Source organism: Podarcis raffonei, chromosome 5, assembly GCF_027172205.1.
Source record: "Podarcis raffonei isolate rPodRaf1 chromosome 5, rPodRaf1.pri, whole genome shotgun sequence".
NCBI classification, from domain to species: Eukaryota; Metazoa; Chordata; class Lepidosauria; order Squamata; family Lacertidae; genus Podarcis; species Podarcis raffonei.
This window is the reverse complement of record NC_070606.1, coordinates 32668528-32728679: the sequence shown is the minus strand read 5'-3', so window position 1 is coordinate 32728679 and position 60152 is coordinate 32668528. Positions and strand designations below refer to the sequence as shown.

At 44.6% G+C, this 60152-nt stretch overlaps 2 protein-coding genes across 4 annotated transcripts; one reads left to right on the top strand and one right to left on the bottom strand.

Annotated features, from left to right (window-relative positions):
* The first annotated feature begins 5927 nt into the window (after nt 1-5927).
* Nucleotides 5928-41066, top strand: SGPL1 (sphingosine-1-phosphate lyase 1). The gene is made up of 15 exons (XM_053388520.1): nt 5928-6403; nt 16795-16960; nt 18945-19012; nt 19251-19398; nt 20499-20578; nt 22267-22395; nt 31270-31358; nt 32627-32732; nt 32929-33027; nt 34466-34615; nt 35390-35628; nt 36545-36691; nt 37383-37503; nt 37628-39718; nt 40773-41066. Exons 1-14 carry the CDS (start codon nt 6401-6403, stop codon nt 37769-37771), a joined length of 1689 nt encoding a protein of 562 aa, XP_053244495.1. The 5' UTR covers nt 5928-6400; the 3' UTR covers nt 37772-39718; nt 40773-41066.
* Nucleotides 41067-41114: 48 nt separating this feature from the next.
* On the bottom strand, nt 41115-53228 carry PCBD1 (pterin-4 alpha-carbinolamine dehydratase 1). 3 transcript variants are annotated; one of them, XM_053388523.1, is made up of 5 exons: nt 53088-53228; nt 51671-51712; nt 44804-44935; nt 42765-42845; nt 41115-41577 (listed from the first exon to the last, which is right to left on the bottom strand). In XM_053388523.1, the coding sequence occupies exons 1-5, from the start codon at nt 53088-53090 to the stop codon at nt 41479-41481; spliced, it is 357 nt and encodes a 118-aa protein (XP_053244498.1). In that variant the 5' UTR covers nt 53091-53228; the 3' UTR covers nt 41115-41478. The 3 variants fall into 3 exon arrangements, with proteins under 3 accessions (XP_053244498.1, XP_053244499.1, XP_053244497.1); XM_053388524.1 differs by lacking the exon at nt 51671-51712 and having other exon boundaries at nt 53088-53227; XM_053388522.1 differs by lacking the exon at nt 53088-53228 and having other exon boundaries at nt 51671-51802.
* Between the last annotated feature and the right edge of the window lie 6924 nt (nt 53229-60152).

Below are 60152 nucleotides of genomic sequence, written 5' to 3'. Positions count from 1 at the left end.
TGACCTTCACTCCAGGGGAAATAGCCCGGGTGTGAGCTTGAAGTCCCTGAAAGGTCTCACCGCTCAAGAGACTGGGGTTCATGTAACTTGTTTATGACAGGCGCTCACCTTGTGGAAGAGAAGAAGTTGGAGATCATGTATCTCATCAAGCTGCTGCTTGATGAGATCTTTTGACACGCTTGCATTTTCAGGCTTCCATGCTGACATCAGTAATGTCTTTGTAAACAGCACTGGATCACTTCCTAGGGCATGGTATAGTGTTACTTATGCGAGTGAGAAGACTCTGAGATACATTACAGTGGTACCTCGGGTTACATACGCTTCAGGTTACATACGCTTCAGGTTACAGACTCCGCTAATCCAGAAATATTACCCCTGTTTAAGAACTTTGCTTCAGGATGAGAACAGAAATCGTGCGGCGGCAGCAGCCTGAGGCCCCATTAGCTAAAGTGGTGCTTCAGATTAAGAATAGTTTCAGGTTAAGGACGGACCTCCAGAACGAATTAAGTACGTAACCAGAGGTACCACTGTACATACTACTGGTATTATTTATATTGACTGCATGCAGGTTTGAAGGCCAGCGCTATGGTTGTCAGTGAAGTCATGGCTGGAATGTTTTACATGGACCCCAGGCCAATTCAGACTTAAAACTAGTTTGATAATCATTCTTTCTCTGCAGGGAACTCTGAGAATTGTTGCTCTCAGAGAAGGCATGGAGATGTCTAACTGAGAACTCTAGCAATCTCACACCAAACTATTGCTCCCAGAATTCCCTGGAGGAAACCTTGAAAGATAAGCTAATACAGGCCATGTAAGTTTGCAAGTAGATAAATAGGTACCGCTCTGGCAGGAAGGTAAACACCGTTTCCGTGCGCTGCTCTGGTTCGCCAGAAGCGGCTTGGTCATGCCGGCCACATGACCCGGAAGCTGTACGCCGGCTCCCTCGGCCAATAAAGCGAGATGAGTGCCGCATCCCCAGAGTCGGTCATGACTGGACCTAACGGTCAGGGGTCCCTTTGCCTTTACCTAAGTTTGCAAGAAAGAATATGCCCTCTGTGTATGTCCCTGTGGCAGTTGTCTGCTGCCTCAGTTTGGTACTTCTGCAACTCAACTGAAATTATTAGGGCTGTCAGCTGGTTAAAGAAATCTTAGTTACTTACTTGCATGGATTTTTAATCAGTTAATTAAATGACCTCTTAAGGGTGCAATTCTAACCACAGCTTAAAACCAGCTGAGGAGCCTTAAGGGCATTAAGCGTTGCTCTGAAAGTTGATTGTGGAGCAACACTTATGCCACTGGCGGGACTCTGAAAAGTTCCTCCAGTGAGGATGTTATATTTGTGATGTTCTGCTGGTGGAGCAAGTAAAAATGGGGCATGTCAGGGACGTGCGTTGTTACACCACATTCAGAACCTCTTAATTCCCCCAGCATGTCCACAGAAACGGCACAACTTTATAGCAGCTCTGGTAGTAAAAGAAATAGCTGCTCATAACATTTCACATCTCGCTGACAGCATCACTGCAGGGCAATGGATTGGGCAGCTGCCCTGTAGCGGCATCTCCTTTCCTCTCCCTCTAAATGTGAGTTAGGAGGACTGTTCTGCCCATCTGCATAAATATAGACAAATATGCATTTTTTGGGGGGGGCGGGTGGTGCTGTGGATTAAACCACAGAGCCTAGGACTTGCCGATCAGAAGGTCGGCGGTTCGAATCCCCGCGACGGGGTGAGCTCCCGTTGCTCAGTCCCTGCTCCTGCCAACCTAGCAGTTCAAAAGCACGTCAAAGTGCAAGTAGATAAATAGGTACCGCTCCAGCGGGAAGGTAAACGGCGTTTCTGTGCGCTGCTCTGGTTCGCCAGATCCGGAAGCTGTACGCTGGCTCCATCGGCCAATAAAGCGAGATGAGCGCCGCAACCCCAGAGTCGGTCACAACTGGACCTAATGGTCAGGGGTCCCCTTTACCTTTTATGCATTTTTTAAAAAGGTAACTTTTAGATGATGTACTCATGTGCTACAACAGGTATCAGCTTAGAATAATTCATTTTTCTCTCTCACACAGGGAACATCTCTTTGAAGGCAGTGCATGTCATCAGCAGGTTTTATTACTCATTGTAATAATAATCATTTAAAATATATTGGCCTGTTTATCAGGCGCAGCTTTGTAGATCCTGAAGAATTTTTACGCTGATCTTCTGATCAGTTAACCAAATAAACATCACAGGACTAGAAGTTCTAGTTTTATGTCTTGCTTCTGAATTGTTTCATCTAAGCAATGGGAAGATACGGTTACACTTAGCCCTATGGTACCTGTAGCATTACTGACAGACAAGCTTAACTTTGTAGGACTCCTTTCAAGTTAGCTTCGTACAACAGAAAAGGAGTTTTGCGCATGCAAAACTTATTGATTTACACTGAATGACTGAAAACCTTAAACCATAGGCACTCTTGCATAGGAATAGTGGGGAAAGGCAACATAGTTCCTGCAACGTCAATTGCATTAAAACATTTCTCATAAGATTTTGCAGCATGTATTCTTTGTAATAGAGGACCCTCTGAACAACCAAAGAGTAAGCATGTAACACATGGGTAGGCAAATTAAGGCCCGGGAGCCGGAGCCGGCTTAATTGCCTTCTAAATCTGGCCCGTGGATGGTCCGAGAATCAGTGTGTTTTTACATGAGTAGAATGTGTCCTTTTATTTAAAATGCATCTCTGGGTTATTTGTGGGGCATAGGAATTCAAATTTTTTTCCAAAATATAGTCCGGCCCCCCACAAGGTCTGAGGGACAGTGGACCGGCCCCCTACTGAAGGTTTGCTGACCCCTGAGTAACAAATATTGTATAGAACCTCCAGTTCAAGAGAATATTTGTGCATACAGCTGGTGTCAAGAAATTGAGTTTTTTCCTTACGTCACTGAATACAGGGAGAAAAAGAAATCTCAGACATGAATCCAAAGCTTTGCGCTTGATCAACAGGGTGATTTGTGATGTCTTTGATGAAAACAGATAAAAACTTAGGAGGAAAGAGAAGTTTGGTCAGAGACAAGCTGGATTTCAGGTGTCAATGAAACACCTGAACACAAAATGTCAGACACAAATGGAGATCTAAGATTTGGTGGAAAGCTCTAGGTGGTATGGAAAGCCACAAACTCTGATGTTGTCCCCCAGGTGTAGTGAGAAGAGAAAGAAGAGGATTAAGAACAGATCCTAAGAGTTCCTAATGGAAAGGATGAAACTGCAAAAAACGTTTCACCTTGTGGTGACAGTAATCACTGAGCAATTAAAGAGGTAGGAAAAGAACCAGCAGGGGACAGTCAAAGTATCTCTGGAGCAGAGACTCCTTACAAAACAAAAAGGAGTTGGAAGTGAGGTGATTGGCAATAGGGCAGTTTCTGTGGGGTGCAGTGGGTGGAAGGTGGATTGCAATGGATCATAATCATTGGTAGGAGTTTCTGGGGAGTTGCATGGGGTGGAAGCTAGTTAGTAACAGGCCAAGAGGATGAAGTCGACAGCAAGGAATAAGTGGCATACTCCAGGGAGTTTGGAAGTAAAGAACAGAAATGTATTTACCGTATTTTTCGCTCTATAACACGCACCCGACCATAACACGCACATAGTTTTTAGAGGAGGAAAACAAGAAAAAAAATATTCTAAACGAAACAGCGGATGTATGATTTTTGTGGTTCATGCTGTGGCCACAGACATGTGATCTGACGGTGAGTTTGGGGTAGCCCAATGCAAAAATCCTGAGGATCCATGTGGATCCATGCTTTGTAACCACGTTTTAAGTGGGGAGGGAAGGAAAAGCACTCAAGGGACAAGGAACACGCGTGGGGTGGGTGGAGAAGGATGCTGTTAATAATGCAGAAGAGGGGTGTAAGAGGAGAAGGCTCCTCTCCTCTCCCGCTTTGTTCCTTTAAAGCAAGCAGGCTCTCTGTCCCTCTCTCCTCCCCACTCAGCGGCTCTTCTCCCACTTTGCTGTTTCAAAGCAAGCCACGGAGGAGGGAAGGAAGGGGAACCATGGATCCTCTGCTCACGACTGCAGCAGATCCTCCCGCCATCCGTAGGCATTCGCTCCATAAGACGCACAGACATTTCCCCTTACTTTCTAGGAGGAAAAAAGTGAGTGTTATGGTGCAAAAAATACGGTACTTCATTAGAGTGATGGTGGATTTTTCCTCTCTTTTCCTTTTTTAATGCGGGAAATGGTGGTGCATTTGAAAAACACTATATACTCTATATACACTATATAGTCTGAAGTGGGCAAAAGGATAGTACTGTAGTGGTAATTTTGGAGTCTCTGTGGTACTTAAGACAACATTCATGCCAGTACTAAGAATTTGTCAAAAATGTACAATTTGCTGCTGAAATGGAATACACAAGATGAAACGGTGAAATCAACTATGATTAAATGGGCTCAGGACATTGGTCATAATATTTTGTTTGCTGATTGGGAAAAGTTGTGGACCACCGGGATGAAATTCACGGCATGTAATGCCTTAAGAGAAAATATTATGAAAATGATCTATAGGTGGTACATAACCCCAGTCAAGCTTGCAAAGATTTACCATTTGCCTGATAATAAATGTTGGAAATGTAAAGAAAAGGAAGGTACATTTTTTCACCTTTGGTGGACGTGCCCGAAGATTAAGGCATTCTGGGAAATGATCTATAATGAACTTAAAAAGGTATTTAAATATACCTTCTCTAAGAAACCAGAGGCCTTTCTCTTGGGTATTGTCGGCCAAGGGGTGTTAAAGACGGATTTAACTTTCTTTATGTATGCTACAACAGCAGCTAGAATACTCATTGCAAAGTACTGGAAGACACAAGATCTACCCACACTGGAAGAATGGCAGATGAAGGTGATTGACTATATGGGCTTGGCAGAAATGACGAGCAGAATCCGAAACCAGGGAAGAGAAGCAGCGGAAGAAGAATGGAAAAAGTTCAAGGACTATCTAAAGAAATATTACAAAATGAATGAAAGTTAGAATGATGTTGGACTGGAAAGTAAATGGTTACTATTAGCAATGGTTAAGACAAGGAGAATAAGGAAGATTAGCTTAAATTTAAAGTAAAATAAGGCAAGATTTGCTGAGTAATTGACTAGAATCTGGAATACAGAAAAGGGAGGCATGAGGAAGTCGGGGAAGGAAGGTATAAGAAATTAAGATATGAAATGGTATTTGTTTTTTGTGTTGTTTTTGTTTTTGTTTGTTTATGTATTTGCTGTATTTACGTTATGTCTGTGTGGTTATAAAAACTGTTTAATAAAAAATATTTTTTTTTTTAAAAAAGACAACATTCATGATGGTAGTAGCCATGTTAGCCTATAACAGCCAAACCAACAAAGTGTCTGCTAACACCTTAAACCCTCTCACGTTTATTTGAGCATGTCTTCCTGGGTCAGAGAGGCCACTTTGTCAGGTGCATGCAGTGTGGTCTTTAGCATTTCGGGTCATCACTTCTCCCCACTTTCCTAAGCAGAAAATTGACAAATCATGGAGGATAAGGTTATGCCAAGCACAACCTCCAGTATCGGAAAACATGCTCACGAGTGGGGGCAAGCGCTGTTGATGTCAGGTCATGTTTGTTTATTATCCTTTTATTGTATTTAGACCCCACTTTTCCTCCAAGAAGTTCAAGGGAGCATAGTTCCCTTTACTCTCCAAATTATCCTCAAAACAAGACAAGTCTATGAGGGGTAGGCTGAGAAGAGAGGCAGCCACCGGCCTACGGGTAAGCTTTCGTGGCAGAGTGAGCCTTAGAGTGGGTCGGAGGGAGACCCGGGTTCAAACTCCTACCCCACCCTGGCTCTAGCAGGCCGCGGTGAGATGTGTCTTCGTCCTGCTCTAGCCAGCGCTTCCCCTCGCGCGCCAAAGGCTCCCCTTGCAGCTGCGTCCCCTGCACGCTTCGCTTTCGCCCGGGCGAGGGGCAAAGCGAGCGTGCGGCTCCGCGGCCTTTGGACCCAGCGGGTCTGCGGCAGAGGGCGCTGTGATTGCCAAGGCCTGTGGCGAGCGAGCTGCTCGAGGCGGAGGCTGCGAGGGCGCCTAGGCCTGCTTCCGGGCCGGCACCCGGAGAGGCGCGCGGTGGCGCTTCTTGCAATCACAGCCGCGCCGGAGCGAAAGAGGGCGGCGGCGGCGGCGGCGACTCCTCTCTCTCCTGCCCTCCCTCTCCTCCCTCTCGCTCTCTGTCCAGTCACGCGCAGAGAAAGAGAGGCAGGCTGGGGTGGATCTGCGGGCAGCCGCTCTCCGCCTCCTCCTTTTTTTGCAAAGCCCAGCTCTCCGCCCGACGCTCAGGCCGATTTAGTTGAGCAACACAAACAACAGCAGTAGCAACAGCAGCGTCCCTCGCTGACCCCGCGCGTGCAAAGGCTGCCCGGAGAGGCTGTGGAGAATCATGGTGAGTGTTCGTGTCGTCCCCGCAGCTCCTCTCTGGTTTTGTTTCACTTATTTGGGGGACCCGCCGGACGAGGGGGTGGTGGTGCGCGCGCGCGGCTCCTTCCTCTCCATCACTTCTCGGGTCCCCTGCTCCAGTTTCGTCAAACTTTCGCTCCGCTTTCCCCGTTCCCCGCGCTCCCCCACTCCAGGGGAAACTTCTCCGGAGCCCCTCTCGCTCCCGGGAGTAGTAGACACGGCACTTTGGCACCCTCTCGTGTGCACACGCGTAGCCCGCGGGGATCGACCCGTGTGGTGGGGCGCCGAGGGGAGCGTCGGGAGAGAAGGAGCCCAACCACTAGGCGCTTGGGCCGTCTCCTGTAAACAATGCGCCGAGGTGGCGGCGCTAGGTAGGTAGGTAGGGGGATATAATTAATGCCAAGCCAGGAACCAACTTTTCCAAGGTCAGGTTGGGATGGTGGGGCAAGTGAGCGAGACGTCGTCGGATATCCCCCCCCCAATCGAATGGGAACCAGTACGGATTTTCTGCTTGGGGGTCTTTCAGTCTTATCTGTTCATAAGCTCAGCCAGTCTCAGGACCTACCTTCCCCACCCCCATCACTATGTTTTGCAGATCAGTCTGAGGAACGGTCTACCCCTTGGGTGGGGAACCTGTGGTCCTTTGCTGGGCTGCATTTGCCATCAGTGTTTATGGATGATGGGATTTGTAGTCCTCTCGCATGTGGAAGGCCACAGGTTCCCCTCTCCTTGGTCTCCTCCCGCCGCCCACCCTCTCCCCTTATAAAACAAAGTACTGGACTTCTCCATGGGTCTTATTCATCTCCCTGTTTCCAGATTGATCTCAAAGCCTGGCGTTAGCTTTTCCTTGCTGAACTCGCTCCCCGTAATGCTTTTGTGCTTTGCTCTCTTAGATCTCTGGATAACTTCCCTGTTTGTCTTCCCTGTTTTCTCTCCACAACTCTCTCTCTCACTCTTTCTCTCTCTTTCCCTCCCTCCCTCTCCCCACTCCATCTGCTTCCCCCTTACCTAATGGTAAATAGGAAAGTACCCAGACTGGGGAAGTGGTTAGATGGGCACCCTGCGTGTGTTTGGTAATAAAACAAAAGCTAGTGAGTGGAGAATGGAATGGAACAGAGATTACTTTCTCAGTAGAGAGTTTACAAAACAGGAAGTGAAGGGGGGGGGCGGGCAGATAAAAGTGTCCTGCCCTAAAAATCCTTTAAAAAACAGAATACTTTAAATGTATCCTTTCAAGAGAGTCTTTCTGGGGAATATCTTACGTTAGCCCACGCTGGTTTCCCTGCTCCATTCTAAAAGCTTGGCTGAAAGGCAGAGATTATTACCCTGAAAAGGCTAAGGGCTTGATGGTTGAAACTGGTGTTTTTGCATGGGCAGAAAACCAACTATTGTGCCCAGCTTGGCACTTGGTAGAAAATAAAAAGGCTGCTTTTCATTTTCTTTTTGGGGTTGTTTTCTCCATAGTTGTACAGCAAAGTCTGTTGTGTGAACTTCTAGCACGGCAGCTGCACTTTTGGTGATTCCTGCTTTTGACGTATCAATTGGTCCCCTCCCAGAAAAATCACGGCAGAGTGTAGCCATAAATTTCTGCTGTGCACAACACACTGCTCTTTCCTCAGATGACTGAGTGCCCAAAGAGGATTGCATCCATCAGGATTAGGCAACCCCCCCCCCAAAGAGCCTAGGGGGCCATTGGTCAGGGTTCACATGCTGGCAGTGGGCAGAGCTCATGGCGGGTGGGGCCAGAACTAAAAGTGGGCATGGCAACATCTTTTATCTCACCTGTAGGCCCAAAGGTTGTCCATAGGTGAATATAGAGAATTAACATTGATCATTATGTGATATTATGGCAGTGGACAAAACTGTACTGTAACTTTTTAATAAATGGATTTTTAAAAAACAAACAAACTAACTAACAAACACAACATCAATCCTAAGTCCTGCTGAGTGTTTTATGTTGCCAGTTGTAGCTTCCCACTGCATGTATGCAGGGGGAAATGGTTGCATGCATTTGGTACATGTGACCGTGTACACAGGTTTTCTTGTCCAGAGGTGATACCTGTGCAGGACACCGACCATATGTGAAGCAGTTCTCGAATATGGGCTGAGTTTGGGCATGTGGTAAAAATGATCCAAGCCTTGTCCTATGTCGAAATCCTTCTTTTTAAAATGCAGCCTGACATGTTGTGGCGAAGGATGGTCGAGCAGAGGTGTGATCACATCATTCCACACTGCAAATGTGGCAGTTGCATGCTGTCACTTCTCTGCATGTCCAACTGTTGCGTACAATCCAGGGTGGATAAAAATCAGTAATTAAAAAATAATAATCAAAGAAATCAGATTTTTTAAAATTTAAATCGGATTTTTAAAATAAAATGCTTTTGGAGGAAAAATATTTCTAAAGATAGTTTTCTGTTTAAGTTACATTATAGTCCAAAGGCTGTTTCATCAGGAAATAAGGATTTGTTTTAAGTTTTTCATGTGTGCTAAAACTCAGCCTAAGTTGTTTTGGTTTTTTTAAATAGTTTAACCACATCAGTTAACAAACAAAGATACATATGCTATAATGCTATTGTTTTAGTTAAATAAATTGTTTAAATTGTTATTAAGGAAATTATTATTTTTCTCCTTCCAATAAAGTATAGCAGAAAAGTTGTCCAAATATGAACAGTTAGCTTAATCTCACAATAATTTCATAATTATCTGTCTATGTATTTCTAATAGTATAACCAAATCAGTAATTTTTTATATAACTGTAAAAACTACTCTGAACATTTATTATTCCAAAAATGAATAATACAACCTTCATCTGGTTGTAAATATTAAGATTATACCAGCAAGAATGAGTCTTTCTGTAAAAAAAAATGATTTAAATCAAGTCTTACTGACTAGTGATTTAAATCAAGTCTTACTGACTAGTGATTTAAATTTAAATTGTGATTTAAATCAAATCCACCCTGATACAATCCATGCTCATGAGACTCACCATCTGTTTTTAATAGTGCCTACAAGTTTATGAATGGAGCATGAATTTGCTCCAGTGGTGTGAGGTGGAAAATTTGACACCCCCCTCTTTTATAAATTTGTTAGTGACAATTAATGGATACTAATTGAAAATATGATATTAGGTTAGCTTGGCCATTTCAGTGCTTTTAGCTTTGATTAATAAAGGCAAGTAGAATAAACATGAGAAATTAGATTACTCTCTAGAGCAGTGGTGTTCAACCAGTGTGCCATGGCACACTGGGGTGCCTTGAATGATGGCTGGGGTGCTGTGGGCAACCCTGGCTTCTATCCCTCTTTCCTTCCTTCCCTCCTGATGCCTTCTTGTGTCTCTCAAAGGCTTGCAGAGCTGTTTGTTGCAGCAGCCCTGGCTACAAGCTCCCTCTTGGCCATGGGTGCTGGTTGCCAGGAGCTGAGGCAGCCTCAGAGTAAGCAAGCAAGCAAGCAGGCGAGGGATTTAGCCCGCCTGCCTGCCAGCCCTTGCTGTTGGGAATGGACAAAGTCCCAGGCCCCTGTGCAGCAGTGTGAGGAGTCACCTCTCTTTGGAGTAGGGGGGCAGCAGTGGCTGCCTGGAGGACTAGCATTCCACAAGGAAACGTGTTTGAAAAAACTCTGCAGGCAAGGGGTGACATAACTGGGCTCATGAGCCCCACAGGGGTACTGCAGAAAGAATGTACAGTTCTTTGGTTAAAGACAGTACCTTGGGTTAAAGACGCTTCAGGTTAAATCTTTTCAGGTTGTGTTCCACGGCGACCCGGAAGTACTGGAAAGGGTTACTTCTGGGTTTCGCCGCTCGCGCATGCGCAGTCGCTCAAAATGACGTCACGCGTATGCACAGAAGCGGCGAATCACAGCATGGGCAGACGTGGGTTGCGTTCTGCTCAGGTTGTGAACGGGGCTCCAGAACGGATCCCGTTCGCATCCAGAGGTACCACTGTAGTTGATCAAGGGACCCATGGACTCAAAAAACCCTCTGCTCTCTTGTGCATGTTACCCTATGCAGATTACTCCATTTTCCCCTGGAAAACACGCATTACTTATCTTCCATAAATCAAAATGCCCTCCCTTTCAGGTTCAGGGTAAACCTCAAAAAGAGTGAACACTGAGACATCTTGGACAAGCAACAGTTGTTTTTCATTATTCTGATTTTTCTAAACACTAGATAAAGAAATCACTTTAAGTATCTAGTCATGGATGTAGCTGAAGTCCCGCACAGTGAAGGATATGCAACAACTAGTGGATAAGCAGAACATACCTGTATCAAAATACACATCCAGCCAATTTATTGGGACATGGATGAGTGTTGTGGTGTGAATCCAGACATGCATCTGTGTTGGCTGCATGTGGGATCAGGTCCAGAATGACTATATTTTCGGTTCTCAGTAGTGATCTTTAACATCTAAGGGAGATAAAACACACAAATTGGCTTTGTAAATCAGTAGGACTGAGTTGTTTCCAAGCATGTGTCCTTCTTTCTCCCCCCTCCATCCTATTCTAGATATTCATTTTTGAGATCTCCTCTCTTATTAGTCCTCATTTACAGTTCTTTTCATTTGTAGTGTTCACTGATGCCTGCATACATGGATCTTTCATGTGGTTTGTCTTTATTTCAGACTGTCTCAAAGCTTTCCCACTGCGGTTTGTTGTTAATTTACATAGCTTCTTCATCTATTCAGGAATATATGAGCTTGCAGTTTAGATCAAGGAGCACCACACAATGTACACAGAATTGCGGGTCTTCAGCTTGCCTATATATCATTGAAAAACAAAACAAATTATACGTTTGCAACATTCTTTTATCACAGACTCCTACCAGTCTGGGCTGATTTTTCATACTGTAGGTCAAAAATGCAGTAAGGTTCCTTAGGGTATATAGGAATTGAGCAAGAAAGAAGCCATGCCCTGAATTTTATCTACAGTGATCTCGTTGTCACTAAGAAAGCAAACCTGTTTATGGACTGTGTTACTTTAGTCTTCAAGTTGAGGCTCACAGAGCTGAATATATATTTCCCTGCACAAAGAATGCTAGCATATGAGGGTGAAGAGTTCTAACTTAAATCTTCTCCCTGACAGGTCAGCTTTCTTTGTTTTGAACTTTCTTGTGTGAATATACTTTACAGTGTGATAAAATGGCACAGCCCAGACTGCAGGTTTTCTGTTTTGGTGAGAACTGCATTTCTCTGAAGAATCTGCATTTGAAGAGCAGGGACTTTAATGGCCTCTGGAATTTTGGATCTTCAGAAGCTGTCTTTGTTCTTCAGGGTGTATCTGCATTCTTAAACCACAGCATTGCTTCTAATTCTTTCCAACTTGCTAATTCCACAAACCACTGAAACACCTCTTGTTAGACAAGTTCTTTTTTTGTTACAAAAGTACAGGCAACTGTTGGAGTTGAGGTTGCTCTTAATAAGAGTTGGAGTGGTATGAGGGGATACAGAAGATGTCCTCAAATTAGAAGACTAGTAAAGAGAGTACGTAATCATCAATATTGCTTAGATCATGGGTAGACAGACTAAGGCCCAGGGGCTGGATCTGGCCCAATCGCCTTCTAAATCAGGCCTGCGGATGGTCCGGGAAACAGCGTGTTTTTACATGAGTAGAATGTGTCCTTTTATGTAAAAAGCATCTCTGGGTTATTTATGGGGCTTGCCTGGGGTTTTTACATAAGTAGAAAGTGTGCTTTTATTTAAAATGCATCTCTGGGTTATTTGTGGGGCATAGGAATTTGTTCATCCCCTGCAAACAGTCTGGCCCCCCACAAGGTCTGAGGGACAGTGGACCGGCCCCCTGCTGAAAAAGTTTCCTGACCCCTGATCTAGATGATGCCACAGCACTGATAAGCTGATGAAAGGCACTTTACTGTCCCAGAGGCTACCAGGGACTCTGTGACAAAGCTGAGTCAAAGAGTACCCCCAGATTGCAATTTTGATCCTTTCTGGGTATACAAACAAACCCATTTCTGACCCCTGTTTTATCATGCAGACCATTACTGATTTCACATACTTGTTCAACACTTGCTTTGCCTCACCTGAACGCCCTGAAAAAGATAGAGAGAGGGTGTTTAGTGTTGTCAGCACACATGGAGACACCTTGTTCTGTGTCCCTGAGTAGCTTATCCCAGCGGTTTCATACAAATGTTAAAGAGGATTAACTTTTGATTGCTAGTTGGAATACCCAGGGAGATGGTTTGGGAGGTTGTCCAGAAACAGGTGGAAGTGTGTCCTCACTTTCTGCATGCCATCAGCAGTTCTGTTGTGTAATAGTGGTGTAAGGAGCAATGAAAGCTAGGGGGGGGGGTCCCCGTCAAGGAGCATAGCTGCAAAGTAGAGGCTTGTTATCTCTTGTACTCTGGTAGAAGACGCAAGCTTAGCAGGTTCTAATCTTCAGATCCGTATTATATAAGCATCCTGATAACGAGCAGATAGAACAGTTCATGCTGAACTTCAAACCTCTGTAAAAAAAAAGGGAACATGAACCTCTCTTGGATAAAAAGCACCTCTGCATAAGATTAAAAAAAGGGATTGCTTGGCTGGCTTTCTTTGTTCCTCTTTCGAAAGGCTTCGGATAATGAAAAATGCATGCGGCTTACTGGCTGCTGCCTAATAAAGCAGGCTTATGTATATATGCATTGATATGGAAGTAGAAATTACTTACCGTATATACTCGAGTATAAGCCGACCTGAATATAAGCCGAGGCACCTAATTTTACCACAAAAAACAGGGAAAACTTATTGAGTATAAGCTGGTTCACCACACCACAAACCTCCTGGTGGGCCGGAGTGCGTGTGCATGCGCATGTGCACACGGCAGAAGGGGCTTCTCTCTCCCCCCCAGCCCCTCCCTTCCCCCTGCCTACCTAGGGTGCTGCCGAGAGGCTGGTGGCGGCAGCAGTGGAGGAGGAGGAAGGAGCAGCCCGAAAGGGACCCTCACTCAAGTATAAGCCGAGGGGGGCTTTTTCAGCATAAAAAATGTGCTGAAAAAGTTGGCTTCTACTCGAGTATATACGGTAAGTCAAATATGCATCTGCAAGTAAACAAATGCATAGGGATTGAAGTGGCAGGCAGGGGAAGAGGGGAGTTGTGAAACTTCTGTATTTCGGCATGCTAGCAACATAGGAACCTGCTGTCCGCCAAGTCAAGACCATTGTCCCATCTTGCTGAGCATTGTCTACACCAGAGGTGGAGAACCTGTGAGCCTCCAGATACTGGAATACAATTCCCATTCTCCCTGGCCATTGGCCGTGTTGGTGGGGCTGATGGGAGTTGGAGTCCAGCAACACCTGGAGGGCTACAGGTTCCCTGACCCTGGTCAACACTGACTACCGGTGGCTCTCCAAAGCTTTGGACAGTCCTTATCTTGCCAGCTGGTGATGTCAGGAACTGGATGTGTTGAGTAGAGAATGAAGAACAGCTGCTGGGATGTATAATGGCTCATGGTATCATATTAATGATCCCTGAGGATCATTCTAGTCCAACCTCCTCCAATGCAGGACTAGGCAGCTGCCCCATACAGGGATCGAACCTGCAACCTTGGCATTATCAGCACCACGCTCTAACCAATGGAGCTATCCAGGCACACCTGGTTACAATAATGTTTGGTGCGACAGAGTAGTGAGTCTCTCCCCCCCCCCCCCACGTGATGTGTCTCATATTAGTTATCCATTGTTGGGTACTCTTCCCACAATTCACATTATTTCCCCTCTGAATAAAACCGTTCTGTGGCTCCTTGTAGGGCCACTGTGTTGTTGTGGCATCAACAATCAGAAGTTGCTAGTCAATAAATGTGTCAGGCATCTAAGGTGTCAAGGGATCCTTCTTGTCTATAACTTCCCATCTTCTCCGCTTCTGGGGGTGCAAATGTTAATTGCATTCATGATGTGGATGGCCCTAAAATGTGTAATGTTTTATATATGTTGCAAGTTGCCCAGAGTGGCTGGGGCAACTCAGTCAGATGAGTGGGGTACAAATAATAAAACTATTCTAATTAATTAATGCAATTCTATTCTAATTAATTAATTAATTAATTAATGCAAAACAAAAGCTCGTTTGAATTAGACCAGAGACATCTCCAGCCTGGCATTTTGCTTCCCATAGTGGCCTATGCAAATTCCACAAGCAGGATTCTACAGGCTTACTCACTGCATTCTGCTATTGTGCATTTCAATTAAGGCGAAATCGCCACACCTTGGCAGGGACCTTGCTCAGAAGAAGGTTTCAAAGGTTGGATGTGGAAGAACAGGTCTGAGGAGCAGAGTGCAGTGATGAAAATTTGTATTTTCTGCAGCGCGGCTTTAAGAGATTTGGAGCTGGATATGACAGACATGGTTGACAAAGGACCGCAACTGTGAATTTGAAATATTAAGGGTTGGTTTCTTTAAGGGGTATGGGCTCAAGGTTACACAGTGAGGTGGGAAAGGGAAAATGGTAGGAAGCAACTCTCATCAAGTACAGTGGTACCTCTGGTTATGTACTTAATTCGTTCTGGAGGTCCGTTCTTAACCTGAAGCACCACTTTAGCTAATGGGGCCTCCCGCTGCCGCTGCGCCACCGCCGCACGATTTCTGTGCTCATCCTGAAGCAAAGTTCTTAAACCCAGGTACTATTTCTGGGTTAGCGGAGTCTGTAACCTGAAGCGTATGTAACCTGAAGCGTATGTAACCCGAGGTACCACTGTATTGAGATTGAGACTGGAAAGGCTCCTTTCTTCAGTGCATTTGCTACAGCAGAGGTCTTCCCCCACCTTCTACTTACAACAAAAGATGTTAGGAAAAATAAAGGAAGCTTGTGTTTAAGGAGCTACGCATTCCAGAGTTGTCCTTTGTGGGGCTAAAGTTCTGGAACCTCAAGCTGATACGGCAGATCCTCCATTGTCCATTGATGCCATTCAAAAGTCACGGTGCAAGACAGCCCCGTGGAAATGAATGGGAGGCTAACTTTGATGGAAGATGTTCCATGTTGAGCTGTAATTTTAAACTTACCATGTTGCTGTTGAGCTGTAATTTTAAACTTACACAGGGAGAACTTACCCTGAGGAAATCTTGGCTGATGACGAAAGCAGTTACAAAATACACAGTCTCAAGAACAGCAACACACCGGTTAGTTTTAGTGGGAGACACTAAACATGGATTTATCCCTGTGCGCTGGTGGTTCTTATTTTGGATTAACGGGGACTGATGGAGAGGATTGTTGTTTTCAGATAGGATTCATTCACATGCCAGCAAAGTCAGGCGGCACAATTGAGGTTGGTTTAGTGCTCTTGTGCAACAAACATAGCCCACGGTCAGGGATGATGGGAGTTGTAGTCCAGCAACATCTGGAAGACCACAGTTTCCCCAACCCTACGCTAAATGGGTTGGGACGCAGTTACCTTCAGAGCTGTCGTCCCATTTGAGCCAAAATTCTCCCTAAGATTTCCCATGGAGGCTCTTTTTTGCATCTCCCTCAATATCTGAGTTGTGCTACGTTGGGACAGCTTTTTATTAGTTTAATTTTTATTAGTTTTCGCGATACACAAATATTGTAGCTGAGAACTTTAGAACAATAGTATTGTAGAGTTGGAAGCGACCACGAGGCTCATCTAGTCCAACCCCCGGCAATGTGGGAATCTTTTTGCCCAATGTGGGGCTCGAACTCATGTCCCTGAGATTAAGAGTCTCATGCTCTACTGACTGAGCTATCCTGCAGGCATCCTGCATTGTCAAACAAACAGCCATTCTTATCTATACACAAAAGAAACTGCAAAGCATACAATAACAATTTCTTTAAACACAAAGAAACCACAGGTGTATAATAGTTTGTTAGGGCTGTAATCAGTAATCGTAACTGAAATCAAAAGCAGAATCATAAAGCCCTCTTTACCTACAAACAAGATAAAATTGAACCAAAGTGTTATGAAATTATCCTTCCTTTGGATCTTGGTAACTCAATTTGCCCCCCCCCCCCCGGTTTTTAAATACAGTGGTACCTCGGGTTACAGACGCTTCAGGTTACAGACTCTGCTGACCCAGAAATAGTACCTCGGGTTAAGAACTTTGCTTCAGGATGAGAACAGAAATCGTAGTGGTACCTCATGTTAAGAACCGTTTCAGGTTAAGAATGGACCTCCAGAACGATTTAAGTTCTTAACCCGAGGTACCACTGCACCACCTCTCTGACATGCTAATTGATGTGTTTATTTGTTGCCTCTTTTCTTCTCGATTTAATTTTTTGTATTTTATTGTTGGCGTTACTTTTGCTTCCATGGTAAAACTGCCTTGGGCATTTCTTTGAATCGGAAGTGGGGCTAAAACACTCATAGCAAATAAATCAACCTCACTTTATAGCCACATTTGTTCATTCTGCCTCTGCCTCATGGGTGCTTTCTCTTCTTTTCTAGGATGCAGTTGTTCCTTACAAAGAAATCCTTCTGCAATATTTAAACGAAACAAGAAATGTCGTGAATGCAAAGTGTGCTGGGGCTGAGCCCTGGCAACTGGTAACATCCACAATTGGGGCTACCCTCCTGGTTGTTTGGCTATACAGGTTCCTCTTCCAACAAGAAAGTAAGTGCTTTGTGCGTCTCTGATGTGAGGAATTGGGGGGTCCACTGCATTTGTGTAGCATGATGCTCTTCAAACAGGATTTCATTTTAAAAAGCCCCTGACCTTCGTGGTAGCAAAGAGGTGAGGTTAGAAAGTCCCAACTAACTCTTCACCTTGTTTTATTTCCACGTCTATGGCTGTGTTTGGCCCTAAGACTAAACTATGATTTATGAAAGCTTGGCTTCTCCTCCAGTGCAGCTTCAAGGAGGAGAGCAGAAGTTTCCATTTCTCTTTAAGACTAACCACAGTTTGGTGTGTTGTCCAGATCTTAAACCGTGTTTAACCTTAATATTAGTGGAAACAAGCCAGCCTGGTTTGGAGTTGGCTTGTGTCCATAATCAGAGTTAAGGATAACCACAGTTTGCTCAGGTTTAGATGCATGAGCAAGCTGTAGCTGATCTAAAACAGAAATGAAAGCTTTCAAATTTCCAGTGGCTCAGCCAGGAGAGATGGGAGGGTGTGAGCTTGCGGCTCACTCAGGTCCATTTCTCTAATGCTTTATTCCAGGGATTGGGACCACAGACGCAGGGGCTTCTTCCCTATATAGCCCTTGGGACTCCCACATTGCTTTATGATTTTGTTATGATGTCCACTGCCTTGATACTTAACGTCACCGGGCCATATATAAATACTTCTAGAAATAAAAGGCTAAACTGTGGTTTCATTTTGAACAGCTGGCTTGAAAATGTTCAAAGTTGGGTATTGTAGAATAGGTCCACCAAATAAAGTTATATGTTGATAGGGTTCATGGCAAGAGAGAGAGAGTGTGTGCACAAGTTACGTACTCAAATGCAACAAATTCATAAATTAGCCATCACCTCTGCAGTTCGGGGTTATGGTATTGAAGAAATGTTATACTCTCTGTTGTAGGGTGTGATAGGTCTTGATATTCATGTGTGTGTGTGTGTGAGCATATGTGTCCTTGATGGAGAAAAGAAAGGTAGCATTTTAAATACAGACATGTTTGATAACACAGGCAACAAGTTGGTTCTTAAAAGGTAAAGGGACTCCTGACCATTATGTCCAGTCGTGGCTGACTCTGGGGTTGCGGCGCTCATCTTGCTTTATTGGCCGAGGGAGCCGGTGTACAGCTTCGGGGTCATGTGGCCAGCATGACTAAGCCGCTTCTGGCGAACCAGAGCAGCGCACGGAAACGCCTTTTACCTTCCCACCGGAGCGGTACCTATTTATCTACTTGCACTTGACGTGCTTTCGAACTGCTAGGTTGGCTGGAGCAGGGACCGAGCAATGGGAGCTCACCCCGTCGCGGGGATTCTAACCGCCCATCTTCTGATTGGCAAGTCCTAGGCTCTGTGGTTTAACCCACAGCACCACCCCAAAAGCCTAGTTTTCAGCCTTAGATTCCGCACCCCCTTGTTGGTATTAGTTTTTTTCCCTACAGCACATGTCCAAATGTGATCCGTGCTGCTTTCTGTGTTCATTCCATCCTTAAGCTTTTGGATTGAGTTTATCCCCCCCACCCCCACTGCTATGCACAGACAGGAATTCGGAAGGCTTCAGAGCATTTCCAGCTTTGCAAAGCAGACAGTGCCAAGACGGGCATGTGCCTGTGTGCATTTCATTTATATCCTTCTCCCTCCTGGTCTAAGAGCATCTGGGGAAGCTTCGCAGCTCAGAAATTTCGTGCATGCCAGCCTTCTCCTGTGTACATGCAGGGTTTTGCAATTCCGAAAGATGTGCACACGGATGTACCTGGGATCAGTAGGGGCAGTGCAAAGGTCTTGGCAACAAATTGCTGGGAACTTTGATGGCTAGAGGGCAGTGCAGGTAAGCATGCAAGAGGGGTAGAAGGCAGCGTTCTGAAGCAGGAAGCCTTCTGTACTCAAGAAGCAGGGATTCTTCTCTACCCTGGCAAATAAAAAAAATTACATTTGGAAATTTTGGGGCTGAATAATAATATATTTTTTTAATGTTTTCTTTCTAGGTTTAACATCACGATCTAAAAAGTGGTTCTTCAGAAATTTACGCAAATTGCCCTTTATTGGTACTATTGTAAGTTTTTAAGCATTGAGCTACTTACCTATTTAATTTGCTAGGAGGAAACATATTTATTGCTCATTTGATGCTGGGGGGGGGGGAATTAAAAGCATACCTGTGAAAAGAGTTCAGCTTGTTTAAAATTGAACTCAAGGCTTGAACTATTTTTTTGCAAGGAATTTGCAATTAAATTATCCCCATGATTACAATCTGTTCATATTATATTTGCATGTGTGCTTGTCTATCCTAACAGATAAAGAAACAGATCAATAAGACTATGGAAGATATGGCCAGCACCTTAAGTTTCTTGAAAGAAAAAACGGGTTATGTCAAAATCCTGCCGGCAAAAGGCTTGAGCCAACCAGATGTGCTGAAGAAGATGAAAGAATACAGCTCTATGGGTATGAGTTTGAATGCATACTGGCACATGTCAATCAGTTTCAGCATCTGCTATGCTCTGCTCTAGTGCCAATGTTAATTAATAAGCAGCAGCAAATGGCTGTGTATTACAAATACTCAGCCTTCATTCTCAATTAATGATGGAAGCATAGTTGTTGGAGAAGAACAAAATAAAAACCCTGCCACTGTCTCATAAGAACGAAATAATGTTGTTAGTTGCATGAATATGAGGAAATACTAACTTGACTTAGAAAGTTTGGAGAGCTCCTGTTTGGAGGGGTGTAAAACCTGATTTTCAAGATTTCTCCTTGCCATGTATTTTTCACAAGTGTTGGACATTTCTCTCTTCCAGAAAGAGATTATTATAAGTTTGGGTCCCATTCTGGAGCATGAATTCCTGCCACCTGCTGTTGTAATAGTAGTAATAATACGGATATTATTAATAATAATAATATTGTGAGTTATACCCCGCCCATCTGGTTGGGTTACCCCAGCCGCTCTGAGTGGCTTCCAACACATATAGGTTAAAGGTAAAGGACCCCTGGACAGTTAAGTCCAGTCAAAGGTGACTATGGGGTGTGGTGCTCATCTCGCTTCAGGCCGAGGGAGCCAGCGTTTGTCCACAAACAGCTTTCCTGGTCATATAGATCAAGTAAATCAATATTCAATAACCCATTAGAATCCAATAGTAAACAGTAAAATCAGCAAATAATAACTTTACAGTTCCATGGTTAATCATTGCTTTTTAACAATAGTTAAAGAGGCAGGCTGTTTGCAAGTGCTTAAAAAACCCCTTGCCTATCTGCTGATAGTTGTCTCTGACAAACCCCACATTGCCTTATTTTTATCTGCCCAATGCCTGATATGAGGTCAGGCGAGCGGCAGGTGGGTGCGACTTAGAAAAAAACCAGCCTTGTGGGTCAGAAAGGGAGACCTGCTGGGCCTAATTCTGCATGCAGAGTAAAGGTTCCCTAGCTCTGTGCTAGACTGTAGTTTTAATGTTGTCTCCATAGACCGTTGTGTGAACAGTCAATCAACTGCAGTTTTGATCGGCAAAGTGCTTTTAAATATGACAGGCGGCTTCTTGTCTCCGTGCTTTCAGGTGAAGTAAACTGGGAAGACGGGAAAGTGTCCGGGACAGTGTACAGTGGGGATCAGAAACTCACGGATCTGCTTGTGAAGGTAATTCAGTGTGGTAAAAGCTATATGTTTATCCTTCTGTTTGTTGAAGAAGAAGAAGAGTTTGGATTTGATATCCCGCTTTATCACTACCCAAAGGAGTCTCAAAGCGGCTAACATTCTCCTTTCCCTTCCTCCCCCACAACAAACACCCTGTGAGGTGAGTGGGGCTGAGAGACTTCAGAGAAGTGTGACTGCATGTGGAGCTGCATGTGGAGGAGCGGAGATGTGAACCCGGTTCCCCAGATTATGAGTTTACCGCTCTTAACCACTACACCACACTGAATGCATGTGTGCAATTTTTTATTTTTTTAATGACTTATTTCAAATGAAGCAAGTTCTCATTTTGTATTTTTTATGTTGTGAACTGCCCTGTGCTCTCTTTGGGTGAAGGGTGGTGTACAAATTAAATAATAAGGATTAACTAATTCTCCCTGTAATGAGGCGTTCTATTTTGAAGGAACAGGAAGGAATGTGGAAAGCAAATTGTGACAGGGGAAACCCCCCCCCCATCCCACTTGTGAGTAAATGAGGTTCAGGCAGGCCAGTGAAGTAGGTGTACTGGTTAGGCATCACACACATTGGAATTGGAAGCAGAAATTCCCCTGAATTTATGCCCTGTGAATCATTTCAAATGTATTAATGTGTCTTGCTCATAATTGTAAGGCGTGGTTTGGCTACCACATGCTGTGACTTCCAAGCATTAATTCAGTTAAACCCATCCTTCCCCCTCCCCATGCCCAATGGAGACAGGAATTGTAGGGAAAAGGTGGAACAGTTTGGTAGACTGTCCCTGCTTCTGCCACAGTCAGTTTACAATGACTTTACTTAAATCATTTTATCGCGAATCGCTTCCTGTGAAACAAACCTGATGCGATTCTGCAATGAAAGCACGCATAAAAGGAATTTCAAGCTTCAGGCCGGGATACAAAATCTCCGCTAAAAAGGCTTGTTAAAAAAGAAAGGTGTTCAATAGTCTGCTTGACTCCCAAACAGTCCTCTCTATCTCTTTTAAAACTTGTTTTCCTTCTGTCATAGAAAATAAGTAGGAAGAAATGTCACGCTAGCTCTGTAGAGGCACCTGAGGCCCACGTGATTAGAACTGCAGGAGAAGAGCAGGGCTGTGCTTGCTTCCTCACTCCTCTGCAGGCCCCCCTCAGAGGTTCAGAGGGACCCTGCGCTGCTTCTAGGTTTTGAGGCCCCCAGTCACGGTAGGAATGAATGGCAACAGTTGAAAATAAAACTCCTCTTCATGCCTCGGGTGGGAAGCCGCCTCTGTGTGTGCATGTAGGCTTCTCACATGGTTTAGCCTAGGGGTCCCTGCTTCAGACTTTGCAGCCAAGGTGTGGATGTTGGCGAATGCGTGGAACAGGTGGGGTCTGTGAGGTTGAGGCCACCAAGCATAGCTCCACTCGTCGCTTCACACAGCTACCATCACGTGAGACGTAACTCTTATTCAAAGCTTCTGCGGCATTAGAACTCGGTATTTGGATGATATGACAGTATGCGAAGCATTCTGGGACTAACTTTATAGCAGAGAAAACTCTGCAGGGTCCTTCTGTGATTTCTCCGAAACCAGTCATCTTTGATGGATGGGGAGTGAGGTGACTTTCTCCTGTACAGTGCAGCATCACCTTTTCAGGGTTTACTTTCGAGGAGCTATCTCACCTGTGCCAATTTTCTCCCTGAAGGTTTATGAGGAATTTGCATGGAGTAACCCACTTCATCCAGATATATTTCCGGGCGTGAGGAAGATGGAAGCAGAGGTCGTGAGAATGGCTTGTAATCTTTTCCACGGAGGGCCCAAATCTTGTGGAACAGTAAGTAACACGACATGAGTCCCACTAGCTGCAGCCAGTGTATTTGTGTAAATGTTAAAAGATCCATTACAGAAAAAAGTGTGTGTCTTCCCTTGTTTCCAAGGGAAGCTGCATTTGCTTTGGGTCTAGCCAACTCTAATGAAATTGTTATTTTATTTATTAGAATATGTATATAACCTGCTCGATGAAAGAGCTGCCTAAGCAGTGTACAAATGAAATTGTAGACAAACCACAGCTGAAATCCACAAAACAGTTGAGAAACGAAACACCTTTAAATTTTGTTAAAGTCTGAAAACAAATTTTACGTAGCTAAAATATAGGTAGCTAAATTATGTGTCTGTGTAGGCAGAACATATATAAGCTATCCTGACAATTAACAGCTGTGCTGGCAAACTGGTGACACAGTGGACACCAAAGGTAATTAAGAAATTGTGGACAGCTTGCCAAATACCTTGGTAGTTATGCAGTCCTATTCATTAACCTCTCTTCCAAGTTGCACACTGCTTGGCTAGTTTGTTTACATAATGTTGATGGTTGATCTGTGCAGGCAATGAACTTGCTTGCAAATGTAAAAAGCCTTGTCATTTCTAAAGAGGACAACACCAAGAATTGTGGGTGAAAAAGTCAAAATTAAAAGAGAACTGTGCCCCCCCCCCGTGTATGTGTTATCAGAGCAAGTTGTATGTAATAAATATGTTGGGTGAAAATTGTGGCTGGTATTTCAGCAACTCATATGTTTAGTAGCAGCATCTTCTATATGCTGTTGCCAAGAAGGTGAGTGAATAGGCAGAAGTTCCTTTGGATCTAATGTGGATGGTGTTTGTTGCTGGAACAGTTTAGGGTCAGTAAGATTCATTCATTCATTCACTTTATTTGTATACCACTTTTCCACACACACACACACACACACACACACACACTTTTCAAAGCTGCTTACAACAAAGAAGCAGAGATGCATTTCAAGCAAACATTGCAAAAACTTTCATAACGTAGCAAAATAACGCGATAGCAATTTCATAACAACCTAGCAAAACAAAAATAACATACAAAATAACCACATTTCAATACTGTAAATAAAACAAGATTAATTGACAGGCAGCATTCAATAGCAAAAAGAACAAGGGAGCGTCACAGTTTCATTTTAGACCTAGAAAAACACCCCCCGTGGTTTGACTCAGTGACCCTCTCCTGCAGCCACTTGCAAGGTTTGCAAGAATAAGGGGTGGGGTAGCGGGAAACACCCCCCCTCCCCAATGTTGCTAATGAAGATATGGGATGAGAGGCCTAAATCCAGCAGAGATTTAGGCATGCTTAACCGCATTAATTTTAACTTTGTGTCACAGTTAGCCTAGGGTTTATGACCCTAGCAATGCAGCGTCCCATTCTATAAACAGTGTTTCTCCAACTTGGGTCGCCAGCTGTTATTGGACTACAGCTCCCATCATCCCTGACCATTGGTCCTGCTAGCTAGGGGTGATGGGTGTTGTAGTCCAACAACAGTCAACCTCTGCATACTGTCAGTCTGTTAAATTCAAGAGGCATTGTATGTGGGCCAGGATCTGGGAACCCTGGCTTTCAATGCTGTGAAACCGTGTATCTCACCTATGCCAAGAGGTGATGGGGAGGAGAGAATGGATGCCATAGATGGACTTGAAACCAACTGGACATTTGTTTGGCTACACATCTGTACTAGGTCAAGGGCTTGCCTTTTGATGGGTTTGATGTTTTACTGTGGTTTTATAGTTTGTTGGAAGCTGTTCAAGAGTCGCTGCGGCAACCCAGTCAGACAGGCAGCATATAAAAGATAAATCATCATCTCTTTACCCTGGCTTTTGATACATGAGATGCATGTATTCAGGACCTACCCGGTTCTTGCAATTTGTTTTACATATTTTAAATACTGAATTTTAAATGGTTGTAACTGCCCTGGAGCCTGATGATGAAGGGTAGGTAATAATCGAAATAATAATGATGCCCTTTAAGTTAAGTATACTGATTTGCTTTTGTACCAAGAGAGATGAACATCTTTATGTCAATATTTATATTCTCCAGACGTTTCCCCAGAGTAAAACTGTCAGGTTCACAATACCGTTTCCAGTTCCTGGACGTACATGAACTTGCAAGATGTAATATTGCCATTCAATATGCTGGATGGTGTTAATCTTCTAACTCCATGTAAATAAAAGCTATCAGAAAAACTACCAAGAATAAAAAAACTGTTTTTCTTTAGCCTCCACTGTGTTCCTTATGAGCAACGAAACCAGCCTCTAGAGTTCTACTGCTAGGATGCTCATCTGTGCTATGGACTTAGACTTATGCAATAGTTATCCCCTTTCTCCAGGGAACTCTGGGAACTGTAGTTCACGAGGGATGGAGAAGGCTAAGGGTCTCTTGCAACCAGCACCCTCACCATACCACATTTCCCAGGAATCACTGAGGAAGCCACGATGAATAAAATGCAATACATCTTAGTGATTAATGTAGATATGCCCTAAGTTTGCCTTTCACAGTCATCTGCGCTGATCCAAAATACCTTCTGTACATTGTCTGTATTCGCAGGTGCTTCTGTGCTTCATGTACGTTTTTAGGAATGTGAGTGTGGGGTGAATAATAATAATAATAATAATAATAATAATAATAATAATAATAATAAATTTAATATTTATACTCCGCCCATCTGGCTGGGTTTCCCCAGACACTCTGGGCAGCTCCCAACTGAATATTAAAAACACAATACAGCATTAAACATTAAAATCTTCCCTAAACAGGGCTGACTTCAGATGTCTTTTAAAAGTAAGACAGTTGCTTATTGCCTTGACATCTGATTGGAGGGCGTTCCATAGGGCGGGTGCCACTACCGAAAAGGCCCTCTGCGTGGTTCCCTGTATCCTCACTTCTTGCAGTGAGGGAACCGCCAGAAGGCCCTCGGCGCTGGACCTCAGGGGATGGAGACACTTCTTCAGGTATACAGGACCAGAATGGGAGATCAAGGATAAAATTCCAGTTTTAAGTACTGAGGCAGCTGCTCTTGTCCAACAGCAGATGAAAATTGCCAAGTGGCTTCTCTGAAAGAGGCTTATTTGTGAGGAGGGCTGGTCCTCTTATGTCTGTGGGGCTGAACTGGAGACTGTTGTTGTGCAGTCTTGCCCACCAGTTGAGGCAAAGTGCTTCCAACTAAGCAGTGGCGCACTGAAACCACTGCTCTCGGTGCCCAGTCACCAGCCATGACCTAGACTGGGTAAGGCATTGTTGCTAAAGAAGCAGCAGGCTCCCAGGCAGTGATGTAAGGAAGCGAGGGTTGTACTTTCGTGTGCTCAGAGACCTTATTAAAATTAATTTCTTGCAAACTCGTCTTGCAGGGTTAGCACCGCCTTGCAATCCTGTAGGGAAGGAGCTGCCCACAGACAGTGAAACTTAGGCAGGAGGTTAACAGTTCAAAGGACTCGGAGGTGTATGGCTAGCGGTTAATAGAACTCACTTGGAGCAGAAAATATGACATGGTTCTTTTGAGGAGGCTGTGTGGCATAAGAAACAATTCTTCAATGATATGAATAGTTGCTTGAATAGCTGCATATTTGTTGGTGGTTAGCATTTACTTCGCATTTCCTCTCAAGGGTTAAAGGTCTTCACATATATTCTCAATGAATGCTTACAACTACCCTGTAAGACGGGCTAGTAGCCTTCTTCTTGTTACAGATGTGTGTGTAATGCGGCAGCTTGTTGGGATCATCACAGCTCATTCTCTTAGTCACGAAGCCCCATTAGGTCTTAGGAGCCACAGTTCCATTTTGCACAAACGTACTGACACCACACTTTCAAAAGAGCCTAAATACCATTTAACTGAATCCGTGCAGACTTAATTTGCTGGATTCACCAGTGCAGCCTTTATTTGCTTAGTTAATTCTGTTTGACTTTTGGCAACATAAAATGGGTCCTTCTGCACTATAGAGAGAAAAAGCCTTACGTACAATTAACAATTCTTTTTTAAAAAGTGGTACAGTCTTGGTTAATTGATTATTGCCATGCCTGTCAATATATCTTCCTCTTTCTTTATTCTTGCTGTAAATTTCTGGAAGCTAAAATGTGTTTTTGGAATTCTGTGTCTGTTTTTTTGTTTTGTTTTTTACTTGAGAGTAGAGCACGGATACTTCCGTTTCCTAATCTTTTAAAAAATGTTTTTCTTGATCTATTTTCTTGCAGTATAGAATTGTTGAGTTTCAAGGCCCTACCTCAGTGCTTGGGCACGGCAAATGTTTATCCTGAGGCTTAATAATGATGCCTGATTAATGAAAACATAATTAGGCCATTTCCGTGTGCTCTAGTTTCTGTCACGAAGTTCTGTTGCGCCAGAAGCGGTTTAGTCATACTGGCCACATGACCTGGAAAACTGTCTGTGGACAAACGCCTGCTCCCTCGACCTGAAAGCGAGATGAGCACTGCAACCCCATAGTCGCCTTTTGTCAGGAGCTCGTCCTACACTCGAGTAGGACCCTGGCAGAGACACATGCCCAACTGGCATGTTCTCTCCCTCCTGGTCGATCATTCAGGAGCTTCAAAAGCTTTCTTCAGCCCAAACATCACATTGACCAATGCCAACAGACATCGGAACACTTAGGGATCTGCAGAGTCTTCACAGCTTGTGTAACAGACCTTAGCAACTCAGCATTTTGGCTAATTTACTTTATTTACATATAAACACACACCAAGCACTGCAACATGGCTCCCTCTCTAACTTCAGACAGCAAAGAGAAAGAACAATGGACAATAGTCCCACTTCACAGAACACAGAAACACAAACATCCTGTCTCCGTAACTTCCCACTTTGTGGAGTCAAAACATACACTGTCATGTGATAGACAACAAGCCCATGACTGCAGTCATGGAGCAGGAATTCTAACACTTTTGACTGGACTTAATTGTCCAGGGGTCCTTTACCTTTTACCTTTTGACTTGGCTCCTCCTAATACATGCATACTGTGGAGCTCCTTCTTTGCTACTTCCTTTGTAGTTGCTTCAGAATTTTTTTAAGCCCACGGAGTTTCACTTCACAGCAAGTTTACATAACAACCTTTTTATGATTCCTCCCCTTGGGAGGTGCATCATAGAAACCTACCTCAGCCAACCCCCGCAAAACCAAACAACTTACCCTTAGATCTCCCCCTGCCGCTGCAAGCCAGCTGCAAGATCCCATACTTCTGTGTCCTTCACTGACTATACTCTAGTTGTTAATCTAATCCCAACCCTTTGTAATTAATTTCCTGAAATTAAAACTTGCAAATCTCTGCTGCCTTTGCTAGCACCCGCCACTCATCAAAAGCCACTGAGCCCAAGCATCTTCTACCTATTACTACCCTTCAAAGAAAGTTCTTGAGCTGTTACGCTAAACAAAGAAACTAAATGTGGTGAAGAGCTGTAGCAATATTCTTATTGCCTGACACAAGGAATTCCAGGGTGACTTTGCCACATCTCTTGCACCCGGGCATGTTTTACATTGAGAAATGGGGAGCTTTCATTTTTAGTCTCCTCCCTTGCAACATATGACCTGCCACCTCTGATTTATTTCCAGTTTACAAAGGCCGTGCACGTAGGCCTTATTGGCACTTCCAGCCTGGAATGGAGCCAATTTTCCACGTGACTTTCAAATGCAAAATATATTGCAACCGTGAGAAAAAGATTAGGGACAACGCACAGTCTGAACCTCTGGTGAAAACTGAAGACCTGCCAAGTCATAAGAGCAGTCCCACTGTTCTTACCCATAAAGAATTAATTGCCAGTGGCGGCATTTTGTTTTTACCAGAGGTTCAGGCTATGTGTCGCTCCAGTTTTGCTGTGTCTGTGGGCATAGATGTGCTGCCGTCATGTGGGTTTCCAACCAAATTCAGAGGATTACATGCTTCTGTCGTACTGCTCTACCATTGTAACAAACTTGACATTGCCTCTTGTGCTTGCCAAACCATTCCCACTATTACGAGGAAACTATCCACGATCTTTAATCCCAGAATCAAAGGATATTCCTCTTGGTCTCTCACACACCCTTTCTGTCTTCTGCAGACTTCAGAAATGCACATCTTAAATGTGCTCTTCCCTGCTCAAACTGGCAACATTCAGAATAATCTTGTCAAGAAACAAAGTGAAAAGGAAAAATGAGTAAGGCTACTTTTTTTGCCCAGCTGTTCTGGGGGGGGGGGGGTTAATAACTAGATATGCACTGGAAGCAGAACTTCCTTCTCTCCCTCGCTCCTCTGCCTCCCAAATGTTGATGTATGTGCTATAGCTTCCATCAGTGGCTGTGCTGGCAGGTGCTGATGGGATTTGTAGTACAACATATGAAGGGGCACCAGGCTGGGGAGGGTTAGTATGAAGATTTCCTGTCAAGTAATTTCACTACACAGAACAGGACAGAATAAAAGAGGAGTTTATTGTATAGGAAATGCTATCTTTGGTGTTTTTTTGGGGGGGGGATGACACCCCATGCTTCCCTCACTTGCAAATAAGTCCAGCCTTTTCTTCCCAGACACATGCCATGCTGAAATTCGCCACTGCTTTACTCAAATCCCACTTGGGAAGAACAACAGCACTGGGATAAGAATCTTGCTGAGCAGCATACAATTCCTTGTTGATGTTTTCACAGCTGTCCGGCTTCTGCTAAAAACAAACAGTGCATCATCTGTTCTTTCTTTGTTAGAGGGACAGGGTCGGGAGTGACGTATTGTCTTGTGCAGTTTGTTTTCTTGGCTTGTGTTTTTTTTAAAGGGAGAGGAATCAAAAGGATGTGGGATCTTACATTGACAAATCGTGAGCTATATATTCCAAGGGGGTTACAGTGATTCTGAGATTTGGTAGGGAATTACAGGTTTCACAAATAAGCCATAGGTGGATAGCTCAGTTGGTTAGAGAGTGGTGCTGATAACGCCAAGGTTGCAGGTTCGATCCCTGCATGGGGCAGTGGCATATTCCTTCATTTCAGGGCGTTGGACTAGATGATCCTCGGGGTCCTTTCCAATTCTACAATTCTATGGAAGGGAGCTGATTTAAATTTGTACTCGTTCAGTTGGACTTTATGGTTTCATCTTGCAAGTAATTTTTTATCATGTGAGTTATTACTTCTGGCACACACCCTTTTTTTTCATACGCCCACAATATATGTGCCTTTATTATTTGCCATTTATTTTTTTAAAAACATAGCATTCACCTTTCCCTATAGTAAATGCACTAAATCTATTACATTGACCTTCAGTACTGGCATTGTGCTTTCATGAGGTTTCCACAGGTGAGGCATAGTTGTGGGTAGTTCAACTGTAATAACCTCCCCCGAAGAATCTTGGGAAGTGTAGTTTGATGAGGATGTTGAGAATTCCCACACAGAACTACACATCCCAGGATTCCTGGGAGAGGAATATTAATATTAAACTGGTTTGTAGTGTAAATATACCTGCTGTCGCCCAAGTACCATAAGCAGTGAATTTGAGATTTGCTGCATGAGGCTCTTTCTCCCTCTCCTTTCATAGAAATGGTTCTTGTTTATTCATATGCCATGTAGGAAGTACTCTAGAGGTGCTAAAAAATATTTGTAATAGGGTGCTGTTTTGCTGTGGAATGCCAATGTTATATGTAGTGGAACTGACAGATTAGCAAGGAAGAGTTATACCCTCTAAACTTCCTTCGAGAGAGAGAGAGAGAGTGTGTGTATATATAAATATATGTGATAAGACATCTCTCCTTTTCCCTTAAAATAGTCGAATTCTTGAGATAATGCATTCAGCTTTTTTTTTGCAGACAGAATTAGGAAGTTATCTCCAGACGTTGTCTGCTTCATTTTTCGCTCGTCACGTTCTGAGCTTCCCCCTTGTATTAGAGGAAGTCAGTCAGCTATACATGCTTGAAAAGGCTGTCAGCTGTTGCTGAGTCACCTGGCATTGGCCAGCTGCCCAATATATTGCAAAAACCAGAATAAACGCCGTGTGACAGTGATTCATACAGTTTCAAGGAGATAATAGTCTACACTGGAAGGTAACCAAGACAGTGTTATATAGGCTAAAGTTGACACCAAAGCTTTAATCAGGGGTCTGAACGTGGCAGTTCTGCAATTGCACTCACAATCTCACTCAGTAATGGACTCTCATTTACATTTCTACTGCTTATAAATTTTGAATTGTCCCATGAAAAGTGGTCATAATCTTCAAAATACCACAACTCTGCTCTTTTCTTATATGCACAGTAGCTAGAATGTTTGGAGACGCTTTTGCACAAAGAAGTTAAGAAAGAGTGGCTTGGATGCTGGATCCCACAACACCAGGCCAACAGCAACAACAGCCGAGTCTCTTAAGCAGATTTCTCATTCAACTGTCTCCCTGTCTCAGATTACTTCAATGTCTCTTTGGGTTTATGTGTACCAACAAGTCTGGATGCAGAAAAGTCCTTGCCACAACCGCTGTCATCCCTTCCTCTTTACTGGAAAGGGTTTCATTGTTGAATATATATATATATATATATGAATATATATATATGAATATATATATCCCTATAGTTGGAAAAGACCTGCTGCCTACAGGAGCTTTTGTAGTTAACATGCTGATAGTCCCTTTGTTCTGTTTGTGCAATTTGTGTGTGTGGAATTCTTCTGTTGTTAGGACAGGGCGTTGCATATCCTTGGCTTGATTTCAGTGTTGCTGTGGCACTTACATCCTCTCCTGTGATGTGTGTGCGTGGGTGTCTATATTTGTGTGTGTGTGTGTGCGCGCGCGCGCGCACTTGACACTCTTTCAGAGTTTCTGATAACTAGGGACTAAAATTTCACTTTCCAGTATAAGACGGTACTTCCATTTGTATGTGGTCATTTAAGTGTGTCTGTTGTTTTTAATTCCTTCTTAACAGATGACCTCTGGTGGGACTGAGAGCATCCTGATGGTCTGTAAAGCTTACAGGAATTTGGCTTATGAAAAAGGAATCAAGCATCCAGAAATGTATGTAGCCCATTAGCCCATTCCCCCCCCCCCAAAGTAACTAATCACACCCTTAATATAGGAGAAGCTATTTTCATTAAGCATCTTTTTAGATTGGTCACTACTTTACCTTTTCATATGCTGGGCCAATACTGTTGATATTTTCACCCCCTCCCATTGCAAGAATCTCCTGATCTGATGTTTTGAGAAAGGAGGGGGCAGAAACTGCTCTTCTGCTCTTCCGCTCCTGACTGCCTGCCTGTGTGTGGAGACAGTCTTATCTATGTAGTGACTAGATGGCTGACTGGGAGATGTAACACTCATGCAAGCCAGTAGTTCTTTAGTTTGTAGTAGCTATTAGAAATAAAAGGAGTTATGCTTCACAGCTAGCTTCTGCGTTATTTATACTCTGCATGAGTCTGGTGCTCGCAATGCACAGTTGTGAGTCCAGTGCATTGGGACCTGCTTTCCAGGACTGGAAGGTCTCTGAAAGTGCTCCAGTCGCCTAGCCCCGTCGGGGCAGAACCATTTATGGAGCCCAGTCGCTGACATCGGTTGAAAGGCATACTGACAAATACTTTATACTGAAGATAATGGAATCCAAAACTAAACGGGAGGGGTAGCCAAACATGGTTCCCTGCAGATGTTTTTTGGACTCCCAACTACCATCCCCTATGGCCGATAGTCATACTCTGAACTAAACTCTGCATTCACTGCAGAATGGCAAGAATTCAAAAAGCACAACTTTGAAATCTCTTCTAAATGCACCCCCCCAAAAAAAACACCTTTGCTTATCTAGGAGCACTTTGGAGTTTGGTTGTTGTTCATGGAAGAATAAACTGTCAGTGGAGGCAGAATAATAGGATCACAGAGTTGGAAGGGACTACGAGGATCATCTAGTCCAGCCCCCCCTGCAATGTGGGAATCTTTTGCCCAATGTAAGGCTTGAATCCATGACCCTGAGCCCTTCCATTTCAAAAGCTGCCTGCCATGCAGAGGGTGGTGACTGTTGTTTGCGACAAGCCAAATGCCCCACTAGGCATACAGAATAACTTGGGCAGTTTTCCAAACTGTGGTCTTGTGTGGTTGCTGGTTTTTTAATAGCAAAACCAACTTATCAGAGGTCCATGCGATGCATGTATTTCTTTAAGTCCCCCACATCTCCCAGGCTTTCAGGTATATATCAGTTTATTTTTGTGCAGACAAGGAGGGGATGAAACAGGAAGGATACAAATCATGGGCAACTACAAACGTTTTCTGAGACATCTTGCTATATCTGTCTTCCCCAGGCTGGTTCCAGTGAGTGTCCATGCGGCATTTGATAAAGCAGCTCATTATTTTGGGATGAAGATTGTGCACATTCCATTGACCAAGACGATGCAAGTGGATGTTAAGGTATTGCTCAGATATTCTCAGACCTCTTATCAATAGTGACTCTGTAAAGTATTGAACATCGTTGGGCTTCCTAGGACAGGGTTCATCAAAAGGCCCTGTATCCCGATCATAGTTGCAGGCCTGATGTGCCATTCTGAAGACTGGTGTCTAATAGAGCATCTTGACTGCCTGATCGTTTCCTCTTGATTTTTTTCAGGCAATGAAGAGAGCCATTACCAAGAATACAGCCATGCTGGTCTGCTCAGCACCGCAGTTTCCTCATGGAATCATTGACCCAATTGAGGAGGTCGCAGAGGTAACTACCTTTGTGCTACTTCAACCTGAGATATACATTGCTTCCTGTGAGGGGGGGGAGAGTTGTTTTCAACACACAAAGTTTATCCCTCCAGCCCCCGGGTCCATAGCTGATGAATGGAAAACCCAGATGCATGTACAGATCTGGCCTCCTGCAGGGCATCATGTGTCCATAAATACAAATTCGCATCACTTGCAAAGTGACTGCAATATCCTGATGTGGCTGAGTGCAGCTCCACATCTTTGGAAGATAGCAAACGGTGCTATTACCATACCTTCTGTGGTCTTAGGCCAGGGGTCGGCAACCTAAGGCCCGCGGGCCACAAGCGGCCCATGGACCCCCACCGCCCACTCGGGGACCCGCATCGCCCGCTCGGTCGGCTCCCGTATGCTGCGCTAAACCAGCGCTGAGCAGAGTGGGGACTGTTGGCAAAACCTATTGGTGTTTCGCAACTTTCTGACTAGTTGCAGGACCTTAGCCAGACCTAGCAGAGTAAACGCAGAATCCACGGAAGCAATTGGCGACTTGGCTGCAGACAGGATAGACGAAGCAGGAACCAGGAACTTGTAGTTAGGTGTTTATTATATACAGTGGACTATTTACAGGAACAGAACGCGGATCTTTTGCTAGCTCTCTCTGACACGACTCACAACTCCTACACTGACACACAGAACTCTGAACTCCAAACTCTGTACTAACACATTCCAGTTAGTAGGCCATTAATTATCACTCCCTTGAGATAGCTTGACCAATCAGGGAGCTGTCTCCATGTCTCTGTTATCACCAGGCAGACTTACTCCTTCACATGACCTTCTGGCTGTCTGCCAGCCAAACCTTAATTGACTCTGTGTGAGTAGCTGCATGTACACAGTTTCCCAACAGGGACCGCCTTCCGCGATGCTGGCCCGCTTTCCATTGGCTGCATGAAGCCCCTGCAGCCAATGGGAAGCTGCACACACCTCTTCCGCTCTGGAAGGAGCACTGGAAATAGCGTTTGCACATGCATGTGCACGCACGCACTCCGGCCCACTGCGGTGTCTGCGGGACCGTGAACCGGCCGAAGCCACAAAAACTTTGCTGACCTCACAAGGACTGTTCCTTGTGATCAGTTTTGGATTTGAAGCAACCCTGTATTGATGCAGATCTCCCGTTCATTGACTTCATGGGGATCAAAGGGAGGATAACAGTTTGGAAATTACAAATAGAAGGACTTTGGTAGACACTACCAGAATCTGAAGCCACTGGTCAGGGCCACCTTGCTTGTAGAATGCCTTGAGAATGGTGAATTTTGCATCTTTTTGGGGAAGAATGCTCAGTCATCTTTTCAAACAATGTAAATAGGTTTGATATATTTGAGATTCACACTTGGCAGGAAGTTTCTGTCTCGTTGCTTTTGGTTTAGCTGGAGAAACTAAGTTGATTTCCCCCTTTGGCACAGCTTGCATTGAAATACAAGATTCCCTTCCACGTGGATGCTTGCCTGGGAGGCTTTCTCATTGTCTTCATGGAGAAGGCAGGGTACCCTCTGAAGGGGGGTTTTGATTTCCGAGTGAAAGGTGTCACCAGCATTTCTGCAGATACGCACAAGGTGAGTTTAAGCAGGTTTAATGGAGAAAATCTAGCTTGAGTCGATTGCCCACTCTCCAAACTGGATCAGGCATGCTTCCTTTAATTCTGCTTCTGGTTCATTTGTACGGAAAGACTTTTAAGATCATTGCCACTGGGCATTTGCCCTAAACTGCAATCCTGAACGTAAGTCCTTGCAAATAATTCTCACTGCACTTCTGAGTAAACTTGTTTAGGTTCAGGGTATATAAGCATGATGGCAGGTGTGTACACCGCAGGAGAATTTACCTTTGCAAGAAAGGAGTGGACTTTAATAGAAGACTAAATGCAATAATTAATACATTAATCTTCAGAATGTTTGGAACTGGGTTCAGATGTGATCCTCTGTCTTTTTAGCAAGTTGACACCTGTCCCCTTGTTATGCCCCATCTTTGAACGAGACACTCCTAAATAGCTTGCAGGCTTCCCATAGGCATCTGCTTGGCCATGGTGAGAGCGAGATCCTGGTGCAGGTGGGTCTTTGGCCTCATCTGGCAGAGCTCTTACCTGTCCATAGACTTTCAGCAGCTGGAATGCTTTATAAGAAAAAAGAAAACCCACACGTAACATTTTAAAAATCACTGAAGCCAGTGTGGAATCATTAAGTTGCTGGTTTTACCCTGCAATTCCCTGCAGAAGAGGTTTGAACATGTCTGTGGAATTCAGTCTCCATCAGATTCTTGTGGGGGGGGGGATTTGTATTAAATGCTTGCTTTTTATTGTTTTGCAACTTGGACTCCCATCTCGTCCTCTGCAGTACGGCTATGCGCCAAAGGGCTCCTCCGTGATCCTGTACAGCAGTGAGAGATATCGGCAGTATCAGTTCTTCATTGCCCCTGACTGGCCAGGAGGTATCTATGCCTCCCCTACCATGTCTGGTTCCAGGCCAGGTGGCCTCATCGCAGCTTGCTGGGCGACCATGATGCACATAGGAGAAGATGGATATGTGGAATACACCAGGAAGATAATTGCAGCTGCGCGCTTCCTCGAAGCAGAGTATGTGCGGGGTTTAAAGGGGACAAAGCCAGGTGCTTCAAATAGAGATTTTGAGAGATGGTCGGGGCCACCCATCTGCCATTCATGACATCATAATGTTGTTGAAATTTGTCCACCTGCCAAATTTGGCCCATGAGGTTGATCCTGATAAGGACATGGCCCATGAAGCTAAAAGAGCCCTCCATCCTTGGGATAGCAGGTGGTGGCAGCTCCTTGAAGAAGAGAGGCACAAAGACTTGCTCTATGAAAACTTAAGAAAACGTTGGTCTCATTAAGATGTCATGCTAGACGGGATGGGGAAGCTATGGCCTTCCAGATGTTGTTGAACTACAGCTCCCATCTTCCCTGACCATGAGCCGCAGGTTCCCCACCACTGAGACAAACCATTGTTTAGTGTGATATGCACACTAGGCCTATGCAAGCCTAAAGCTCACATGCTGCCCTCTCCTGCTCCAGCCAGCATGGCTGCAAGGAGTTTGGAAATGTTTGCTTACATTTTCCTTTAACTGCGGCGTATTCATCAACCTTTCGTTTGTGTGAAATGAGCCAACTTGAAACCGTGGTTAAGTGACAGTGGGAAAGCTTCCGAATTGCTCCTTGCAGCTGTTCTGGAGGGAAAGAAGGGTGACACTGATAAGTAACCGCTTTCTGTGCTCTTTTAGGGGAAGATGGAGGGATTCCCTGAATTTAGAGGGAGGGAAGCCAGCCTTTGACAATAATAAAAATCTGAACAATATCATCAGAATTAAATGTAATTAGGGTGTATGAAACATTCCCCCCCCCCGTCAGTATCAAAAGGCAATAGGAATATTTTGATTTTGTTCTGTGAAGCGCCCCGAGACCTCTGGGTATAGGGCGGTATATAAATTCAATAAAGAATAATAGTGTAAACTTTTTGAACTTGCATCTTTTTAAGGCTGCGGAAAATTGACAACATCTTCATCTTTGGAAATCCCGAGGTGTCTGCACTCGCTTTGGGGTCGGACACATTTGACATATATCGGTTGTCAAACATGTTAATAACAAGAGGATGGAATCTGAACATTCTGCAGTTTCCTCCAAGGTGAGCTCATTGTGATCCTGGGTTCTGTGGGCTGAGTGCTTTGATGATCACCTGGGAGGTAGGAGAATGAGCAACAGTCAAGGAGCTGTTTTGGCGCTGGCCCCCCCACCTCTGAGGAAAATCTATTTACTGCAATAGCCACATTAGAAATTACTACATTTTACATGAGCCAAGTACTCAAGGCGTCTGGAGTGAGAGGGCATGGCAAGGAAGGGCAAAGGAATTCACATGCCGTTGCGCCACGATGCGACGAGGACGGGAAGCTTCTCCCGCATTTGATCTCGCAAAGATGCTTTTCTTTTTTAACTATTTTTTTAAACCAAAAAAGTGTTGGCACAGATGGCTTCTTCATTTCAATAGCAGAGCAAAAAAGGTATTGACTCGTTGGGTGTTCTGTGACTTCACAATGCTCTGAACAAATAGCTTGGTTTCTCAAGAGGAACAGGAAGCACAGAGAAGCAGCGCTTGCTGTTGCATTCATGTAAATTTACAGCCAGCTCCAGTCTGTGTTCGAAACCCAAAGCAGCTGCTGTATTCCACACAGGTGAGCATCGTGTATGGATGAAAGATGCTCTTCGGATCTACCAGCAGTTTTCTAGAACTAAAAGAAAGGCTATGTACAAATGCCTGCGAAACAGAACAGCACTATTGGGAACAAAGCTAATTTTTTTCTTTTTCTCTCCTTCCCTAGTATTCATTTTTGCTTAACCCAAGTGCACACGAAGCCTGGGGTGGTTGAACGGCTGCTGAACGACATCAAAGAATGTGTCCATGATATCATGAAGTTCCCCAAGGGCAAGACCACTGGCCTGGTAAGACGACCCTCAAATTCAAAGGGGATGCTTTGGTTTGAATTTCAGCAGGAGCGTCTTGCGTTTGCAAAAAAAAAAGCTTGGATGCGTTTACTGACTTTTCTTTTTGTTTTGACTTTTATAGGGTGCTATCTATGGCATGGCCCAAGCCGTCCCCGACAGGAATATGATTTCAGAGATTGCTGGTTCTTACTTGGACTGCCTGTACAGCACGGAAATGCCTCCTTCGTCTGAAGCACATGTGAACGGGTCTCCAGGCCACCATTGATTCTGTGTGCCTTGTCCGCTGATGGATGGTATTCTAAAGAATTCCAGGGGAAGGGAATGTTGGTCTTCCTGCAGATCATATGGCAGCTTGATCTCTGTTCTTGTCCCATCTCTCTTTCTGATAAGCATCGGCTCTGTTCACCATTTTGTTTATGTGAGCATTCAGAGTTAAGTGGTTTCCCTCCCCACTTTCTTTCTAATACTAACTCCTTGTGTTTCTTCACACTTGCTCACTGCTGCTACTACTAGTCTTCAACAGAACAGCTATATTTATGGCCACTACGACTCCATTCTACACCCCTCATTCTCAGGTGTTCAAAATCTATACATTCCTTTCCTTCCTCCTGCTTGGCTTCTGTTTGTTTGTGCTGAATGATGAGCCATGGGAAAAGAACTGAAAGTGTTGGAAGAGGAGAAAGGAGAAGCTTGTTTGTCTGTTTTTTCCAAATCACCAGGTGTGGGATTTGCTCTGAAATGGAGATACGAGGTACTTAACTGTTCGTTTCCCCCATGGTACAATTTTGTTGCTTTCCTCTTTCTCTGGATTTTTTTACAGTGCCGCCCACAGCCCTATTGAGTCGTGGCGTATCTGTGGAACAGCTTCAAGGGCAACACACTTATTCAGTTATCTGAATGTTTTGCTCCAGCTTAAAATAATGCACTCTCAGCAGTGTTAGAAAGCGATTTTGCGATTCCTAGCTGCCAGAATTGGATTCTGAGAAGTCCAGAGCTCTGCTCTCCTTCCTGCAACTGGTTGTGAGCTTTTATAAAAGTGGAGAGCACTAACATCAACTTTTTGTTTTGTTTTAAATGTAATCTTACAATAGCGGACTCCGTTTGGCTTTGTTTGTGCTGCGTTGACTGTAAGGCACATTTCTAAAAAGAGCACGCACAGGTTTGCCTTAATGTTGATAGCATTCCCCCTGGGAAGCCCAGGAAGGAAGCAGAATACCGTCAGTCAACAGGTGATCAACTCTTTTGTGGTACTATACTGAAAACAACCTCAGTGTTGAATCAGCCTCAGGTATAATGAAAACATTCCTCTCCCCGTTCCTATTTATAGGTAGAACAGGATTTCACAACTGTTTTGGGCTACCTGCTGACTAGGAGGAGTGGTCTTCACTTGTATTCTGATTGTATACAGTTTGCTTTTAGAAAACAGCTATAATTCCTGCGCAAAGCTGAGAAAAGCAGGCACCAGTAGCTTCTTCCAAGGTTTGAAGTGAGGCTGAAAGCAGAGTTTTCATTTGGGACTTGAGCCATTTTGATACAGCACTAAGTACTTCACTGGGTCAGTCTCATGAAATATTTCATTACCTCCTACTTGGTAGCAGTGCTTCCTTTGAAGGAAGCACAAATGTGAATTTACAGAATTGTAGATTTGTGAAGCACATTGTTTTCCGCCATTATGACAGAATCCTTTTTGTGGCTTGATTTGTTCCGCGGGACATCTTCCCTTTTGACTATTGGGAATATTGGCTTAGCCCTCCATAGCCATCTTTCTGAATTAGTTTTAAATCTAGCCAGTCCAACCAGAATGCTTTGCATACAACTTGTACTTGTACAGAGCTCATGATAACTTACTACTGTGTGCTGTTCACCAAGTTGACAGTTCTGCATTGTTTAAGAAAGGGAAACATTTGACCATCACATCCTTGTGCATAATTCACCCAGAAATGTGTTTCAAGTAGTTCTGATTATGTTTTAGAGTGGAATGAAACTCTTGTCAGTTTCTGCAAGAAATGAGTTGGGTTTTGCAGTCCAATCAGGAAGTCGAACATGTGTTTGCATACCACTTTTTAAAAAAATTATCCTGTAGGATACTGTCTCGGTACTATTTTATTTTGAACGCATAATCCATGTTTACTTTATCATGCATCATGTATACAATTCCAGGTTTAAAATAAAAAAAATCTAGGGCAGAAAAAAATAGTTGTTTTTTAATATTGTTGGGATGACTTTTCCATTTAGCAGATAAGATTTTTAAATGTAGAGCTGCATTCACCGGTAAACTTTTTTCAAATTAAGAGAGTAAGTACTCACCTATGCTTCCAAAGTATTGTACAACCTTCCACAAATTATCAAGTATTATTAAAATTGCAGGTCTGCTGCCAAATTTGTTTTTAACTTGGTTTTACAAAAGTGTAAAATGTGAGAGTACATTCCATTTTCCTTTTCAGGTACAGTGGTACCTTGGTTCTCGAACTTAATCCGTTCCGGGATTCCATTCGACTCCTGAAACCATTCAGAAACCAAGGCACAGCTTTTGATTGCCTGCAGAAGCTTCCTGCACTCAATCGGAAGCTGCAGAGGGAGGTCAGCTTCCGAAAAATGTTCGCAAACCGGAACACTCACTTCCGGGTTTGCGAGTCAATTTGTTTGACAACTAAGCCGTTTGGGAACCAAGGTACCACTGTATTGAGACAAACACTCACAGATGTTGTTTACTAAAGGGTGCGATCCTATGGTCCCAGGGGCCAGAGCATAGACTGGATCTGTCCTTCTGACATCACAGCTTGGACCTCTGCAAGGGATTTATCTCCCTTCTGAGATGGAACAACCAGAAATGGGACATTCTAAGAAATGGTTTGGATCCGAAAGTCATCCTAGTTCCCTACCCCACCCACCTCAAACTTGAGAGACATTTTTATTACATTTATATGCCAGCTTTTTCTTCCAAGGATCTCGAGGTGGTGTACATGGTTCCTCCTCCCCATTTCACCCTCACAACCACCCTGTGAGGTAAGTTAGGCTAAGAGATGGTGGCTGGTCCAAGGTCATCCAGTGAGCATCATGGCCGAGTAGAGAATTGAACCCTGCTCTCCCAGGTCGACACTCTAACCATTTAATTATGCTCATTGAAGTAACTGTAAAGCTGAAAAGAGGACATGGCAATGGAGGGCAGTCCTGTGCCTTTCCTCCACCCAATAGGATGCTGGATAAGGTGGCAGGCTTGCCTTAAAATCCCACACACGCACACATCCCTTGCTTTTCTCAAAAAGCATGCAATCACTTATCATGCCCTGGTAGAGAAAATGCCTGGTTTGAGTTCAGTCTGCTCATTGGTGTTCTAGAATATGCCCTTCAGCAGAAAGAAGGTAAGACTCTGGTTAATGGGACAGATGATAAGTTTATTGTAAACTGCTTAAGTCACAAGCCAGGTTGACTGTAACTGTATCACAGGCAGGGCTGGGCAATACCTGGTTTTATCACCAGCTAAAAAGATTACAATAGACCGATATATCACAATGTCTGAAATAAAGGATGGAGCTATGTAGAGGCACTGGCTGGCTTCACGGTTGTCCCCACAATGTGATTTTTGCATAGCACAAACATACACCATGATTGGCAGGTCAAAAATTATGAAACGGATATCACGATATGAACTTCAAACCAGTTTTGGACAATATCTCGCCTACCCCAAAGGTAGCTTTTTACTGTGCTGGTATAATACTGCTTGAACAGACTACGGAGTAGCAACACTGAATTCTGAGAGGCAATAAACATGCCACGAGACAGCTTTGACTAAAAAACAAAATAATGCAATGGCATGGATTTTTAAAATGGCAGGGTACCACCATGCACTGGGCTAATACTAAGGCTCTTTCAGCAACTGGATAAAACTAATTATCTGCATCAACATCTCACACTTCTCCCTTGGCATTGCCTTGGCCAACTAAAGACTGTAGATTGCAAGGATGGCAGATTCTAAGCCAGCGTGTTTGCCACTTGCTCTATGAAGCTGGCCAAGTTGATATCCCGCTCCGATAAGCCTCCACACTCATGGGTGCTCAAGGTTATGTGAACCTACAAATACAAAAAACAAAAATGTAGTCATCATGCTGAGTGGGAATAGAGGAAGCACACGTCAAGTTTGCAAGCACCCTAGAGCAGTAGGACACATTTTAAAAGTTCAGTACTGCAGTACGAAGTACCTCTTACTCTTGGCCCCAGAGAGTACACCAGCACAATTTAAGGCTTAATCCAGAACTTTCCATGTTGGTGACACGCTTTTTAGACGTGCATCATTTCACAACATGGTATAATTCAGTTTTGCATCATTTCATGACACAGTAGTTCAGTTTTTACTAGCAAACTAACCCCTTTCCGGCCCCGGGAGGAGCGTGGGGAGCATTGGCGCAACACACCTACACACTGCAGCCAACACAGTGTTTGGAAAACTCTAGCTTCATCTATGCCACATACATTAGGAGGATCCACTTTGGATCTAGGGGAATTCTAAAGAGCTCTGTTGCTTCTTAACTGCTGGTGAAACACTGATTTTAAAGTGGAAAAAAGAAATACTGATGCCTTGGCCAAGGAACATGATCCTCCTTTTATGCAACCTAAGAGGAAGACTATGAATTACAGTACACTATAGGAATAAATAGCAAAGCCCTAGTGGTTCCTTCCCCTTCTTTTGCATTGGAAAAGGAAGAGTTGTTTACCCAGGCAGAGGACTGTAGTAGAGAATCTGACTTGTTTGCAGAAGGTCCCAGCATTTGCAGCTGGGGCTGGGAATACCCCCATGCCTGACACCTAGACAGCTGCTGCCAGTCAAGGGTAGACTATACTGAGCTAAGTTGCACCCATCTTCTGGCTCTGTCTAAGGCAGCTTCCTGGATTTCTAACTGCCCCCTGTCAAGTCCCTACAGAATACCATACCTTTGAAAGAAAGAGGACAGGCCCAAGTTGGCTGGCAGGGGTAAAATGTAGCTGGTAGGTGACATTTTGGAGGGAGGGTTAATACCCCTCCCCTTCTAGGCTCCTCAATGGGACATGCTTAAGGGGGGATGGAAAGCACGTTTGGTTATCTTGACCTTAAGCCAGTAGCATTTAATCACATGCAGATCAATCCTACTCATGTCTACTCAAAAAGTTAGCCTCATTGAGCTCAGCGGGGCTTACTCCCAGGTGAAGGGTGTATATTATAAGACTGGAGCCGCAGACCGCTTTGTCTGAGCTTGGACAGCCAACTGTTTGTTCTCTCTTACCTTGTTGTAGACATTGAACCATTCAGGGTGGTGGTCCAGTTTTTCTGCCTGCAGAGCTACTCTGGTCATAAATCCAAAGGCCTGCTCACGAGATGCAAAGGGCAAGTTAGGAAAGCACACACATGGAAGTTCGCAGGTGATGAACTTCATAAATATCAATACTCATTTCTCTCTGTACAAGCTTGCCATTGACTCTTACAGAGTTTAAAAGAATGGACAGTCATTGACAGCACAGTACTGTACACAATGTAATAATTTGGTAGAGAAGGGTTTACCATGGGGAGGCTTAAACTGGATTTAAGTTAAACTATTGCCCTGAGGGGGGGACGCGGGTGGCGCTGTGGTCTAAACCACTGAGTCTAGGGCTTGCTGATCAGAAAGTCGGCGGTTCAAATCCCTGCGACGGGGTGAGCTCCCGTTGCTCGGTCCCAGCTCCTGCCAACCTAGCAGTTCAAAAGCACGTCAAAGTGCAAGTAGATAAATAGGTACCACTCTGGTGGGAAGGTAAACGGCGTTTCCGTGCGCTGCTCTGGTTCACCAGAAGTGGCTTAGTCATGCTGGCCACATGACCCGGAAGCTGTACGACGGCTCCCTCGGCCAATAAAGCGAGATGAGCGCTGCAGCCCCAGAGTCGGCCATGACTGGACCTAATGGTCAGGGGTCCCTTTACCTTTATTGCCCTGAGGGACAGCTCAGTCAGTAAAGCATGAGACTTAATTTCAGGATCATGGGTTCAAGCCCCATGTTGGGTGCAAGGGGGTTGGACCAGATGGTGCTTGTGGTCCCTTCCAACCCTTCTATGATTCAAAGTTCTGAATTGGCATAAACAATATCCTGCTGCCTGGAGTAAGAGTTAAGACGGGGTGCAATCTAGCACCAGTCAAGTCAATGGTAGTTCTTTTCCCTGAAAGTGTTAGGGACTGCACACATGATGCTGTTCCATCAAATAAATACACTTAAGTGCAAATAAATGTTAAGACTAATATGGCACTAACACACACAATTGTTTAAAAATTCAAATAGCAGCAGCTTGTGTGTGTGATGTAGATAGATCTATATATCGGGATCACAGCTGATTCTCTGCTGCATTCCTGAGAAAAATGCCAAACTGCTATTAGCACTCGGAGGAAAATCCCCTTTTGCTGGGAATGTGTGTGTGTGTTCCTAATGAGAATATAGGTTTATAGGGTTAAATTTGCCTTCCACAGCCTCTACAATTCTGTTTGCATCAGATGAGATGGTGGCAGAGAAGACAATAACTATTTGCATTTTATTTTTAAAATCCTGCATGTTAAGGGCAAACACATATTTGGCCTCCAGGGTTCTATAAACACAGTAAAAAAGGAAGTTACAACACACAAAAAACCTACATTCAGAGATAGTGCTAGGTTAAGATCTCTAAGGTTTGAGCAGCAGCAGCTCCTATGCCTAGGCATACACTTCTGCCATTCTGCAGGGGACCCTGAAGCACTCCAATGGGAAGCAGTGGCAAGCCCTGACCTTTGACCCTGGCAAGCTCTATCTGGATGATACAGCTGAACTCACACAACACAGCTGTTTGCCTTGGTCATAGAATGCTGATGGGTTGGCCATCTCTTCCTCCCTCTCTCCATGGAGGTGTCATGCTACAGCTGCACCCCTAGCCAAGTCCTACATCAGGGGTCAGCAAACTTTTTGAGAAGGGGGCCGGTCCACTGTCCGTCAGACCTTGTGGGGGCTGGACCATATTTTGGAAAAAACAATAGTGAACGAATTCCTATGCTCCACAAATAACCCAGAGATGCATTTTAAATAAAAGCACACATTCTATTCATGTACAAACACACTGATTCCCAGACCGTCTGCAGGCCGGACTGAGAAGGCGATTGGGCTGGATCCGGCCCCCAGGCCTTAGTTTGCCTACCTATGTCCTACAGCAAACAGAGGGCTGCAGTGGGGCAGGGAGCGGGTTTAAGCTCCCATTGCTACCTGCTTGAGCTTCCCTGGAATAAAATGCAGACAAAAGAACTATGATGCGGGGATATTATTATTTTTTGTACCCGATTGAAGTCCTTGAAGTGGAACTCCTTGTAAATGGCATCTCTGCCCTCCACCTCATTCCATCCAACAGCTCTGAGATTGGGCAGCAGCTGTTCTCTCTCTTCGCCGCTTAGTCTGTGGGCTTTTCCTGCCTAGGAAAGAGAGCAAGAGAGAGAGAGAAAGTGGAACTGCCGCAAGAGTTTTAAAATCACCTTCAGAATTTCATAATACAAGCTTCATTTGGAATGCACACTCTCAACTGGGGCAGAAAGCAGGACAACCGGTCTTGGAAGAAGAGACAAACTAGTGCGCACATCAGCGAATGACAAAGCAAAACATCTGAACTCTCCATTTCGAAAAAGTAATTCGGACTGAAAGCTCAGAGGGTGGTTTGTTCCATGCATGTGAGTAGACTTGCAGCTGAGCAACAGATGAGCAACCAAAGAACATCCGTTGGAGCAGGTCAGGTGTGGGAAGGGATTTGTCCACAAGCCTTTTGATAGGGTAAGGCAGGCATGGCCAAACTTGACCCTCCAGATGTTTTGGGACTACAATTCCCATCATCCCTGACCGCTGGTCCTGTTAGCTAGGGATGATGGGAGTTGTAGTCCTAAAACATCTGGAGGGCCAAGTGTGGTCATGCCTGGGGTAAGGTGTTCATACTTCGCTTGTTTCAGAGTTATTCTCGATCAATTGAACCATCTGGGTGAGAACATGTGACAAGATGTTTGTTTCACTTTCAACTACTACTCACAACGTTTGGGTCTTGCTACATTTTTTTCCTTTCTTTGTGGTAAACCCCACAAAAAAAATTGTAATATGCCATTAGGAACAGCCCAGTGTATATGTTACCTACAGTAGAGGTGAGGAATGGGGCTCTCCAGGTGTTGTTGAACAAAGCTCCCATCACCCCTGGCCAATGGCCATGCTTTCTAGTACTTATAGGAGTTGAAATCCAGGTGTTTGAACCCATCCTTTGGCCAACAGGCTAAATTGCAAGCCCTTCCGTATCCCCTATTCACTGGGCTCTATCTTGGCAGCAGTTAACCAGCTACGCTAGGCTATACACCTAGGGCTTATGAACGAGAGAACCACCGATTTGAAGACACAACAGTACACACTGCTTGGCAACTTTACCTGGAATCTAGAGAAAAGTGCGTCATCCACTAGCAACGGAATCCTGCTTTTAGGCATTTTCACTGTCAACAAGTTGCTATCAATTTGGTTTTTTGCGGCATGCAGTTGGTGTCTGTGATTAGACGCTCTCCTAAACTGCACCACAACGCACACCTGCAACGTCACATCACGTGCGCTGTTGGGGTGCAGTGCATTTTCTGTCTTTGGGAAAGCTTTTCTTAAAGCATGCGGCTATTATTCTCTGGGAAATAGGAAGCACCAATGTTTATATGAAGAGAGAAGAAGAGGATTTTGGATTTGATATCCCGCTAATTTATCACTACCCTGAGGAGTCTCAAAGTGGTTAACAATCTCCTTTCCCTTCCTCCCCCACAACAAACACTTTGTGAGGTGAGTGAGGCTGAGAGACTTCAGAGAAGTGTGACTAGCCCAAGGTCACTCAGCAGCTGCATGTGGAGGAGCGGAGACGCGAACCCGGTTCACCAGACTACAAGACTACCGCTCTTAACCACTACACCATGCTGGCTCCCAGTGAAGTGGGTTGGGGAGAGAGAAACACTGCTTCACATTAACCAGCTTGTTTGCGGTTAATGGTTAAAAGCTATTGCATTACTTTGTTCTGCCATTTAAACTCGCCTGGATATTGGGAGGGACAGAGAGCGGCAAATCAGGAACAGCCAGTACTGTTGTCCATAGCACAATAATATTGGAAGCAGTCTCTCTAATGCAATGAACCCCTCCCCAGTCTGCAGCAGATTTTGTTTGAACCAGAATTTTATAAATTGAACCACTTTGGGTAATATTTTATATAACTGCTATTACCGCTGGGGTGGAGGGAAGGTGGAGAAAAACCACACCATTATTATGCAAGAACATGCTTCCCAATCCATGGCGATCCAAGGATAGGCTGGCTTATGTAAGGCAGTGTCGTCAGCAGGAGGCACAACCAGTCTTTGCCCAGCCATGGCCTTGCAAGGTCTTTGATAAGGTCATGAGACTGAGTGTCCCAACACAGCCCACTGCCTACTAATTGTATCATACTTGCTGCTTGCCAGCTATTCCCATCCTGTGCTAATTGCTGATGGGACTGTAGATCCACAAGGCACCTACTCAAAAGTGATCTCCATTTTTTATTTTTTATTTTTTTACAGAAGAGGAGGGACACTAACTAGGGAACCCTCCCATTCATCTTTATTGGTTTTTTTTATAACAGAAATGCTTTCTTAACATGAAATCACAATGTAAAATTTCAGTTTTCTTGTTGATAAACATGTAATTCTAAATCATAATAAAGAAAAACAAAGATATATTCTTATTCCTTTGATTCATTGATATTCTAATTACCTCTGACTTCCCTGCCCTTCTTTACTTGGGTCTTTTAAAGTTCTTGGTTGAGTGCATATCATTATAAAGCTAAGTTGTTGGTAACAAACTTTTATTACTATTTAATGTTTCCCATTACAAGAGTTAATCTAAACCAGTCAAAATTTTTAGTGCTCCGCAGTGGTCTATCAGGTATTATTTAAATATATTCCAATCTTTACTTTTTTTATTGTTGTTTCGCTTGATCCCTTATCTGCCCTGTCAGTTTGTCCATCTCAGCATATTCCATCAGTTTAATCAGCCAATCTTTTTTTTTTATGGTATGGTTTCACTTTTCCAATTCTGTGCAATCAAAACACTCGCCGCTGTGGTGGCATACATGAATAGTTTCTTTAAGTCTCTTGGAATCTCCCTCCTGATAATCCCTAAAAGAAATGCCTCAGGTTTTTTGGGAAACGAAATTTTGAACATCTTTCTCAACTCATTATAAATTAAATCCCAAAATTCCCCCATTCTTTTGCAGTTCCACCAAACGTCGTGCCTCCTGCTGACGGCACTGCCTTACATAAGCCACACATTGATCCCACCGCCTCCTTGCATTTCCAACACTGGTCTGAATTATTTTTGTACATTATTGCTAATTTACTCGGTTTTATGTACCAACAGTAGAAGATCTTCATATAGTTTTCCTTAATAGTATAACATGCTGTGAACTTGACGTCTTCCCTCCACAGTTTTTGCCAATCTGAGAGTTGTATATTATGACCTAGATCTCTTGCCCACTTTACCATGATGGATTTTACCTCCTCATCTTTAACTGACCATTCTAATAAAATTTTATACATTTTGGAACATTTAACAAGGCTGTAGAAGCCTTGTCAACCTGTTTCCTTATGTAAAGCCTCTTCTGTGTCCAGACTCACTACAGTGGTACCTCGGGTTACATACACTTCAGGTTACATACGCTTCAGATTACAGACTCTGCTAACCCAAAAATAGTACCTTGGGTTAAGAACTTTGCTTCAGGATGAGAACAGAAATCGTGCTCCGGTGGCGCGGTAGCAGCAGGAGGCCCCATTAGCTAAAGTGGTGCTTCAGGTTAAGAACAGTTTCAGGTTAAGAACAGACTTCCGGAACGAATTAAGTACTTAACCTGAGGTACCACTGTATTTGACATCTGTCCACTTTTTTGTCGTCCCCTCAATGCATTGATGGGCCCTGTTCAAGAACAGGGGCTAGCAGAGCACCAAAGGGGGGGGGGCTGGTGCCTAGGGCAGGCAGAGCCAACACATTCTAGCTTGGACCACATCCTCATCTCTGCAGAGTTCTCCAACAGCAAGACGGAGGCTGAGGAAGCTGGCAGGCAATTTCATCCCTGCAAGTAGAAAGGCAGTTGGTGGGGGGCTGGCAGTGCCCCACTTGCCCTAAAGGACCAGTCTCCATGAGCTGACAACACTATGCTGGTGGGTTGTGTTTTTCAACAACTAAAACAAAGCAAAGAATTTGTTTTTGCCAAGCACCCAAGGCTGAATGCGCACAAGTTAAACTTGCGTAAGTTGTGGGCTTACTGTACATTGTTTTATAACACAACCACAACTTTGCATCACCATGCAATACTTAAGATAAGTTACTGAATATCAAATATTTCTGTAATTAGCCTGCCTTTCCCGTTAGGGCAATTTGCTTGGACTAGACGCCACTGTGGTTTCTTAAAAGGACAACAAAGAAGCTTTTGTGGATAGCTCAGTTGGTTAGAGCGTGGTTCTGATGATGCGAAGGTCACAGGTTTGATCCCCATATGGGGCAGCTGCATATTCCTGAATTGCAGGGGGTTGGTCCAGATGAACCTGAGAGTCCCTTCCAACTTTGCAATTCTATGAAAACATATTCATATTAGATCAGGGAAGCATCACTAAGGCGATGTCTGGTAGGTTCCTGCTTTGACCATCTTACAAACCAGCTGAAGATGTGGATTGTTTAAGACTCTGGTCATGTGTATAAACACACACACACACACACGTATATGAGATTCTTGAGGCTTCTGTCGTGTATGAGCTAACTCACACTGCTAGTGTGTAGAGCAGGCTTCCTCAAACTCAGCCCTCCAGATGTTTTTGGCCTACAACTCCCATGATCCCTAGCTAGCAGGACCAGTGGTTAGGGATGATGGGAACTGTAGTCTCAAAACATCTGGAGGGCCTAATTTGAGGAAGAGAAACCTTCACAAGACTGGAATCCCCCAAAGGGTGGGGCCTTTCCTTTGATCCTCCAGATGTTGTTTTATTCCTCTTAGCTCCCACCAAGATAACCAATGGTCAGGTATGGCTGGAGATGCACTTCAACAACCATTAGAGAGCCACCCTACTGTAATACAGCAAGCTCACGGAGGGCTAAGAACAGTCTTCCCCCAACCTGGCGCCCTCCAGATGTTTCGGACTACCAACTCCTGCCAGCCCCAACCAGTCAGGTATGATGGGAGTTTCCAGTCCAACAGTATCTGGAGGGTCGCAGGACCCTCACCCCTATACCCTGCAGGGAATATTCAGGGAGTCACTCAAAGGGGTTTCTTCCCATTTTCATCTCAGCCAATTGTTTTGCTGAAGTGCAGCTGCACTGAGTAAACACTGCTCGGTGCAATAAAGCTCCAGCCTTTGCCCTTTGAGTGAGATCAGTAGATAAGCTGGCACAAGGTATCTTAGCAACAATAAAGGAGAAGGGACAGGAGGAAGGGAGGCTGCCGGAGCCCACTGCTTTTTGCTCTTCCAATAACCGTCTGCTAGAAGGGAGGAGGCAACTGACCAGAGAAAAGGAAAACGGGGGTTCACCTCTATCATGTGAATGGATGGTTCAAGAGCTCGCATTCAGTTTTAAGATGGATGTCGGTGCTGTCAAGGCAGCCAGCACACACTGGTGCGGTTCTTCCACTTTATCCTTGAAGTGGTTAGTGCTCCAGCAATTAATGGAAGGTTAAAAACAAATTCGGATAAGGCAGGCTCTCCACTCCTGAAAGGGGTAAGTCTCTGGGAGTGGGATTGTGCCACAACTCTTGCAAATCCCGGGCCATGACAAAAAAACAAGATAAGGTAGTGATGACTAAGCAAGGATAAATCAATTCTTTTCAGTCCTATGGAAAAAAACCACTTCTTTCCATGGGGGGAAAAGAGGGATTGAACCACCCTTTTATAGGTTAAACAAATCAACACTTTAATTATGCAACCTTGCCATACAATGCAAGAATGGGATTTTAAAGTGACACTCCTTGATTTCATCTATTCAGTTTGAAGACAACATTCTCTTCCTGGCACACTTAATTTGGCAGGCTTTGCCCCACTTCCAGATGCTGCCTAGAAATGGAGAGAGATTACATCCATCAAGGATGCATACAGAAGTCTCATAGACAAGTCTAGAGAAGGCCTCACCTACTAAGGCAGGGATGGAGAACCTGCAGCATCTTGTTGGACCCCATCTCCCATCATCCTTGATCACTGGCCATGTTGACTGGGGCTGATGGGAGCTGGAGTTCAGCAAATTCCCCATCCCTGTGCAGGGTCTGTGATGTTGTGCCACTGTTAAAAATGGCAGGCATTCAGCATGAAGACATTCAGAAGACACAAATGATGGGTGGAGGACAGTGTCCTTCAGCCTTAAGTCTGCAGATGCTGGTGGGACACCTCTTCCCATTATCCCTAGCCAGTTTGGCCAACAGTTAGGAACGGAGAGAGCAGCCGAGGTCCAGAATATCTGGATAGCATGCATTTGTGGTAAGTCTGAACAAGGTATCCACTAGCAATCCCTTTGCTGCTTGTAATTAGGTCCTAAAGTAAACAGCTTCCAATTCATTTGGCAATTGTCTATTTATAAAGGTCACAAAGGGTTGGAACCAAACTGCAGGAGTTGCATTTAGATCCCACTGCTATCAGTTGAGCTTAAGTTAGTCATGACTAACTCAAGCCCCCTTGATTGCAGTGGGACTTCAACACAACTGGTCCCAACCTATGATGTTTTACTTTAGTTTGCAGGCTTATGGGTAAACGTGTTACTAGGATTCTTCATCCTTGGTCTTGACAGCCACTAGCTTTAACCATTTCCTTACCCACTGAGTATCATGCCTCTTGCCAGCTTGCTCCCCCTCTCTAATGCTTCTGACCATGAGTCCTAGGCTGTGGGTGTGTATGTTTAATGCCTCACAGATCTGATGTGCTTTGCCCCCTTTCCTCTCCAACATAGGAAACAAAAAACGCTTTCCACATGCTTTCCACAAACCATTAAAGTCCACATGCTTCTCATTACAGCAGACTGCCGAAAGCATTTGAGGGGGAACGTCACACCAACAAATGCAATTTTCTAACTTCCTGGACCCAGTTATAAACAACAGATGCATGAAAAGCTAATTCAGGCATACAACAGAAGTTACTTTGTCTACTTACTTGGAACTTAAAAAGGTATAGCAACTCCCTTTCAGGCTTCAGCTGGGGATGGCAAAAGTTGCAAAATGTATTACCCAAAAGGCAACAACATCCTCCACTCCCCCAAAACTCACACATGAAACATTGACTGTGTATGCACCATCCATTTAAAGCACACGTCCCCCCAAGAATCCTGGGAACTCATTTAAAGATACAGGGAATTGAAGCTCTATAAGGGGCAAACAACAGTTCCCAGAGTCCTTTTTTGGGAGGGTGTGTGTGCTTTAAACCAGATGTTTCCAAGCTTGGGTACCTAGATTTTTTTTTACTACAACTCCCATCATCCCAACTAGCTAGCAAGACCAGTGGTCAGGGTTGATGGGAGTTAGAGTCCCACCTCTCCATTCTTAAGGAAATCAGCCCTGAGTGCTCACTGGAAGGACAGATCCTGAAGCTGAGGCTCCAATACTTTGGCCACCTCATGAGAAGAGAAGACTCCCTGGAAAAGACCCTGATGTTGGGAAAGATGGAGGGCACAAGGAGAAGGGGACGACAGAGGACGAGATGGTTGGATAGTGTTCTTGAAGCTACCAGCATGAGTTTGACCAAACTGCGGGAGGCAGTGGAAGACAGGAGTGCCTAGCGTGCTCTGGTCCATAGGGTCACGAAGAGTCGGACATGACTAAATGACTAAACAACAACAACAACAACAACAGAGTCCCACAACATCTGGGGACCCAAAGTTGGGAAAGGCTGATTTCAGTGCCTCTTTCACCTGTCTGCTTCAGTCCCTCCCCAAAACAGGAGCAGCAATCTCAAGGCTGAAGGCTCTTAAAGCAACATTTACACCTAGCCAGGGACAAAATTAGGCTTTATTTCACCCATGCTGGGAACCTCAATGGCGCCCCTCTGGAGGCTTCACGGGGGGGGGGGGACCTGGCTAGCCCCTCCTCACCCCCTAGCTAAAAACAGAAAATGCCAGACGCTCTCTCCTTCCCTGCCCCCACTGTCCACCCCCTTGCTCTGCTGGGTTCAAAGGTGCCACGGTTCTTATAGGACGCCAAACCGACGTATTTTATGACTGTCCGTGTGCCTAACAAGAGTATAACTGTCGTAGCCGTAGAAATACTACAGCTTTCAAAGAGATCCGTTGAAATGCAAAAGACAGTGACACCTTAAGACATTGGGATTCTCCCCATCTTCGAGTCTTGAGCCTAAGCACACACACAAAAAACCCTTCCTCCCGCTCCGCCCCTCCTTTAAAGAAGGGCAGGGCGTTTAATTTGGCTTATGCATTAACTCGTCCACCTATTTCACCTGAGCGGGTACACCTCCCTCAGTGCCTCCGCCGCTTTTGCACCGGGAGGGATCTCTTAAGCTAGTTTTGCAAGCCACCGTGCAAAGAACCTGCAACAAGAAAGCACCTTCTCTAACTTACCATGCTTGCAGCCGTTTAACTAGCAGCCGGGTTGTGCAAGCAACAGGAGGGCGGGCGGGCGCTCATAGCACCGCCCGGGCGCTTCGTGGACGTTCCGCTCTCGGCCTTGCGTTGGCGGAAGAGGGCGGGGTCTCTGTCCGCAGGCTGCTCACTAGAAGCGGGAGTAGCTTTTTCAATGATTAACCAGTGACGTATCAGCGGAGGTGGAATCTCCTCCGAAGCGTTCCGAAGCGGCCCTTTGATCCTGAATGGAACAAGGGTTCGCGCGAGGGGGCGGGCCAGATTAAGGGTGAGCGAATACTCCGCCAACGCAAGAGGATGCTGTGTGATTTGCCAGAGATTCTCTAGCGGTGATTCCTGCATTGCCAGGCGGGTTGGGCTAGATGACCGCGTGGGTCACTTCCGACTCTACAATTCCATGATTCTAAGATGGGCAGAAATCTCTATGTGGGACGAGAAGCTACAGTTAGAACTGGATATGGAACAACTGATTGGTTCAAAATTGGGAAAGGAGTAAGACAAGGCTGTATATTGTCTCCCTGCTTATTTAACTTATATGCAGAATTTATCATGCGAAAGGTTGGGCTGGATGAATCCCAAGCTGGAATTAAGATTGCTGGAAGAAATATCAACAACCTCAGATATGCAGATGACACAACCTTGATGGCAGAAAGTGAGGAGGAATTAAAGAACTTTTTAATGAGGGTGAAAGAGGAGAGCGCAAAATATGGTCTGAAGCTCAACATCAAAAAAAGAAGATCATGGCCACTGGTCCCATCACCTCCTGGCAAATAGAAGGGGAAGAAATGGAGGCCGTGAGAGATTTTACTTTCTTGGGCTCCATGATCACTGCAGATGGTGATAACAGCCACGAAATTAAAAAGACACCTGCTTCTTGGGAGAAAAGCGAAGACAAACCTAGACAGCATCTTAAAAAGCAGAGACATCACCTTGCCAACAAAGGTCCGTATAGTTAAAGCTATTTTTCCCCCAGTAGTGATGTATGGAAGTGAGAGCTGGACCATAAAGAAGGCTGATCGCCGAAGAATTGATGCTTTTGAATTATGGTGCGGAGGAGACTCTTGAGAGTCCCATGGACTGCAAGAAGATCAAACCTATCCATTCTTAAGGAAATCAGCCCTGAGTGGTCACTGGAAGGACAGATCGTGAAGCTGAGGCTCCAGTACTTTGGCCACCTCATGAGAAGATAAGACTCCCTGGAAAAGACCCTGATGTTGGGAAAGATTGAGGGCACAAGGAGAAGGGGACGACAGAGGACAAGATGGTTGGACAGTGTTCTTGAAGCTACCAGCCTGAGTTTGACCGAACTGCGGGAGGCAGTGGAAGACAGAAGTGCCTGGCATGCTCTGGTCCATGGGGTCACGAAGGGTCGGACACGACTAAACAACTAAACAACAACAACAAAATGGGCAGCAACTGCTGATGGGAGCAGAGCTTTGCTCCTATTCCAAGGTTCCATTGCATTCAAATGCACATAGAAGTGAAATCCCAGATAAGTGGGGTCAGGATTGCAGCCCTGCTTATAATCCATTAAAACAGGATGTGGAGATCTGAAAAAATGACATAGGACAACAAATACCATTTTATTTGTGGTTCGGACTGATGACCTGATTGTTCCCAGCTTGGAGAACAGAACGGAAAAGGTCTGCAGGGTACCAAAAATATTGAGTCAGTGGTAGAGACAGCCTTGAATGAATGAAACGGTTGCAGCACAGAGTGCCAGTGAGATGTTACCAGAAGGGTCTGGATACTGAGATGCCTGCCTGTGACTGCCTCAAGAGTCAGAAGTAATAAGGAAACCTATCAGATGGGTTGTTTTTAGAAAGAAGAAAGGGCCGGGAAGGGAGGACTTAGCAGCAGGGAGAGAACAGTGTGCCAGTGTGACCACCTTATCAAAAAAAGATGATGAAATTTGCATAAATTTTGCCTGTATCAACATATATCTATCAACAACGACTTAAGAAGAGCCTGCTGGATCAGGCCAGGTCGTGTATCCATAGCAGTGGCCAGAGGAGGAATGACCTCTGGGAGGATGGCAGAGAGAAGAAACTCCATGGTGCACCTGCAGCAGAACGCCTTCATCTGCCCCAGCGGCAACAAAACATGCGTCTCTTGAATCTCTACAGCCACAGCAGGCGCTGTAACTCTCCAACAGTTTGACTTCACTTCCAAAGGCATACTCCTCCATTGGCTCCCAAGACAGATGGATGCCATGAATATACATCTCTATGGACTAGTATGACCTGGTGAATTTGTCCTTCTAGAACCACCAGAGGGGGTTCCTCACATCCTGGTAGCTCACATAAGTTGCCAGTGCTTCTTAATTATCCTCTGTATGCTCCTAGATAAAGTAGAAAATTCAAAAGGGCAGGTGAGCTGGTCTGACTTCTGCCTGTCTCTTACCTAAAGGAGAGTTCCTCTGAGTAGTACCTCTTATGCTGGGTGGTGGGCATAATAAACAACATTCTCAGGGTAGCCCCTAGATCATAGAGTTGGAAGGGACCCATCTAGGGTCATCTAGTCCAACCCCCTGCAATGCATGAATCTTGAGCTAAAGCATCCACAGATGGCCATTAGCTTTTTTTGCTGCTGCATCACACACATGTTGACTCATGTTAAGCTTGTGGTCCACCAAGACCCCTAGATCCTTTTCACATGTACTTCTAGTAAACCAGGTGTTTGCCCATCCTATATTTGTGCATCTGGTTCTTCCTGCCTAAGTGCAGAACCTTACATTTGTCCCTATTTAAATTGATTTTGTTCGCTTGCACCCAGTTCTCCAATCTGTTAAGGTCATTTTAAATTCTGATTCTCTCTTCTGCGACATTCACTACCCCTCCCACTGTGGTGTCCTCTGCAAATTTGATGAGCACCCCCTCAATTCCTTCATCCAAGGATAAAGATGTTAAACAACAATGGGCCCAGGACAGAACCCTGCAACACCCCACTTGTCACTTTGTTCCAGGATGACAAGGAACCATTAATGAGTACTCTTTGGGTTTGGTCAGTTAACCAGCTACAAATCCACCTAACAGTTACCCCATTTAAGCTACATTTTACCAGCTTCCTCGTGAGAATATCATGGGGGACTTTGTCAAAAGCCTTACATCAAGATACACTGTGTCCACAGCATTTTCCTGATCTACCAAGTTTGTAATTCTATCAAAAAAGAAATCAGATTGGTCTGGCACAACTTATTTTTCAGAAACACATGCTGGGTCTTAGTAATCACAGCATCCTTTTCTAAATGCTCACAGTCTGACTGTTGAATTATCTGTTTAAGGAACTTCTCTGGTATCGATGTCAAGATCACCTGTCGGTAGTTACCTGGGTCTTCTTGTCTCCCTTTTTTGAATATAGGGACAACATTTGCCTGCCTCCTAGACTGCAGTTGATTCACTGTGGTTTGTTACGGATGCTGTGAGATGCTAGAAGACCCTGTACCCCTCATGGAGCTCCAATTCCCAGAGTGGTTTAACAGGCAATCCCTCATCCCAGGGAACTCTGGGAATTGTAACTCTGGGAGGGAAAAGTTTGCAAGAGTGCAGCTCTTACAAGAATAAAGAAAATGCTTGTGTGACTCACATAAGTCGATTCATCACAAGCATGAAAGATTTTGGAATGGCTGTCAGAACGCTAAGATCAGGAGTCAGAAGGGGCACAACCGCAATATTTGACCTGACTCCCAGCACGTCCCACACTCCCTGATATTTAACAGCAAGTCTAGCAATTGTCTTCTTCTGGTGAGATTCACTTGTTTATATGAGTCCTTTGGGATCCATAACTCTGAGTCTCTGGCATCACTTCTGGGGTTTTTCCTTGGCTGCTGTTGTTGCAGTGATTGTCCATGTTTGACTTCCATTTCTTCTGACCACTAACAGCGACGCCTTTGTGAACTAGCACACTGCATATATCTTGGTTCATTAGAATGGTGTTTGGGGTTTTTTTTGGTCAGAGCAATCATTCCAGGAGTAATGCTGATCCGAGGAAAGCACTTCATTATATTGCCAGATAACTTTTCAATAATATATGGTTCCCTTCAGCTGCCATTTGTCAGCAGTTTGCTAAAATAGATCTTTCACAAATCAAAATTAAATTTGAAAGAAATATGATGGCAGGGACGTGTGTATGCGTGAATCTGGCAATGGAAATAGGCACATAGGCTATAGAGTTAATAAAAGATTTACTGGACGACTTGTACCATTCTCAAGAGATTAACATTGCCTTGCCACACACTGCTGGAGCACCATTTGGCAAATCTATTGGTTGCATCAGACCTAACTTACTTAAGAGCTGTGATAATTGCTTGCTTTACGCAAGCTATGGAACAGACTGTGCTTTGCAAATCTCCATAACGAGAGTTGATTGCTGCCTGCAGAGGTACCATGGCACAAGTGTTTTCCAGCTGATCTGAATATGCCCAACCTGCTACACAAAAGCAATAGGCAGGCATGGGGAGCCTGTGACCTTCCAGATGTTAATTAGACTACAACTCCCATAATGCCTGACCATTGACCAGGCTGGCAGCAGCTGATGGGAGCTGGAGTCCCACAAAATCTGGAGGGCCACAGGTTTCCTGTCCTTGCAGTAGGGAATTTAGAGATTCTGCCAGAGAAAGGACAGACAGGGGCCCTGGTGGGAATGCTTGGGAAGCTGGAACATTGGCTCCAAAAGTTCCAGCGTTTGCAGAAAGGATTAAGGGCAATTCTATTCTGTTTCCAAAATCCCAACTGCCTGTTTGCCTCCACCTGTACTTGGCCAGATCTGCTTTAGGCATGCAAAGGTCTTTCCTCCCAACAACTCTGCCAGGTTAAGCTTGTCCTAGGAACACAGGAAGCTGCCTTGCACAGACCATTGGCTTATCTAGCGCAGCGTTGTCAACACGACTGGCAGCTCGTCAAGGTTTCAGACGGGACATCTCTGGAGATGCCAGGGATTGAACCTGAGACCTCAAATACTCTGCCACTTCCAAATGGTCTGACCCCTTTAGCAGTCCCCTTTTACGATCAGAATCATAGGACTGGGGAGGGGAAGCATTGAAAGATCATACAACCGCCCCCCTCCCACCAGATCTCAATACAGTATTGTTATAAGTTTGGCAGAGGGTGAAAAACGGCCTGTATGCAGAGACTCCTCTAATCCCTGCATCCAGCAAAGGTTAGAATTTAACCAAGGCTTCTCATTCTTGGAATAGCCAGGCTAGCAAGGGGAATAGCCCGGAAGCAAGGAGAACAAGGAAAGGGTTTTCGGTGGGAGACGACAAATGTGTGGGGCTGCTTGCTCAACTCACAAGTAGTGAGGCGGACAAAAGTCAGCATTGAGAACTGAGAGCTTGGACAGTGATAAGTAAAGCAGCAAGCTGGAGAGAGAGAGAGTCAGAGCAAAGTTTGATTTCCACTTGAATCCCAGGCTGTTGCTATGGGAGAAACGAGATGCTTTTTGGGTGTTCATGCTGTGCAGGGGTGCCAACAGGAATTAAAATATTGGGGGGGGGGAAGTAAGCCCTGCCGTGCACAATTGATCACATAATGTGGTGCACACACACCATTTGAATGGCAATGATTATCAACCTTTTTTTGGGGGGTGGCCCCCTCCAATTGGGGGGGAGGCGAAGACCCTTTGGCCCCTAGGAGTTGGCTCCTGTGATGCCGCGAACGCCTGCATCGGATGCTCAGGTTGTATATTTGTGCAAATAAACCATATATCATAAAGACTCCATGGTCTCCGCTGTGCCTCATTCCTGAAGGAAATGGAAACCTTGGATAAGCTCCTGGAACCCTTGTCATCTCAAACCGCTTGGAGATTGGGGTGGAATGCAACAGTATGACCAGCCATTTCTACACCGGAGGGAAAAGGTTGTACTTTAGATATCCCTTTGAGTTCCATTAGTAAGGAGTGGTTGGTTGGTTGGGGGTAGGGAGGCATTGGCAAAAGGCGTGCTTGCTTAATTATAAGAAAGGCAATTAAAGTGACTTCGTGATTTCAAAGACTGGCATGTACGTGTGTGCATATGCATAATTCCGTGGGAGGACATTTTGAATAATCAGGCTAAGAATAGCTGTTTCAAAGCCAGCAGGATTAAGTTATAGCTTGGGTGGCAAAGGTGCCTGCTTCCCTCCCCCACCCAACTCACCTACCAGAGCTGCCTCTCTACTCTGCCGGTCTCTGCTGGCATCACTGCAATCCCTGCTGCAGCAGGTTCTTCCAGCTCCGTCAGTATTTATAACATTGCCGCTGTCTTTCACACACAAAAGGTTTAATTAAAAGCCTTGTTTAGTGTTTTGGATTTAGTGGATTTGTGGCAACCTTTACACTGACTAAAGAGCCAGATAAACAGGGATGAATTATTAACAAGTATTAATTATCCCCCGCGCAAGGCTCGGCCTTGTCGTGTTGCCGTGCCAAAGTCATTGAGGAGGACTCATTTACTCATTCGCTTGAGAGGGAGGAGGAAAATGGACTGGGGGGGGGGGAGCAGGTGCGTGGCCAGTTCGCTGTCAGGGCAAGCGAAAGTCCCCCCCCCCAATGCAATGGGCAGAACAACTCTCACTGGGTTGTGTGTTGCAGTTAGGGGTGGGAGAAAAATTCGATTCAGTTTGCATTTAAAGGCTGCGAATCTCCCCGATTAGCACTTTCTGAAACAATACGAGAACAGAAACGTGGCAGAAATGCGTTGCTTTACAAAAATATGTACGTTAGGTAAAACTGCATGAACGTGTGTATTAGGAGAAAGTCACAGATTGATATGGAAGTGCGGAGAAGGGAGCTTAAAACTGGGGAAAATGAGAAATAATAATAACAATAATAATAATAATTTATTATTTGTACCCCGCCCATCTGGCTGGGCTTCCCCAGCTACTCTGGGCGGCTTCAAATTTTTTTTTAAAAAACTGTAATACATCAAACATTAAAAGCTTCCCTGAACAGGGCTGCTTTCAGATGTCTTCTAAAAGTCTGGTAGTTGTTGTTCTTTTTGACATCTGGTGGGAGGGCGTTCCACAGGGAGGGAGCCACTACCGAGAAGGCCCTCTGCCTGGTTCCCTG

What these genes read in the sequence shown, in the direction of transcription:
- SGPL1 (XM_053388520.1), top strand. An exon ending in TGCCCTTTATTGGTACTATT is followed by an intron (nt 19,013 to 19,250) that starts GTAAGTTTTTAA and finishes CTATCCTAACAG; the next exon opens with ATAAAGAAACAGATCAATAA. An exon ending in AGGGCAAGACCACTGGCCTG is followed by an intron (nt 37,504 to 37,627) that starts GTAAGACGACCC and finishes TGACTTTTATAG; the next exon opens with GGTGCTATCTATGGCATGGC.
- PCBD1 (XM_053388522.1), bottom strand. Translation starts at nt 51,787, where the DNA reads ATGTGTGAGTTTTGGGGGAGTGGAGGATGTTGTTGCCTTTTGGGTAAT. An exon ending in TATACCTTTTTAAGTTCCAA is followed by an intron (nt 44,936 to 51,670) that starts GTAAGTAGACAA and finishes TCTCTTTCCTAG; the next exon opens with GCAGGAAAAGCCCACAGACT. An exon ending in GGTTCAATGTCTACAACAAG is followed by an intron (nt 41,578 to 42,764) that starts GTAAGAGAGAAC and finishes TTGTATTTGTAG; the next exon opens with GTTCACATAACCTTGAGCAC.